This window comes from Homo sapiens, chromosome 10 (assembly GCF_000001405.40).
Source record: "Homo sapiens chromosome 10, GRCh38.p14 Primary Assembly".
NCBI lineage: Eukaryota > Metazoa > Chordata > Mammalia > Primates > Hominidae > Homo > Homo sapiens.
In genome coordinates, this window is record NC_000010.11 from 128680323 (window position 1) to 128752411 (window position 72089).

Sequence of the window (72089 nt, forward strand, 5' to 3'; positions counted from 1 at the left end):
GAAGGCATCAGTGAGCTCCTCTGTTGGTTTTAAATCCACTAAGACCTCTCCGGGCTGATAAGACAGAGCTTTCTCAGAAGGAAAAACACATGGAGGGTTGTCTTACGTGTAAAAAGAGACATGCAAAAAGGTTACGTCCGAATTTGAAGGGCTCATTCATTTACCTGCCAAGAAAACATTAATTTATGTAAAGAAGCCTGGTTCAGCCCCCAAACGGTTAAATTTCCTGTAGTAGCATTTCCTGTTCGTTAGTTGTGAGTCTATCTCCACGTACAGAGGCCATCAAATCTGGCCACCAGAGACCTCCTCATCTACTTACATAAGGGTCCCAGGATTGCTCCTGTTCTTATGGAAAATATCTCGGAAATCCCCGAGCTGAGCATTTTGATCTCCTCTGCGGTGAGAGGGAGGCTGAGAAGGGGCTGAAGAGGGAAGAGAACACTTTCCTCGCATAATTTCATTTGTCAGGAGAATCTTGCGGCTGACATTGGAAGAGTGATTTAATTGATTTTAATCATACACCTGAGAGCGGGAAATTGAGCCCTCTGTCCTGAAAAATAATTCTAGGCTTCCACCAGAATATCTAATTTGCAGCTAATAGTTTTTTTTCTTGAAGTTTTGTTGTGAAGTTTGGAAAACACAGATCAAGGGTGAGTGTCAGATGATGAATTGCTGCCCAGGAGGCCGGGAGCGCCCAGGTGGCCCTTACAACTGTCTGGTCTTTGGGGTTCTATGGAATTAGGGCACATGGCTGCCAGTAGTGGACAAAATCTGCAATGCCTGCCACTCTGAGCACCCTTTGTCCTGCATGAGAACTGGGGCACAGGCACTGGGTGGGGTTGAGGGGGGTGGTCCTTCTGTGCACTCTGTCCCCTCTTCAGAGTGAGCATCCGATGGTCTCCAAGGCTCTAAGGTACCACACGTTGTCGTGGTCTCGATTAAACTCTGTGGGGGGCCACGATTCACCGAGTTTTCTTCCAATGAAGCCTTGGATCCAAAATGGATAAACATGAAAAGTGAATGAGTGTTGATTTCATCTTCTTACATTTAATCCGCTATAGGGAGACGTTATTGTGCAAAAGGACTTCTGGGTTGAAACGAGTTTACTCACATCAGAGAAGCCAGATCCATTTTGCATGGCAAAGAGCCAGAGCATCTTATAGTTGCTTCCTGGGAAAACCTCTTCCCATACTATTATTAGACCTTCCCATACTATTATTAGATATTATTCAGATGGGACTATGGTCAGCAAAAAATATGCTCATCCCCCAAAATACACAAACGCTGTAACAACCTTGTGCTTCATTAGCAAGCCAAGAGGGGCCATGCAGTGTGAATTTACCGGGAAAAAACTAGGGCGCACCCAGCAGTAGGTGCTCGGGACATGCCCAGGAAATGTTAGCTATAGAGACACCTCTCAGCTCAGTGCTGTGCTCCTTCCTCATAAAACTCAGAGACACCTGTGCTCTTAACACACATACGGGTTGGAAGGCTGTTGGGGATCCACATATTGCATGAGTATATGACAGGAACTCCTGTGTTGTTGGCCAGTGAGTTACCTAAAACTTTAAAAAACATCGATTTGATTGTATGCCTCTCATTCATCGACATATTATTGGTAGAATCAGAAGCCAGAGAATATTAAATAGGCCTTACAGTTTTTGCACATCCGGAACTGGGACATGGCACATTTTGTAAGATATAATTCGTGAAAGTATTTGAGTGTTTTACTTTACTAAGAATGTACTCATTAGGCTCAAAGGAGACGTTAAAACCAATCTCAGTGGAGCCGTGGGCAAGCCCAGTTGTTTGGTTCAGATCTGAACAGTATCCACAGCCCTCTCTGAGCCCTTCTTGCCCAGGTCGATGGCAGAACAGCAGTCTGGGTCATGGCACTGGGTAATTTGCCCCATGATCTTAAATAAGTCACTTTCTTCATGCCTTATTTTTTGTAGTTTTAAAAGGGGTTTAGCATAAGCCTTATCTATTGCCTTAGGATGCCATCTATGAACAAAATAATAGACACGAACCTAGAGTCTTTTGAGAACAACAGGAAATTAGATGCTTAGCTTTCTTAAGATGTCTGGGACATATGGTGCATTTATGCTTTTAGTATCCAAAAGCCATCAGTCCACAGGTGGATAAACCAATATCCTTTGTTTACCTGGAGCTCTAGATGACATTTACAGATGAGCAATGTGTTACAATCATTGGTGGTGTAGAACTGGACTAAGATGTGGGGAATACAATACCCAGTTTTTAATTTAAACTTAGCCATCTATGTGTTTTGTGAGGTAAGGAACTATTTCAGCCTCCCTGAGTCTTAGTCTTCCCATCTGTCAAATGGGAGAAGCATCACCATCTTCCCCTCTGGCAGCCTGGGAGGGAGGTGGAAATGCAGCTTCTCAGAGTGCCAGACAAGTATGGGCTGCCAGGACTGTCAGATCAGATACCCTGAAGTCTCTGCAGACAGCCAGGCACCTGCCAAGGAGCCTCTGACCAGAGTCCCCGGGGGGAACCATCATCTCCTAACCTGCCACGATGCAGCCAGCACAAGGGCTGAGGGTGGGACTTCATCTGATCAGGCATGATGTCCACCTGTGGCTGGCATTGTGCACTTGACCCCAATGCCCACTGGCTGATGCTGTGCAGGCAACGAAGAATGATGATGCAAATTTAAGCCCCCAACCCCTCCTGGAGCAAGCCTGGTAATTCATGCAGCACAGGATCAGCTTGTAGCAAGAGAAATAGTCTGGGAAACTGTGACTCTACTTTGACCACAAGATTGATCTTCAAAGCAAAGAGAAAAATCAGCTGGTGGCCGAGCAGAGCACTCTAACAGGACAGGAAGTTAGAACTTAGCCTTTGAACGGTCTCTCTGGGACACTTTGCCTAATTCTTAGGCCTAAAACTGACAAAATGCTGAGGCGCTTAAAAATGCTGCCCTTTAGAACATTCTCAGTTTTCCAAGAGTATCAGCAGCAGAATCCCTTGCATCTGGGCAAGCTTTATAGTTTACAGAGTACTTCTATAAACATCACCACATTTAACTTTCACAAGAATCTTCAAACTCCATATTTAATATGCTAGCATGGGCATATTGGGTCTTGGTGTATTTAAATTTAGAGTAGAGCTGAGTAAATTTAAAATGTGAGAGAAGTCATTAATCTGCTTATTAAATACAGTTATATATTCAGAAACATACCTTTTACTTAATTTTAATCTTTTTGATGTCACTATCCACAGTGCATACATATGCGTATGTACACGCGTGCACATACACAAACACACACATCTCATCAAGAAACATTTCACAGAACTCTACTTGCCTCTAAGATAAGTTCTCTAATATTCATATTTTATTCAATTAATTTCATTTTGTATAAAGTGCTGGTTGCAGTTCTCTAAATTGACTTCAGGGAACACAAGCAGGGCAGAATCAGCAGCTCGAGACTCTCGGTCTCTATGGCTTTAGCCATTCTCACAGGTACATAGTGATATCTCATTGTGGTTTTAATTCGATTCTCCCTAGTGGCTAATGATGTTGAACATCTGGCTGTTTCTTTTTAACTTTATCAAATAATTTATCTTGTTTATAAATTGAGATAACCTCCATTTGCCTCCCTCATCCCCCTTCTCAAGAATTATTATTCCTTGTAGAATCTTCTGGCTATGGAAAGGAAAGAGCAGAACATTCCTGTCCTCTCCCTCCCGGGTGTAGAAACAAGTCCCTCTCTGAGGCAGGCTTCCAGGTGAGCCCGGTCAGGGAGGAACAAGGAGGCTACCAAGGCAACTTAGCAGATGCGCCAGTGTCGATGGCTGAGACTCGAGTGGGCAAAGGGAGCTGAGGCTGAATGTGAAGCAAATCCAAGTTATGAAAACTCCAGCTGTGGCATCATCATCGTGTTCGGCACAATCTTGGGAGCTGAACCCTCTCTGTTTCTCTTTCTGTATCTTCACTTCTCTGCATCTCTCCCTCCCTCTCTCTTTCAGTCTCTTTCTGTGTCCCTGTCTCACCCTTTCTTTCTATTCTTGGTAACTGGCAAACATTTACAACCCAACTAAAACGCCACCAGGATAAACCTTGTGTTTGCTCTTTGGACGATATTCAATAAATTATAGTAAGCTGCAAATGTCACTGGATTGGGAACTGTAAGTGCTTTGCCTGTAAGTCTTTAAGCAAAGACCTGCAGCTGAAGCAGTGGTAAGGGGAGCCCCAAGGATAAGCTGCTTTTAATGTGGGGCAAAGCGGTTTTCATGCAGGTATCTCTGCATTAACCTTGCAGGAGACTGCACAGTGAATGGGGCTGGACTTCGCTGCTTGTCTCTTCAGTGGGTCCATCTCCTGCCTTCTCTAAAAGTAGATTAGTTCAAACTTATTATCAACAAAAACCTGCCAGAAGATTGCAATTGTGTAACTATGATGCTCATCACTGGAGACCAAACTTGGGCCATTAAATCCACTGCATTTGTGATTTCGGTGACCTGAACTGCCAATGGAGGTTCTTTGATGTAAAATGTGAGGACAAGAATCAATTGTACCCACCAGCTCCCTTTAAACTATATCATAAAAATGCAATGGAGCTGTTCCAAGCAAAGGCTGACACTAGTCTCTGCTTGCACAATTCTCTCAGCACCGTCCTCCCAGCTGGGATATCTCAGTGTCCCTGTCTTCCAAGACCAGGTGGTGGAAACGGGAAATTGCGTTGCATTGATTATTTTCAGCGAAAGAGTTTGCAATTTCCATCTAGCATGGGAAACATTTTTTTCATGCTCTTTAAGGAAAAGACAAGATTTATGACAGATCAGAATTATTATTATTATTATTATTATCATCATCATTATTTTGAGACAGGGTCTCGCTCTCTTGTCCAGGCTGGAGTGCAGTGGCGTGATCTCAGCTCACTGCAACCTCCGCCTCCCTGGTTCAAGTGATTCTCCTGCCTCAGCCTCCTGAGTAGCTAGGACTACATGCACATGCCACCACACCCAGCTAATTTTTTTTATTTGTAGTAGAGAGGAGGGCTCACCATATTGGCTGGGCTGGTCTCGAACTCCTGACCTCAGGCGATCTGCCCACCTCGGCCTCCCAAAGTACTGGGATTACAGGCGTGAGCCATCCTGCCAGCCCAGATCAGGATTCTGGAACATCACCAGGTAGTATTCTTTGTGGGCACACCTGCATCAGCACAGAGTCCCTGGAAGGCCAGCCCTGGAATGTGTTTCACTGATGAGCAGTGTCTTTTTTTGCAGGCCAACAACTCTGGCGAAGTCCTGCCTTTAGCCTTTACCTTCATAATTTAGCTAAGCTTTTTTGGTTGTTATTCACCATTTTCCCTGCTGTAAGGCCCTTCTTATGGCTTTATGTATCTTCCCTGTTATCTAATTTGTAAACAAATATAGAACTAGAGCTGATTGGCAGAGGGCAAATGCAGTTACAATTACAGCTGTCCCCCCTCATCCTCAGGGTTGTGCTCCAAGACCTCCAGCGGATGTCTGAAACCTTGGATAGGACTGAACCCTGTATATACTACGTTTTTATTTCTGTATATACATGACTATGATGAGGTTTAATTCATAAATTAGGTACTGTGAGATGAACAACAATAACTAATAATAAAACAAAACAGTCGTAACAATATACTGTAATAAAAGTTATGAGAATATGGTTCCTCTGTCTCTCAAAATGTCTTATTGTGCTGTACTCACTTATTCTTGAACCGAGGGTGACCGCAGGTAACCTAAACAGCATAAAGTGAGACCATGGAGAAGTGGCGATGGGGGATGCTGTGATGAAATGATAGCAAAGGGCCAAACACTGCATTGTTTTGTTTTGCTTTTTCTTTCTGTGCTGTGGGCACCCCGGCATCCACTTGTTCTGAGTACGTCCAGAAGCTCCTTCCTAGCTCCCCTTGATTGTCCAAAAGCCACACACAGTGCGTGACGGGGCAGGGGAAGCAACTGCATCCGGGCCTGGGCTCAGGGCTGGAGCCGAGGGTGTGTGGGCAGAGAACTCGGAAATCAGCCCCCGAATTCCAGTTGTGCTTTCCCTCTTGAATTACCTGGCTTTCCACCAAGCAGAACTGGAAGCTAGGTTTTACTGGTGTCATCAAGGATCCTGGCTCTTCCTTCAGCGTGGGGGAATGGGGCATGACTCCGTCTTCCCCGCATTGGGAGAGTGTGGTTCTCTCCCAGGCAGAACTGGGAATTTTTCTGCCCTTTGAGGTCCAGCCGTCAGGCCACCCAGGTGCCATGGGGCAAGGATTTGATGAACTTCTTACTGCAAAAGTGGAAGCTGCGGTGATAACTCAGGCATTGCTTCAATGTAGATGTTAACATAGGCAAACAGAAGTGAAAAAATAAAACCCTGCTTGAATAAATGTCCAAGCCTGGCAGAGCAAAAGGTGCAGAGAGGGAGAGTGAGTGATTATTCTCCAGGCAGCCCAGGGACTGAAGACAGGCAGACCCTGCCCCGCGAGGGAGGCGACAGTTTGCTGTCATTCCAGAAGCAAGGGGCGGGGACACTGTCGCCTGGCTGATGCCAGGGTGATGAGGACACTTCATCAAGGTGACGTTGCCTCAAGATGTGCCTCCGGTTAGGGTGCAGGAGGCAGACTTGGAGGACAGTTCTGAGGGTGGGCGTGGGCATCAGTGCCTGTGGAAGGAAGGGCAGGGAGAAGGCAGGACTGGATGGAGGGAGAGGTTAAGCTGCCATGCTCCACTTCCTCATGTGTCCCAGAGCTGGAACCGCCCTCAAGATCTGTTCCTAGTGGAGCCAGGACAGCCAAACCTTTCTGCACTCTTGGGTCAGCCAGGGGTGAGGGCTGCCAGGAAAGAGTGGCCATTGGGTGAGGCTGGTGTCTGCAGCTGGAAAGGTCTCTGCAGGGGGCTCACCCAACAGAGGAGGAGTAATTTAGGCTGGCTCCCCCGTCCTCGGTCAGTCTTGTTGTGATGTTATTATTCTATACCAGGTTCTAGTTCTGAGATGGGGATCCTGATGACACAAGGGGGCTTTGTGCGGCCCTGTGAGCCCCAGTCAACCTGAGAGCCCCTGCCCCGGGGAGGGGTCCCAGCAGAAGAACAGGGCCTGCCTGTGGACAAGCTTGGGTAGGTCTGAATGTGGTCCTCAGAGGGAGGCCTTTGGTTTCCTAGGCAAATACCCAAGTCTTCACAAAAGAAAGATGCCGTTTGAGAACAGAGACAGAAACTGTCCTTAAACTTTCTGTCTCCCTGCAATAAAATTCCAGCCAGCAAGTGTGTGTTTACATTCCAGTTCTTCTCCTTCTGACTACGTAGCCTTGGACTAGCCCTTCCCTTCTCTGAGTCTCAGCTGTCTCAGCTGTAAATAAAATGTTCATATCCTCCTTGGTGGGTTGTTTTAGGCTTAAATGCACTCGCAGTAAATGTGACAGGGTTTTGTATATTGAAAGCACATACATTAGATGGTATTGTCATTACTCTAAGCTTCAGGAATTGGAGACCCAGCTTCCGCTAGGAGAACTGTCTCCTGGAACTGTGATTCTGCCTTCATCTTGGTTCATGAAGCTTTTGCCAATGGACTTCCTAGGGAGGGGAGAATGTCAGGGCTTCTTCTAGTGATGACAGATGGTATAAAAATGATTTGTCACCAAATACTAAGTATAAATGCAGACACAGGGCTCACCTGCTCTCACCTGCAAGTGGTAGCAGAAGGAAGGCCGCCTAAAAAGTCAGAGATAAGGAGTGTGGTTTGCATCAGGCCTCAGCATAACACCCACGCAGAGAAGGCCAGTCCTAAATTTGCAAAAGCTCAGACTGGGAATTTCATTGATTTTAATTTATTGCTGGTGGCAGGTTGCTGGCTACATTTCACAGTGGATAGCTTTCAAATGGGTGGGAAAAGAAATCCTTCTCAGCCAACAGACGTCCTATTGAAAATACTTCCCATCTGGGTGGGGAAGTCGGAGGGCACAGTGGAAAGGTCACTGACAACATCAGTCACTCCGCACATCCCGGGTGCCGAGCAGGAGTCAACACATAAGAGAGGACTGGGGGGCCGGGCGCGGTGGCTTACGCCTGTCATCTCAACACTCTGGGAGGCTGAGGTGGGCGGATCACGAGGTCAGAAGATGGAGACCAGCCTGGCCAACATGGTGAGAACCTGTCTACTAAACACACAAAAAATTAGCCAGGCGTGGTGGTGTGTGCCTGTAATCCTAGCTACTCAGGAGACTGAGGCAGGAGAATTACTTGAACCTGGGAAGCGGAGGTTGCAGTGAGCCGAGATTGGGCCATTGTCCTCCAGCCTGGGCGACAGTATGAGACTCCGTCTCAAAAAAAAAAAAAAAGAGAGGACTAGGGATTTCTGGGACAGAGCCCCGCTGATGTGGTGAGGGAGACTCCAGTAGGGGTACTCTGGGTGGAAATGCGTGATGTGCGTTTATTTATTTAACAAACATTTATCAAGCGCCCTGTTAAGTCCTGGGATGGTAGCAGTGAACAAGATCCAAAAGTTCTCTCCACCAGAGGAGCATGTGTGCTCCTGCATTATTACCTGTGTGATGTCATGAGTCGGTGACGATAGTTTTGGGGAGTTCTGCTACAAACATTGTCCTCAGTTTACCAGGGTCCTTCACCTTGTCTGGATCCACAGTTTGAGAAGCAGTTTCGCTGAACCCAGTAGGTGGAGATTGCAGTGAGCCGAGATCGCAACCCTGGACGGCAGCCTGGGCGACAAAGCAAGACTCTGTCTCAAAAAAAAAAAAAAAAAAAAAAAAAAAAAAAAAATTACATTGTTTTTCATTTTCATTAAAATTGTTTTGAGTCACAACCAAAATTATAAGCAGCAGAAAAATAGAAGTAATCATAACTTCCTAGACAAAACAAAAAAATTATATGCTGTGAAGGTAAGACCACCACTAAGGGGGCTGTTCTGAGGCTCAAATGTGATAAGGCAGGTGAAAAAAGAGAAGATGCTTTCTAGGCACTGAGTCAACATGTCTCATGTTTATTATGACTTTATGGGAACTTTCACAGAAAGGTGCTTAAGAAAAATAAATCAGCAAGCCAATCTAATGAGAATCTAAAAGAGTCCATATCCTTACATGTTTTTTGAGCAGTCGGGGCTAAAACACATGCGCTGAGTTACAGGATAAAAAGACAAATCTGCCGATTAACGATTTTCAGATTGAGACAGAACTCTCCTGTGCTTACCTGGCTCTCTGCTATGAGGCTTGATGGGGGTACTGGAGGGTGGAGGGTGGGGTGAGAAGTAACCCACCCTGCCCTCAGGGGGTTCACAGTTTTGCGGGACAGGCTTCTATGAGACTATCTTGAGGCTGCTGAACTGACCAGCCCAGTGCAGCCTCTCCCGCCCACATCTCCGCATGGGATGGCTCAGCCATCTCTGCATGATGCTAATTTTTAAATTTGCTCAATAAGTAACAGTGAGAGACATTATTCTAGGTACGTGGTGCCTACTGGAGTCTTCCACTTTGTTTTTGATTCCAGGTCTCAGTTCATCCATCAATGAAAAGAGGCTTAGTGAGAGTGACAGTGAGACTTCATGCGGCTGGAGGGAGATGGACTATGACAATGTGGGTAAAAGGCTTGCTCTCCGCAGTACAGCTTCTATAACCAGTGACTATCAATGTTATAAACAGGCCATTTTGAGATACAACTTTTCATCAATATCATCTTCAGCCAACAAATCAAAACAAAACAAACTCCCAGAGGTTTTCTGTAATCAGTGGCAGTGCTGCTGGTGGCAGTGGTTTCCAGCAGTGAGAATGGTTGCCAAACGGCCCTGTCTCCTGCCCTTTCCCCATCATTTCTAGACATTTCTAATGTCTACGTTTCTTTTTTCTGCTTTGGGGCTTAAAAAATGTATGTCCCTGTTGGTCCTGACCACACATGCCAACTGACTGATGACTTTAATTATTAATGAATTGTTTGTGCACACTGATTATGCCCCAACTTGTTTATTTTTAAACTCTGAAGTTGTTGTAGTTAAAAAATCAGGGAAAGTAAATATTTGGAAATAAAATACAGAGGTATAAGTATTTATGAGGTTATATCTCAGAAAGACATGAAGGGGAAAAGAGAAATAAGTTTAAAAATAGTTAAGAACTAAGCATACTGATTTCAAAACACCTAAGACAAGTTTGTCTCTAATTTTTGAACTATGCAATTAATGTTTTTCGATTCTCCACCTTGAACTATTTATAAACACACCTATATTCATATATCAGTGCAGGTAGGCAGTGAGTGTATATTTTGTACAGTTTCTAATTTAGTGAAATGAATTGCTTAAAGAGTAAACAGGATGGTCACGTATAAATCAAAGTACCAAATCTGCATTTGAGAATAAAAGAAAGTTTCTGCATCACCATTTGCCTTCAACATTTTGTTGAGTGACATTTGCTTCAATTCAGGATACCTTGTTGACAGCAAAGCCAGAAGCTGATTATTCCACAGGCTTCTTAAGACCAATAAATTCTGCTAATTCCAGCCATTATTCAGCCGTCCCTGTAGTGCTGAGCTTAGAAATGTGGTTCCCTGTCTCTTGAGCACCGCCCATTGCCCAGATGGTCACCTTCCAGGGCAAGACACACATGACCTGCATCTGGTGACCCTGGCCCTGTCTTTGGGGGAGAGACCCTGCTGGCCATGGGGTGCTGCAGAGGGTTGGAGGCTCACAGGCCACACATGGCTCGTGGGCGGGTCCTTGGCATTTATTGCCTCTGTCGTATCTGTGCCTTCTCTACCCTCATTAGCAGCAATGCCCCTGAGCTCAGAAAGAGAGAAAAGCCAGCCTGGCTCTCAGAGGTCAGACTTCACCAGAGCATCCTCCCTGTAGCTTTATAATTAAACAGAGAGAGAGAGAGAGAGAGAGAGAGAGAGAGAGAAATAGAAGCCGGTAACTCAGCATCCTGTGTCAGTTACTGACCTGTGCCTCCTCCCACACTCTGATGGAAAGATCTGTGGCCCTTGATCCTAAGAATGCCAGCCCCCGGCAGCCCATCTCCAGTCCACTCAGGATCTGTGTGAGCGACAGCCACCGCTCTTAGGAACAGGCTGGCAGATCTGGGCAGGGTGTGGGGACAGGAAGCTGCCAGCCTTCTTTGCAATTCAGATGGTAATGTTCTCCTGGGCTTGTTTACCATCTGCTGGGCACACAGACATTTCTCTATTTGGTCATTAATTAATGTCCTAACTACAAAGCCACAGCAAACGTGCAAAACTGGTATTTCTGAGGCACTTGTTTACAAAGTGTATACAACTGCATTCCGCTCAGAATGTTAAGACTTTTGCTACTCAAGAATTGCCCATCCTGCAGTTCGTTTGAATCCTTTAAAACAAATTTTTAGGTCACAAACTCATTCCATGTAATAGCTCAGAGGTTAGTTAAATAAGTGACATCTGAATTTTATTTTATTTTTAACGTTTTCCCTAAAAAAGGAACGTTAAATCCAAACAGCACAAAGATACCCTTATTCCTTTAACAATCTTGTGATTGTATTTGAAGCTTAGGGCATAAAGGGACATGCGCTGAGATTTTCTCAGTTCACCCTCCCTTCTTCTTGACTGTAACACCTGCCTTTTCAAGTCCAAGACAGAATCCCAGTCTTGGTCTTGTCCCCTGAAAACTTGGTTGATCAGGGTCTTGAGCTTGGACCAGTAGGGTCCTGTTTAAATTCACCATGCGACCGTGGATGCATCTCAAAGTGTCTACATTTCAGCTTCCTTAACTTTGAAATGTGATTTTGGATGAGTGACCTGCCACTACAGTCCTTTTCCAGAGGAGGAAAGGTTACCAGAGGGGTGTTGAGGACTCATGGCGCTGTGGCTTCTGCAGACGCAGTCACCTGCAAAACGACTTGGACATTTTGGCGGGATTAACTTGGGAACCAAGGAGGAGAATAATCAGTCCCCATCATGTGATAACAGAAGGAGCCTGTGACTTCCTAGCCCCCTTGGGTGAAATCCCAGAAAATCATCCATAGGGATCTTTTGGATAAGAGCAGAGGTGCTGGGCATTGTTTATTCATTAAATCTGCCTTAAAACAACTGAGCCCTCCTGTAGGATATGTCCACCAGCCCAAAGAGCTGACCACTTCCAAGAGTGGTTGCTATGAGTCTAGAGGTAACATCTCCCCATTTCCATTTCTTTGACTGGGAAAAGTTGGACAACGGGCTAAGTTTTCTGGATATGGAATCAATGTAACTTCACTTTCTACAGAAGAACAGTCATCCTTATCCTAATCAAATCAGAAAGGACAGCCCAGCCAGGATTTGGAGTAAGTAAATGGGAGAAGGATTAAAAAGTGACTTTGAAGGTCCCTGCAGCCCTGGACTCCATGAGCTGATGTCCTGTTGCCTGGAGTGTCGGGGGTCCTCCTGGTCTCCTTGCTTTGTGCTTCCAGAAAGTGCCTCCAAGGAGGGCCTAGACTGCCATTGTCCCTGATGCCACAGTGAGCATGGACAGGGAGGCCCACGCACCCACAAGTGTGTGTCGGCACCATGGTGGAGAGAGGTGAGGCCCAGCAAAGGTTCGGATGCAGCCTATTATGACTGGGACTTCTTCCAATGGGAAGCCTGGCTCCAAAGGTTGCTCCTCAGAGGGCAGTGGAAGGTTGCGAGGCTGAGTTGCCAAGCAGGTGGAGAGGATGCCAGCTCACCTGGCTCCTTCAAAGCCCACTCTGAAATGGCAGTGAGTCTGAGGCCTGGAGGGTTCAAACCCAGGTGGAAATTACCGGATTAGCTATGAGCTTGGGGCAGGGACCAGGCCCAAGGGAGATGGGACCTGATGTTTGTTGGTAGGGTGTCCAAGCCATCAAAATGCCACTTTATTTTACATTGCACGTTCCCATGGCATTTTTTTTTCTCGAGATGGGGTCTCACTTTGTTGCCCAGGCTGGAGTTCAGTGACAGAATCTCGGCTCACTGCAACCTCCTTCTCCCGGGATCAAGTGATTCTTGTGCCTCAGCCTCCCGAGTAGCTGGGACTACAGGCATGTGCCATCACACCTGGTTAATTTTTGTATTTTTAGTAGAGACGGGGTTTCACCATTTTGGCCAGGCTGGTCTCGAACTCCTGACCTCAAGTGATCCACCTGCCTCAGCCTCCCAAAGTGTTGGGATTACAGGCACGAGCCACTGCACCCGACTTCCCTTGGCTTTTAATTACAGCACTAACCACTCTTAGGTCTAATGATCACCTTAAAATAGTGGCCAAATATTGGCCTTGGGAGAACATCCCCGAGGAGGGAATGTTCCCTTCCCCAGCCACTTCCCCTGCCCCGGTCCCTGTCCCTGCTGCAGCTACTGGGACTGAGTCCCACCACGTGGTTCATGGAGGCTGACCCAGGGAAGGACCTGCCCAGCCCCCATGCAGGGCATTCTTGCATTATCTGGGAAATTCTTCTGGCTTCTCCGTACCTGTTGAGACTGCAGAATGGGTGACATTTGCTGAGCTGCCGAACAACAATCCCTCTAAACCATTCTGAGCACGAACACCTGTATTCACCCTTTTGGGAAATTTAGTGCTCTAGGCAGCACTTTCTCCGGGCTGCTACCCTCAACATGTGTGCACCTCCCCGCCAACTGCCTCTGAGCTGGCAGTCAGGCAGCAGCACTAGCTACTCTATTGCCATTGACTCTGTTAATTAAAACTGACACACACGTGCAAACAACAACCACCCCATCCCCAGCAAATTCGAAAAACAAAGCCAAACAAAACACTTCAAACTATTTTCTCCTGGACAGCCTTTGACCTCCTTGTAGGCAAAGCTGGGAGAAATACCTCTCCTTAATGGCTTAAATCGATCAAAACACCTCCTCGATTGATAAACATGCCGGGTTTATATTATGATTACTGCATACAATTTTCTGTCACTGTTAATTTATTTGAAAGTCTTAACCTGGCAGGGTATGACACCAGCAGTATTTTATAATGAGAACTGCGGAAATAAATCATCCCCTCCAAATAGTACAAAGAAAGCACTACCCGATCCTTCAATACAGCAGTGGCAGAATAGAATAGGCTCGTCATGCAAACAGACAGACCGACGCATCAGCCGGGGTGAAATCCCCAGGCTCTGTGCTCTTTAAGTGCCTTACGAATAATTTGGACTCATGTAGGTCTTTCATCTATGATGTCCAAGTGCTTTGAATGGTGGAATGCTAAGCTCTCTCTTCATTTAGAGGGGAAAATATCAAGGCACAGAAAGGTTCCATCTCTGGTCTACAACCTGACTCCAAGCTCAGCACAGACTTGGTATCGCCAGCACCTGAACTTGGAGTCTAACCCCCAGCGGAAACGCTCCCAGCTCATTCTCCTTCACACAGACAGAGGCCGATGCAGGCAAGGGGTCTTGAGGAGGAGGCGCCGGAGAGAGACCTGGAGAAAACCATCAGGATGAGGAGACGCGTGGGTCCCCTCGCTGCCTGCGTCTGCCCCGGCCCCAGCCGGCCATACCAAGGAGGGCACTGGGCCCGGGGCGCACCCAGTCTGCGTGGACGCTGCTCCATTAGGCCGCTGTTCAGTAGTTGCGGGATATCCAGACAATATTGAAACATTCCCAAATGAACTTTGCATAGAGACATTTTCATTCGCTGCCTCCCTCCTCATGCATATTAACAAATGGTATGCGCGGCCTCATTTAATTCACTGATTTTACATTCGGATCACTTTCTCTTTTACAGCTATTTTTACCGGGCTTCATTAATCTTTGTTGAATACAATGGCATACATCTTTAATGCGGCCGCTGTCAAGTCGTATTTCACCAAGAGCTGCAAACTGAATGACAGCAAGCAATATTAATAAATTTAACATAGACTATATCAATTTTTAACAGAATGAATGTGGAAAGCTAAATGTATTATTTTTCGTTTAAATCATAGGGTTTATCACCGGTTAAGTAGCAGCGATTTCGGGGAAACTTGTGACGTGCCATACAAATAGATTTACATCTCATTAATAAGTAAATTAGGCAAATGCCTTTCAAGTTCAGACAAGTACATAAGTGTAATCTCCATATTAAAGGAGTAGTCTTTGATAAACCACTGAGGAATTGTGGCAGCCAAGGATGTGACATGTCACCAGAGCTGGTGCCTGGTCTACAGGCCCACCTTTAATTACTCTCCATTACTAAAGAGAGAAGTGTCTCTCCAGTTAAGATTCTATAAATGAACAGCATGCCGGCACCTCCCAATTCATTTTTGCAGGAGCCATGAAAAGGTGGTAACAGTTATGAACAAAAACGAATTATCACCTGCTCTTTCTCTTTTCCTACTCCGCAATAACATGAAAATATTAAGACAAATTCCCTTTAAAATTTCTAAGAGAAATGATTCTGTAAGGATGCTATTTTGTTTAAGCAAGAAGAGGGGAGGGAGAAGAAGGGGGGGAACTCTGATATATATATATTTAATTTCTCTTCATAAATCCCAACAGAGATAATTTGCTGTAAAATGTAAACCCAGTGAGAACTTGTCTGTCTGTGTTAAATAAAAAAGTTCCGGTTGGCAGGAGGCATGTTTTTGCAGTAGCTTTAGCGATTATAGGAAATTACATGCAAAGCCAGAGTTCTGATCCTAAGTTGATTTATAATTGGAAAAAACTTATTAATTAGCTATGTCGCTCTAATTAAGAATTAGAAGAGTGTGCATTAGGAAGTCAGTAGCCAACTGACAGGAGTTTTTGAAAGCCCAGAAGAGACAGCGGCTCACCCCTCTCGGCCTTGCCCAGCACCCCGGCCTCTTCCCGGAGCCCCATGCACACTGCAGCCCTCCTATGCGGTGTAAGGCTGCCGTGCAGGGCCATCGCCTGCCCAGCCACAGGGAGAAGCAGAGGGGATAGAGCCTGTGGGACCCCCATTGTGCATTGGACGGTTAAGCCCAGGCCAGCCCAGCCACAGGCACGGTGGGGCCACCTTCCCCAGGAATCCAGAAGCTTCTAGAAACACCCCACAGCCCTCCATGCCCTCAGCCTGTCCCCCTGTCTCTACCTGGTTCTGTTTCTGTTTCCAAACCGTCTTGCTTTTTCTCTGCTTTTTTGTTAAAGAAGCATTCTTACTGATTTTTCTCTATCCACAGACACATTCAAACAAAATAATTAAAGGTTTACAAAAGTGAAGCATTTTCTAGAAACACATGTTTAATAAAAAGCAAAATTCCAGAATCTTTGAGTCCAGAGCTTCCTCACATTACCTGTTGTTCTTTCCCTTGGATTTTTGTATCTTCAATGGCAAAACCCAGGACTATGAAATCGCACTTTTATTCTGAATTATTATTAAGCCAGAAAATGAAATGAGGACAAACAACAAGATGAAAACTACTCTCTAAGATAATTGTTCTCTGCAAAAAAAAAAAAAAAAAAAAAAAAAAAGATTAATTTTTTTTAACCCAAACTAAACCGTTCACATTTACAAGGATCATTTTCCATGTACAGGTTTGCTTTCAATTAGAGCAGAACAAAAGCTCAAGTGGGCATTGGAGAGAATTCCGTTTTCTTATTTGAATACCAAAAAAGATGTCCCCCAGATAATGATGCTTAAAAAAAAATCTCCCCATTAGCACATTTCTCCCATTCTCTTCCATTTGCTGGCAAAACACAAAATTCCTGATACACTTATCTTATGAGGTTAATGATCTTTTGTTGTCTGCTCTAAGCCTGTTATTCATTTTAAATTAGAGGCAAAGTGGTGTGTTTAAAAGTAATTCAAATGGGAAGTAGTCGTTCTTTAAAATAAGGGGCTTTAATCCCTGTTCACAATCATTAGCCTGTACTCAGTTAAAAGAACAAGGTTGTATGGGATAAAGAGCAACTCACTAGATAATTTGGGTGTTCCCTTTAATGAAACTCCAGCGGCCAGGCAAGGGAGTCCCTCAGCTTCCCGAGCACCTCCCAGCACCCTGTTAATGATGTGGGTTTTCAAGAGACTTTGGGAAGTTACCAGGGAAGCTGGCGGTCAGAATGCAGTCTGGGACTTGTTTTGTAGGGTTTGCTAGAAGTCCCAGCAAAGATCACCCAGTTTTATGGTGAGCTGAGAATCTACAAGGCAAACCTACTTTATAATTAAGTCTGAGGATTGCTGCAGTCATACTGATACGATTCAAGACTCTAGAACTTATGGCCGTTCTAACTTATACTCATCTGTAGAGGATCTAGGAAAAAAACCATTTAAGCAGGTGATCAAACGTGCCAGCCTCTGGCATGAGGAAAGAAAGGCAGGCTCTCCAGGTGCGAGGGACGTGGTCTGAGCTCTGAGCTCAGAAGGCAAGTCCCCAGTGGTGGTGCCTTCCTGCTGCTCATCCCCACGCCCGGCCCCATCACCCTAGCCTCTCCCTCTTACCCCCAGAACACGTGCCAAGCCTCCTCCTCCCATCTGCCTGGTGAACTCCTCACCTTGTTGTTAGGTTAGTTGAAAATGTCAAGGCTTCAGCCAAGCTTGGCTCTGACGCCTGCAAGCCAGACCCCCTCTCAGCACAAGGGGAACCTTTGAAGAGGCACATCTTCCCTGGAGACCTTGTCCTTGTGTTCACATCCCCAGGGTCTAGCAGAGGACGTGACACATAGTTGGTGCTTTCTGAATCAGTGAATGAGAAGGGAATCGAGATGTCGAGCCAGTCTGACAGAACGCGAGCCAGGCCTCGGTACCCAGGCAACTGCTCAGCGCCGCCTGCTTCCTCTCGCACCCACAGTCACGGAGCAAAGAGGCTCCTGCTCCCCTTACCTGTTGGCAGTTTGGGGGGAATCTCCAACATACCCCTGCTATGGGGGGTGGGGATTGGCTGCTTTTGAGTAGGAGGGACGCTCAGGCTCAGGTGGCTCTGAGGAGGGATGTTCCTTCATTATCTAACCTAAGCATCTGGGGCCCCTTGGCCATCCTCAGTCCACCAAGTCTCCCACCTGCTGAATTCCACAGCCAAGCCCTGCTGGGCCTGCTAAGGACTATGGAAGAAAGAGAAAACTGCCAGATGACAGAGGGTGACGTCTTTCATTGGATGAACACATTCTCGAAAAACAGCTCACCAGAGCCTCTGTGCATTTACTATCGCCACTATTTCTTTTACATGGTTTACGGTGTGTGAACCCCATTGAATAAGATCAGAAAAGCAAAATAAAAAGTGTAAATGTTCGCATGGGGAAGCATGTTTTTCATTATTTGCAAAAAAATAATGATTGAAAAATGTAAGAATGTAAAAGGATCACTATAAATATTAAAAATAATAAGTTTTCTGTGACATACATAGTTTAAAATAAATAAACAAAAGTTAATTGCCTTATCATATGCCAATGACAATCATTCTGATGATAAAATGGATATAAGACTCCATAGAACAATAGCAAAACCACAATATGAAGGACCTAGGAATAGTTACCAAGAAATGCACGGGAAAAGTATATGAGGAAAACTATAAAATTCTACTAAGGAACATAAAAGAAGATTTTAATAAGTGGAGAGGCATACTGTTTTTTCAGGAAGACTCAATATTGTAAAAATGACAATACTCCCCAAATTATTCTTTATGCTAAACATTATCCCAATAAAATTCCAGCAGAATTTGTGTGTGTGTATGTGTGTGAGGTCAGTTTTGGAAATGAATAAAATGATTTGAAATTTCAATATAAAGGATAAACATGCAAAATAGTCAGAAAATTACTGAACAAACAAAATATGAATAATGAGAAGAAGTTTATTGTACCATATATTAGACAAAGTATAGAATTAAGACAGTGCTGTAATTGTGCAAATACAAAGAGATCAAAATGTAGAAGAAGAAATGCAGAAACGATACCCAAGTATGCATAGCAATTCAACATGTGCTTCGAGGTGGTATTCGAAGTCAATGAGAAAAACAAACTGTTTAATAAATGGTGATGCGACCTCTAAGTAAGCATTTTTGAAAGGAGGGGGCAGAATTGCTGGGGTGTCACCCAGGTGTCCAGGTATGTATTTCACAAGGAGAAGAGTCGCAATGAAGAGTCTGCCTTTTACGTAACGGTCATTTTATTATTTTTAACGTTTTTCACGTTTGTATTATGAATTTGTTGACTGTCTTTGGAGTCTTTGTATGTATTTGAGAGTTTTCAAGCAGATGGCAGTAAAGAATCTTGTTTGAACATAAATTAGCATATTATGGCAATTTTTCATCAAATGAAAGTCATGTGCTTAGTTCAGATATGGTCGATATACATCATCCTACTTAAGACTTGGAGAGAAAGAACAAGCTCAATTATTGAAAGATCTTGTAAATCTAGCAATATCAAATATGACCAGAGCCACTGAACAATGACAGCCTTCTCTACTGATGTATTCATCTATAGACATATTTTTTAGAAAAGAAAAATAAATAAAATATAAACAGATCTCTTATCAGTCATGTCCTGGCTAAGACTTTGAACCTTTCATGTTGTAGTTTATATCCTTTGCTGTTTGCATAATTTATCACGATAATATTGCTAAGTTCTCAATTTAAACTACAAATACCTTCCGTTGCCATGAATCACTATGTAATTACTAATGTTTATTTTCTATTAATAAGTTATTTTATAAACAATAATTTTTGCTCCTCACCTCATTGTTAGGTTAGTTGAAAATGTCAAGGCTTCAGCCAAGCTTGGCTCCGACGCCTGCAAGCCAGACCCCCTCTCAGCACAAGGAGAACCTTTGAAGAGGCACATCTTCCCTGGAGAACTTGTCCTTGTGTTCACATCCCCAGGGTCTAGCAAAGGATGTGACACATAGTCGTCTTATCATTGAGAAATAGTATATTAACTCTTTTTTCTGAGAAAAAGTCATCTTTTTCTTATTTGTACAAGGGCATCCTATGGGGTAGAAGAATCCTAGTGCACATAACATATACCCAAATTAAGTCCAGATGTATCCTAGCTTTAACACAGAAAATAAAGCCCCCTATGAAGCAGAAGAAATAAATGATCTTGAGAAGGAGTAGGACTTCTAAGCTTAAATCAGAGGGTGAAATCATAAAGAAGAAAAAAGATGGAAAGATTTAGCTAGGGGGAAAAAGCATGCATATAGCAAACAAGTAGAAATTTAAAAATAAGACAAGCAAAAAAAAAAAAAAAAAAAAAAAAGCAAACATCTACAAGGAAAATGCAGACATGTGACAGACCAGAAGGGCAGATCAAGGGGAGTCCAGAGAAGGAGCTGGTAGCCTTATGCATAAAAGCTTCCTCCAGATCAATTGGAAAAGGTTAACACTTCATATAGAAATGGTCAAACACATGGAAATGGAAATAAGCAGATAGAAAGATGTTAAGAATCACTCATAATCAGAAAATAAAAATTTACCTGAAACGTGTATGCCTATTAGGTTAAAAAGAATAAAAATATGCAAAAATGAAACAATGCAATCATATGTAATGTTGAATATGATATGAGATAATAGACATTCTTAAACTGTCACGGGGGGAAATTTTTAAAAATATTGTGAAGGAGACCATTAAAATGTAGAACAAACTTCAGTAGTGTGCATACTTTCAAATGTTGCTTCCAATAATCAAATCCAGAAATTCATGGAAGATAATATAAAAGCAATTTTTTCTAAGTTGTTTATAAGAGGAAAAATATTTTAAACAACTGGAACTTCATATAGCAGAGAACTGTTCAGCTAAATTGTCAAATGTCCATAAAATAAAATACTACATAACTGTTAAAATAATGATGCAAATTTATAGTGAACATTCCACAGCCCCGTCTTGCACTACTGTGTACTTGCATACAAGCACAAAAAACACATCAACTCTGGCGTTACATCCACCAAAAATCAACAATGGATTTCTACATAACTGTGAATAGTTTAATAATGAGCATGGCTTTATTTTATAATCAGAAAAACCATAAAGCTATCTTTGAAGAAAATATTTTTGTTCAGATTAAAATAGCATGCCCTTCTGAACAACTAAAAAGTAGGGGTGCTCAACAGCCCTGTTAGGCAACAAATCTGAGAGAAGATTCTGGGATGTCACTGCATGTTTAAGGAGCAAGTATGTTTCCAGTTGTAGTCGGGGGGTCTTGCCTGGCCCAACCTCATGCATAGTAGCCATGCCAGGGACAGCCACGTGGAGGTGGAGGATGGGGATGATTGGGATGAGATGTCAGCTGGGGCTATACCTGGGCCAGAAGAATTGAGCCTTCCATATGCATTCCTGGGGCAATCCCTATGAGAGGGGGTTTCTGTCTGAGGGGAGCTGGCCCAGACCTCCAGTTCTGCCCCCGGTTGGTTCAGAGTATTGAGATCCTGACTCCCTCTCTCCCTCCCTCCTGCCTCACCACCAACGTTGGCTGCCCCCTGAGCAGAGCTTGGCACAGGAGTCCAGACATGTTGGGGACCAATGCCAAGATGTGCAGCATCCCTGCATCTGGGAAAGTTTCAGGTCGGCCTGGGTGAGCTGGATTTAGACACTGATCTCTGGACTCCCTCAGTGTTCTGAAGAGGCAAGATGGGTCTCAGGCTGGTGAGCTTCAGCTGTCTCTAAAGTTCTTGAGTACTTCTGGGGCAGCTGACCCTGAGCCCTGCATGTCCAGGAGATGAGAATCTTGCAGGCACTGCTGTTTAATGAGTGAGAGGGGGCAGGGGGGCCTTTCATTAAAGGAATATCATGAAGAGCCTAATACTCAGGACTCCCAAGAGCAGAGGCCAGCCCCTTGAGCTCATCTTGACTCCCCACCATCACCTCTACCCAGGGACCTCCGGCAGCTCAGGAGAAAGTGGACTCAGCAGAAGATGGGGTGGGGGTATAGGGGGAGGGGGAGGTGGGGGTGGCTTCACACTCACCCCAGCTGGGGGCAACTAGCCTGAGAAATGAAATCAGGTTCATTCCAAGACCAAACTGCAATGCAAGGCTTTCTCTTTTCACAAAGCCACCAACCCCCTAAACAAGGACAATGAAGGAAGAGAGAGCCGTGTTTAGCTGCCCAGTGTGTCTCATTTCTGCAGCCATTCCGAGCTGTGGACAAATGAGCTAGGCTGGGACTGGTTGGCATGGGCCATCTGGAGATGCCAAGAACGTGTGCTGATTTTGTCATCTTTCTGCATCTTTATAGTGTTTCACTGGTTGAAATTGTGGTGATAACATTATTTTGAATTTTGGAAGAAAAAAAGGAATTGAGACTGTATCAATTAATTTCAATGAAGATTGCAGTCTGTGTGATAACACGGAAAATGCTTATGGTAAAGTGCATAGTGAAAAAAAAGCAGAATTAAAATGTACTTATGTAGCCTGAACACAGCCACCTAGACAAGGCCATGCCGCTTCTGGTGAGTGGCAGATATTCCATAGATGGAGTATAAGATAAATGAATATGTTTATTAAAGGGATGGGTGAAAAAATATCCAAAGAAATGTTCACAAAAGACTGCAGGGAAAGATGGAAAATAATTGTGAGGAGAAAAGAGAATGTGGGTGATTCAAACATTTTTGTTACTTTCCAAATTTTCTTCAATCTCTATTAATTTAATATTTAAAAATCATTAAAATAGAATCAGATTCTAAACCAAACTTCTAGCTTAGAGGTAATACAGGGCTGGAGGAAAGAGTTAAACTACAAACATTAGGGAATAATTAGACAGCTTCAGAATGTGGGGTGTTCCACAGACGACTATCTTGGGTTCTTCAAAAAGACATTGTTATAGAGAAAAAGGAGGGAGGTGGACTTTTCCCAACTAAAGGAGACCAAAGTGACATGACAGCAACCAAAAGCAAATGTGGATCTAAATCGAATCCTATAAAAGGCATTCTTGAGATAATTAGGAAAATGTGACTTTGGTCTGGATGTCAGATAATATTATGAAGTTATTTATAGTTTTTTCAGTGAGATAATGTATTGTGGCTGTGTAGACAAATACACCACTTTATTCTTAGGAGATTCAAGGTGAAGTATTTATAATTTAAGTATCATGAGGTTCCAACTTTCAAGTAGTACAAAACAAAATATGTTGCAGAAACCTCTACAGAGGGAGATAGTTAATATAGGAAAATGTGACAATCATTAAATTATGCATTCGCATTATGTTTTCATCATTTCTGTTTTTTGAAATTTTTATAACAACACATTGGGGAACATTTAAAAATAAATATATATGCATACGTGTATGTGTGTGTTTGAATACATACACACATGCTTGCATACATATTCGCCTGAGCTCTCCAGGTCATTGCAAGAGGGGTGGACCCCCAGAAGCCATGGCTGGGGTGTGACTGGCTTAGGTGGAGATGCTGAGGGCTGGGATCACATGGATCAGGCCGATTTCCTCATTGCCTGCTTCAGCACCTCTTTGGGGTTCTGTGCACGCAAACTGCCCTCCTGATGGTACCTCTCTGTGCACCTAAAAGCCCATAGGCAGCCCCTGCATCTCTGGGGACAAGGAGCCTGGAGAACCAGTGCCAGTCTACCCCTCCGTCTCCTTAGGGGCATCTTCCGAAACAAAGAAGGTAGCCATTGCGCTCCCTGGCACGTATGGATGTATCCTATTCAGGACAAGGTCCACACGGACATTCAACTCCTCTGTAGCCTGCAGTAGAAACAACGGGGAATAGTGCTGGAAGATGGGCAGGATAACCATTCAGAGGAGCAACTGGCTGGGGCCCCAAAGACCCAAGGGCACCCCTGAGGTAAGGTGGTTCTGTGGAAATGCGGCTGTCCAGGGCTAATGAATGGGACTAATGGTAGAGAGAGATGCTTCAGTTGTGGGGTGTACAAGGCACAAGGCACATGACATTTCAAGTAGATGGAATCAGAGAATAAGCATTGCAATTTAATTCCATGATGCAATTCTATATATTCTTTAAAAAATATAATTCGTGTGCCATAAACTTAACTCTCACAGCGTACAATTCAGTAGGTTTTAGTATAGTCACAATCTTCTGCAACCATCACCACTATCTAATTCCAGAACATTTTCCTCCCCGCAAAAAAACCCTCTGTACCCATTAAACAGTCACTCTCCACTATTGCCTCCTTCCAGCAACCACTAATCCACTCTCTTGGTTTTTTTTTTTTGAGACAGGGTCTCAGTCTGTCACTCAGGCTGGAGTGCAGTGGCGCGATCTCAGCTCACTGCAACCTCTGCCTCCTGGGCTCAAATGATCCTCCCTCCGCAGCCCCCCACCAAATAGCTGGGAGTACAGGCATGAGCCACCATGCCCAGCTAATCTTTTTTTTCTTTTTTTTTCTTTTTGTAGAGGCAGGGTTTCACCATGTTGCCCAGGCTGGTCTTGAACTCCTGAGCTCAAGTGATCCACCTACCTCAGCCTCCCAAAGTGCTAGGATTACAGGAACCAGCCAGCACACCTGGCCTAATCTGCTTTCTATCTCTATGGATTTGCCTGTTCTGGATATTTCAAATAAATGGAATCATATAACACATGGCTTTTCTGTTAGTTTCTTTCATTTAGCATAATGTTTTCAAGGTTCAGCTGTGTTGTAGTATGTATCAGTAATTCATTCCTTTTGTTGTGGCAAAACAAATCACATTTCATTTATCCAATCAGCAGTTGATGATCATTTGGATGGCTTCTACTTTGGCTATTATGAATCATGCTGGTATGAACCTTTGTGTAAATGTTGTGTTTGTGTGTAAACATGCATTCTCAGTCCTCTTGGATACGTACCTAGGAGTGGAATTCCTGAATCATATGAGGAATTGCCAGATTTTTCCAGGGTAGCTGCACTATTCTACATTCTTACCAGCAATGTATGGGGGTTCCAGATTCTCCATATTCTCACCAACATTTGTTATTTTTTGTCTTTTTCATTATAGTTGTCCTGGTGGGTATGAAGTGGTTTTGATTAACATATTTCAAAAGACCAATGATTTTAAGCATCTTTTTGTCTTCTTATTGGCCATTTTTATATTTTTCTTTAAAGAAATGTTTATTCAAGTCTTTTGTACATTTTAAAATTAGGTTTTTTGTGTTTCAATTGCTGAGTTGAATGAGTTCTTTTTTTAATGCTAGATCCTTATAAGACATACAATTTGTCATTTTTTTCTCCCATTCTCTGAGCTACTCTTTCATTTTCTTGATAGTGTCTTGAAGCATAGACAGTGTCTCAAAGCATAATAGTTTTTGATGAAGTCAAATTCATCTCCTGTTTCTTTGGTAGATATACTTTAGGTGTCACATCTGAGAAACTATTGCCTATTCAAAGGTCATAAAAATTTACACCTATGTTTCCTTCAAAGAGTTTTATAGCTTTACATTTTACTTTTTGTGTTTTGGTCCATTTGAGTTATTTTTTATATATGATGTGAGGTAGGGGTCAAAATTAATTATTTCATATGGATATCAATTTGGCATACCATTTGCCAAAACGGCTATTTTTTTCTCCATTGAAATGTCTTGGCACTCTTGTTGAAAAATCAATTGACCCTAAATGTATAAGTTTATTTATGGGTTCTAAATTGAATTTCATTAATTTATATGTCCATCCTTATGCTAGTATCAACCTATCTTTATAATTGTGCCTATGTATTAAGTTTTAAAATTGGGAAATGTGAATCCTCCAACTTGGTTCTTCTGTTCATGATTGTTTCGGCTATTCTGAGTCCTTTGCATTTTCCATGTAAATGTAAGATCAGCTTGAATTTTAATAGGAACTTAATTCATCCTTTAGATTGACTTGGGGACTATTAACATTTTAACAATATTAAGTCTTCTAACCCATCAACATGGGATTTTTTTCTATTTTTTACGTCTTCTTTCAATGAACTTTTGTAGTTTCCAGTGTATATAGTTTCCATTTATTTTGTTAAATTTATCTCTAAGTATTTTATTAATTTTTGATGCATAAAAAGTAAAATTAAAAAAGCTTTTAGGTTCATCATCAGTTTTCCATAAAAATATAGCAATATAAAATAAAACATAATTGTATACAACTACACAATTGTGTCATCTAACAATAGAGATAGTTGTACATTTTTCTTTTCAAACTGAATACCTTTTAGTTCTTTTCCAAGCCCAATTGCCTTAGCTAGAACCTCCACCTGAAAGCTGGGAGAATGGACATCCTTACCATGCTCCTGATCTTAGCGAGGGGTAATCTACCATTAAGTATGATGTCAGCTGTGGGTATTTCACAAGTGCCCTTAATCATGTGAAGATACTCCCTCCTGTTTCTAGTGTGTTGAGTATTGCTTTTTTTTTTTAATCATTAAAAGGTTATATACAGCCTTTTGAAAAACACATATTGGTGGAATTTTTTAATGCAGAAAAATGAGTCCAACACAATGTTAAGAATATAATTTAAAATGAAAAATGTTATCTAGTGGACTTCAATTATAAATGGAGAAAAGCATAGGAAAAAAAACGGAAAGAATTAATAGTGTATCTTTCCAGATGGTAAGATGATGGATGCTCATTTTTCTCTTCTTGAGAATTTCCTGTATTTTTCAATAAGTGAACATATTACTTTTATTATCAGGAGGGACAGAATCACTAAAAATCACAATAAATACAATTATTTTGAATTTGAGGGAGGGGTAGTGAAAGGAGGGAGAGGGAGGGAGAGAGAGAGAGAGAGAGAAGGAGGGAGTGCATGCAAACACACGCCAGTGATGAGGTGAAAACTAGCACAATGTGTGTGCTCAGGGCAAGGAGTTACGAGGCTGCATTCTCAGTGGTTGATGGCAGGTGTCTTAGTTTCTGGGTGAGAAAATGAGAAAGCTCTGGAGCAGCCAGAACCCTTGGGGATGGCTTCTTGGAGGACATGGAGATGCTCTTGAGAGTGAATATTCTAAGAAGCAGCAAGCCATGAGCTACAGCACAGAGGGGAGGGTCCATCTGTGCTCAGCAGCCAGAAGGCTCCTTGGGGGGCTAGAGTGGGATCCTATGTGAGAATTCCTGTGGGGATCAGCCTGTGATGGGTCTGCTTAGGCACAGGGGTGTGAACTTGAACCCACAGACAATAAGAGCCATGGACCTTTGTTGTTTTGGATGCCTTGGTTAGTTGAGTCCAGAAAACCATGGGTTTCCATAACTTGAGAGGACTGGGAGGTATTTGAGTCAGTCCCACCCACTCCTGCAGGTAAAATGACAGGAAGTGCCAGAGACCAGAAAACAATGCACATGCACTTTACTGTCTTGGAGGTAAAGGGTGAGGATGGGAGTGCCTTGAAGGCAGGGTGTCTTTTAAGTGACTGCACGTTTGAATTCCCACCGCAAACTACCTGGCCTACGTCATGTGATCAATAAGGGAAATGAAATTGCTGGTCAGCTTTAGGCTATGATGGCCTCAATCCCTTCCCCTGCCCAGCTAAACATTGTAACTCATATTAAGAAGAGTTGTCTGGGATTATTTCTCCACTTGTAGAGTTTAAATCTGTGTTCCTTTTAGTGGTGGAGAACACAGTTGTTGAGGACTTCAATATCTCCATTTCTCAAAAGCCTGAAACCCTGACACAATCTCTGCTGCAGAATTGCAGCACAGAAAACACGTTTTGAATAAATAACTGGATGAAAGTCCCTCAGAAATATGGGCTCAACCACCCAAAGTGTGGCTCAGAGCTTGGACTTAGTAGCTCAGGCATCCTTGTTACCCAGCTTGCAATGAACCGATCTGCAAAGTTCTATAAACCATCTCTGAATATTGAACCAAAAATCTTTGTGAAAGTTCTTCAGGAGAAATATTAGCCACTGCTAAGTAATTTACTTTTCTTTACAATGGACTCAACAAACTTTATCTGTAAAGAGCCAGATAGCCTCGGGGCATATTCCACCCTGCCATGGTAACGTGAAAACAGCCATAGATAACCCATAAACGAAGGGCCGTGGTGTTCGAACAAAACTATATTGGTGGACACTGAAATTGGAACTTCCTGTAACTTTCATGTCACCAAATATTATTCTCCTTTTGCTTTCTTTGTCAGCCCGTTTAAAAATGTAAAATCCATTCTTACAATCAGGCTGTATACAAAGAAGTGGTGTTGGAGCTAGGTTTGGCCCACAGGCCAGCCTTGGCTAATCCGCTTTAAGAGATGAACTTGAGAGAGCAGAATCAACAGCCACAGTACAAGCTCGTTTGTCTGACAGGCTCTCTCTTCCCCAAGTTGCACAATCATGGGACTCTCATTTCAGGAAGGAAATCAGTGATGTTTTCAGTAACTCAACTTAGGGTTTCCGCATCACTCTATCTCTAGACAGTCTCCGTTTTGTTGTTGTTGTTTGCTCCAGTATCCCTTTCTCTTTCTAAATTCCCAGCCAATGTTTTGCTCCTTGGAGGCACACGTCTTGCCGTCCCGAGTCAGCGAACGAGCACACCTGTGACCCACCGCACGGGCGACGAAAACCGGAGACCGGGAAAATGGCTTCCCTCTTTGAGTTCCTGAGAAAGAGCAAACTTTCTATGTGCTTCTCTTTAAAATGCAACAATGTAAAGGTCACAGAGGAGGAGATGAAACTCAGAGTTGTAATAAGGCAGGAGAAATAAAAAATAATGACAGAAATAAATTGTCATAAGAGGGGATACAGTTATGATTTATTGTGATATTCTACAAATTTGGAGGTGATTAAAAGCCACCTAAAATTCACATTAACAAGTCACATAAAAATGGAATTAAACTAGTGGGCATAATGTGGCAGGATATAAAGAAAAATCATGACAGAAATAAATTGACAGAAGAATGATACTATTCAAGTTTTACTCTGTCGTGCCACCCTGACAGGAGCCTAGTATTTTAATTTCAGAGTTGTGGTTGAGTTTTTGGAGTTCATTAAAGGCCCGCATTAAGAATCTCATAAAAGTGAGGAGAAATTAGTGACCATAATGTGGCAGAGGAAATAAAGAAACAATAATGACAGAAATAAATTGACAGAAGAATGATACACTTAATGTTTCACTCTGACACCCTCTATTAATAGGGCCGCTGCAAGCTGGAACAAATGTCATTCATATTTTAGCCAAAGTATACCACTAATTAGGCCAGCTCTCTGCACTGGAATTAGATTTGAGATCTCTCACCTTTAGAGTGGAACCATTTGAATTCTAAAGGAAAGAGCTGGTGACAGAAAAAAAAACTTTCTACTTGGGCTTTTCTAATGAGATAAAATTCCCCCTTCTCCCCATTTCGCAGCTATAATTGCTGATTATGTTGTTACACAGCCGCGGCTCTCGGCTCTGTCCTCCCGTCATCATGATCTAGTCTGGCATATCAGGAAGCTTCAAACGCAGACTGGAGTGGTTTGAGTCTAATTTAGCCCTCATTTAGGCCGCAGGTACCACACAAGGTAAACACGGCATTGTTATAATTAATTACCCCTCAGGCCGCGCCAGGCCAACTCTGTTTCAGCTGACCCTTATAATAATAAGGCTTCCGGGCATATTGTATTTCTTTTGACAGATTAATTAGAAATTCAGCCGTGGCGGTACAAAGCAACTCAGTCATGAATATTTAAATGGCCTGACACAAAAAATCATGAAAGGGCTGCTGAACTACATGACGGACAGGGGATATTAGGCAAGTGACTCTAATCAATAATCTCTTGATCTCTTACATATTAATACACTGCCTGCTGTTATTAAGCTCCGTAATAAGGAAGGGGAGAGAAAGTTAGTGTAGCTCTGCTGTAGGCCCGGCAAGGCCCCCAGTGATTACGCTAACTGACTGCGAAAATGCACAGAGGAGCCCGGCCTCAGCCTCTTCAATCTAATCCAATCTTAAGGAATGGCAGCTCTGAGTAGCACCGACTGGATAATTATTGGCGCTGACAAGGTGAGGGCGTTTGCAGGCAAATGAGCGGGGAAGCAACCCTCAGTCCCCAGACCACCCAGGGCCCGGGCCGCGCTGCTGCTCCGTGTCGGGCCGGCGGCCGGGGGGACCCTGCCCCGCGAGGCCGGGCCGGGGTGACTGTCGCGGGCCGGGGCTGGCCGCGCCTGCTGTCGGGGCGGCTCTGACACCGCGTCGACCAGATCGGCTCTGGTCCCTCCGCTCGCCTCTTCCGGCTCCAAGGCCGCTGCGTGAATTAAGTGGCAGAGGCGGCTGAATATCATGTAAATTCATGACCGGCAGTGCGCGTCCTCCCAGCCCAGAGCGAGCCGCGTGCGTGCAGCTCCGGAGGCCCCGCCGGCCCACTTGGGCCCCACCCCTGTCCCCAGGCCCCAGACCTGCCGCTGACGCCCCAGGGGTACCCAGAGCCCAGGGAGCCAGGAGCTGGAGGAAGTCACGTGGGCGCTGGGTGGGTGCCCAGCTGGAAGGGCAGCTCCGGCCTTTTGGGGGGACCCTGGGCAGTGTGTACCCTAGAGGTCCCTGGGCCGTGACGGGCAGGGATGCCAGGCCCTGTGCACCACAGGAAACATGCAAAGCATTCTCGCAGGCTGCCAGTGCCTTGGGCTGACACTGGAAGGGAAACAAAAACAAAGCTGCCCCACACAACCTAACTTGGCCCAGGATCCCCAGCAAGGGTCGCCAGGGACATGGCTGCAGGGCGCTAGGAGGGACAGTTGCCACTTGAGGTCCCAGGCTGGGGCCAGGCTGTGGTCAGAGCTACTGGCCAGCTGGGCCCTTCTCTCTCAAACTTGAAATCCTCTGGAAGCTCCTGGAGAGAATTACTTTTCTTTATGCTGTGGGCACTCGGAACTGGGAGGCTGTTTCATCTGGGGTCTGATACTCCCTCCCTGCCTCTCCCACCCAGCCTACCGCACTTCTGCCTCTCCCACCCGGCCTCGAGGGAGGGCTTGCAGGAGGAGGGTGAGGAAGTTACTCCCCTACGTCCTGCCCGGGGTGGGCTACAGAGCACAGGCCCTGCAGGGAGTCTCTCCATGTTATGATGGGACGCATGAAGCCTGTCCAGTGCCCAAGACCCTCCCTCGATGGTGCAGGCCTGGGGACTCTCTGTGGGAGCTCAGCCTGGTGGTGGAGACTCAGGCTTTTTGCAAAGGCAATGGGATCTAAAAACAGGGACTATGCAGACTGTGCACGTTCGTCCTGAAATGTTCCCTTCAGCCAGAGGAACTCACCAAGCTCTGGAGTTTTAGAGGGGATTTTGGAGCTGTCTGACCAGGGCTGAATGGGGGCCGCACTGCTCTGGCCATACCTGGCTTTGCTGCCCCCATCATGCCGTCTGTAGATAGGGACAATAATTTTTAGAGACATCAGACTCAGGGCTGGCAAGAGAGAGGAGAGGGACAAAGTGGAGGAGCAGGGACAGACTCTAAGGCAGGGCACATAGAAGGAAACGTGGGAGGTGGCCTGCTGCCCACCAAGTGCCCAGGGGGCCCCTCCCAACCTCTGTCCATGCTCTTCCTGCTCCCACGGCCTGAATTGCAGGCCCTCTCCCCTCCTGAGAATGAGGTCCATGAGGTGTGTCCTCCTTCAGCTCTCTTCCACCAGCACTCTCTAGGGTCCGATGCAGGGCTGTAGCTTGGCTTTGTCCAAGGTCTTTCCTACTGTCTGTAAGACCCTCATTCATTCATGAAATACTCATGAGTATATCTGAGCACCTCCTATGCACCGGTGCTGGAGAAGAGAAACCATTCTGCTTCGGGGATAGCGCTGTCTGCCCAGCAGAGGACCCACCAAAAGGTGCCTGCAGAGGACTGGGAGTGGCAGCAGCAGATGCCACCAGATGCTGCCCTGCCTCAGGCCTTCCCTGCCCCGAGGCTCCGATGGAGCACGCCTTGGCATGCTGCGATGCAGGGCCTTGCTCAGTTTGTTGCATTTTTTCTTTGCAGTCGTTGCAGAACTATTTACTAACTAGAAAAAAATGCAACCACCACCAACCTAGAGCAAGCCTTAGGGTTGAGGACTTTGATGAACTTGATTCCTCTGCTTCCGCCTGAGAGGCCTGGAGCCAGGATTGAGAGAACCAGCTGAGAAAGGCAGAATCAACCAGTAGGAGCAAATGGCAAGATTTTGTTGTTGGACCGGGAGGGAGGAAGCAGAAAGAGAAGAGGCAAGAGTGGAGGCTCAAACCATAGTTTGGGAGGCCTGGGTCTGAGCTGTGAGAATAGACTAGAAATAGGTTTAAAAGAATATTTTGTTTATCTCACATTCCATTTCCAGTGGTTTTTGTCTTGGCAATGTCAACCCTTCCGTGTATTCCACTTCAGGAAAGTCTGACTCTCCTGTGAGTGATTTTTGTTTGCTTGCATTATTTTTGTTGTTGCTGTTGTTTTGGGTGGATATTAAAGAAGATAAATAATTTTCATGTCTATGTCAACACAGTGCAGAACGTTCGGGACAAAAAGCAAACTAATGAAATCCAGCAAACTTAGGAATGCCAAGCCATATGGGGACCAGCAGGCAGCAGAAATTGGTGACCAACCTGGGGATTGGTGACCCCCATCCTGTGGTTGTGGAGATTGAACCTGTGCTGGCCCTTGGCACATGGGCATCTTTTTCTGACTGTGGTGTCTTGTACTTGAGTTCTTTCCTGTTCCCAGTGGTGTGTGTCCTCAGGTGGCTCCAAGGCCAGCAGGAACTCATGCTTCGTAATCGGAAACTGGCACGATACAGTGCAGCTCACATGGGTTCTGATGGTGGCGCCAACTCTAATCTCTCAGAAGACAACCTACAGGGAAGGCCAAGAGACCTGCCCGAGCCCCCATGTGGCCACAGCATGACACCTACGGGGTGCACGAGCTTTGCCACCACAGTGGACGCCATCTCACTGAGTCTGTTTCCCTATCTACATGGGGACGGAGCATTTACCACCAAAGTTTGCCATGAGCACTAAAGGACACAACCCGTGGACAAACACCTGGAAGTGTGCAGCACTATTGCTGGTTCTCTTTGGTGGAGATTCCAGCTTATGGCCCACATCATCATCCACACCGGTTCCTCCCAGTGTGCTCAGGGCTTCCATCGCAGCCGCTCCCGGCTCCGTCTGCCTGACTCTGTTGGTTCTTAGTTGGCCTTGTGTTTAGCTCCCACCTTCCTCAACGGCATATCTGGAGCCTCTGGCACAGGATGACACCTGCTCCCCTTCCGGTGGCCTCTCTGTATCTGCCTCACCCACCAGGGTGCTGGGCACTCACCTGGACCGGGGGGGGCTCCTTGTACAGTGCTTGTCCTGTGCATAGCACATTGTTGAGATGGGGTTGCTGAATGCTGTCTAGGAGGAGAGACCTGTCTCCTTGTCTGCATCCAGGGACTTGCAAGAACAGCCCTTCTCCGGGCTGGGCTCAGAAAGGGAGTAGATAATTAAGAATAAAGAAAAACAATCCAAGGGTGACTGCCAAATGAAATACTCAAGTGCAAAACTTATAAGTCTTGTTCTGCTGCTGCTGATAATAATAACAATAATAACGGTAATGATGACAGTGATCGTTTTTGCTCTCCTCGTTTGGGTTAGCAGAACATTCATGAAAGGTGTAGTCCTGGGAACAGATTCGTTTACCTCCCTCTGTTTATTGCCAAATCATAATGAAGTGCAAGCCAAGAAGCAAATTCATTGCAAATTGTATAAAAGATTTGGGGCCAAAATGAAGCTGTTAAAAACCACATCTGTAAAAATGGTGTAATGATTATGGGTGGGTAAAAATCTGGCAAGAATTATTTTCTTAAATAAGGCGTAAAGGAGAACAGATGTGCTGTAACAGACACATTTTTTTTTTCAGTTTCACGAATTCTGTGAAAAGAAAAAAAATTGATCTGATTGATCAGATTATCCTATTTATTATAGTGCACCCAGGGCACCAAAAAATCCTTTTGTTTCAATTTCATCCCCTGGAAGAGGAAGGTGGGCCCAGGGAACTGTGTGAGCCAGCTTCACGGCAAAGCTCATTCTGCAAAGCTCATTCTGCCAGGGAGAGAGAAAGGAGAGTCCGCTGGGAAAGGAAGAAGACTTGGAGGCATATGAAGGTCTACAGAAGATTCAATGGTGGGAGGGAGGTGACAATGAAATCTAAGTAGAAAACCACAAACCCAAAGTATCACCAGTATTTCAGGGTCATGATGGAATGAGAAAAATGGCCAAAGACAAAGACAGGCAGTTTAAGTCTGGAAATAATTACATCGAGTGAAGACAACTGAATTCCATATTGCCTTGGTCAATGTCTGCAAAGGCAGTTGGGGGAGGTATTTGGGTTGGATTCACTTTTTGGAGCTTAGCAACATAAATTTGTTGTCACTGAACTATTAAACACAATGGACACATGTTGGCAAGAAGGGCCCAGCAGAGGCATGGAACTTATTAAGGGACAGCCTGTGAAATAATCGACTAAATGAGCCCACTGCGCAATTTTAACATCCCATGACAACACTCAATTGTCAAATTCAGCTAGAGTGTCCAGGATGCTACTAAAATTAAGCCAGAAATTCCTAGATTTATTCTCGTTCTTTTTTTTTTTTTCTTTCCCTCAGCTAGGAACAGGAAATGCCAGTAAGCTGTGAGAATCTAGTAAGAAATAAGAAACTGAGAAGCAAAAAGGATGGCCTAGCATTTTATGAGATTTCTGCCCTTAAATCTACAACGAATGTCTTTTACCTACCCTCGATAAAGAGGCAATGTGGGATTTTAATTGGACTTTTGGCTTTTCTTCATTTGATTTAAACCAAGGTAGAATTTCAAACAATAACACTGGAACACCTGGTTAACACGTTAGATGATATGTACAGTTGTAAATTGTGGTTTTAATAGTTGCTCACTGGGGGACTTAAAAGGGTCTCATTGTTCTGTTTGGCAGATATTAAAAAAAAAATCAGGGACTACTTGGGATTTAAAAGCCACGCACGTGATTCCAATGCCACTCAGCTCATGAAATTTAATCACTGGACCCCACTGGTGGCAGTTTCTACAGGGGAGACCCATGGCCACATGGTGGGGTTTTCAAGTTCTCCAAAGTCATCGTCCAGCTTCAAGTCTAAAGAAATCCATTCATTTCTTATTGCTAAGAAAACAGGGAAGATTTTTACATCTAAACACGAAGGTAAGGCTCTGCCGATGTATATGTGTGTGTGTGTGTTCATAGATGCTTCTGTTGGCGTAGCCTCCATTGTGTATTGATGTGAATTTTAAAGAGAAAGTGTATGCATGCTTTGGCTCAGCAGTTCTCTTCTTTTTCTTTGAAAAACAAGTTTCCCCCACACGCGGGCTCCAGCCTCCTTAGGGCTGCTAGCCGGTTTTCTTTTCCACCAGCTCTTTTCCTCATCAGCAGGGGGTGGCCCTGCCTGGAAGCCTGAGTGGGGATACCCCATATTTTAAAGTGACAGTTTTCAAAATGCCCGCGTGGCTTTTGCCCTTCTCTTCCAGCTGTGGCCCCCACCCTGCCTCTGTCTCCAGACCCGACCCTCAGAGGGCATGTGTATAAAACAAAGATGTCGGGCTCATTGCTTTCCTCTGATTGGAGCCGGGGACGAAGTGGAAACTGCTCACAGAGATGCCCCGTGTGGGGATCGCTCTCCACTGCCTCTTCTCCCAGCTCCAGCCCACGCACGGGACCCTGTCCTGGCCAGTCTGGGAGACCAGACCACCTCGAACTGCTCCTGGGCAGGAACTTGATGCCTGTAGCCCAGAAGGAAACCTTAGTGAGAGATGGCTAAAAAGGTGGGCATGGACTTTACAGAGGGCAGGAATGAGGCCATGACCTCTTTCAGACCCGTTATTTCAGGACAAGCCAACTAAAGCCCAGGGAATGCAGGGACGGCCTTCAGGGGCGGGGCTGGGGGTTGATCTCATGTGTTCCTCCCCATCCAGGTCCTGTGTGCTGGGCCTCATCACCCGGAGAGAGAGGCTGCGCCCGGCTTCCCAGTCCCTGGCATCCTGCAGGCTGCAGGCAGTGAGGTTCAGGAACAGGTTCTGACTTCCTGGCATTTCTTCTGGAAACTTCTTGGGACCCTCCTGTGTCTCCTAAAGAAAGGCTTGAGTCAAAGGGCAAGACTGCCCTACTAGGCAGGGGACATTCAGATGCCAGCGCCTCCCTGACTATGAAGGGACTGACAGAGAGGCTACTGAGTCTTCCTCATGACAGCCAATTGTCAGTTTTATCCCCCAACTCCCAGCCCCAGGCCTCACAACTAGTGGGTCTGCATTCCTCACACACAGTGGGTCTGCATTCCTCACACACAGTGGGTCCAGTTCCTCCCACACAGTAGGTGCCTGTTGCCTGGCAAGCACCAGTGCCCAGTGGTTGCTGAATGACTCTGTCGGAGCGCTCTGCCTTGCTCCCTGTCGGGGCCTGCGTCTGTCATGTCTTTTCCAGTTGAGCTTGCAGGGAAGGTCAGCAGATCCTCTCACATCCCGCTGAGACAAGAAGTTCGGCGTGCAGGAGCAAGGCAGTCAGACTAGAAGGGCAGCTCGTTCTGTGAGAGGTATTGTCGGGGTGAAGCTGCTCACAAAAGCCCTAATAGTTGCTGGACTGACCGCCAAAATTGATGTGACTTCCATCATCACAGCAGGGAAGGCCCCTGCACACCTGTGTGGCCTCCGTTTGCAATTCCTAGTTCCCAAAAACTACATCTCCACTGCCCAGCGTCCTCTTCCTGGCTGCCATGTGGAGGGAGATGTGGAAGCTCACCGAGGTCTGGGACCTGCCCGTGCCAAGCCAAAGCCCACCGTCCTGGGCCATTTTCACCTCTACAGAATTTCAAACATTAAAAAATATGTATTGTGTGGTTTAGATGTTTAAATTCTTACTGTTCGTTCTGTGTCTTAGATTTTGCTATGAGGAACTGAAGTTTTAATGGTGATGTCAGATGGAGAATATGTCTCCTTTTGCTTAAAGGTAGGCACAGCTTGAAGAAATGCCTTGAAAACATCAGTGCCTCATGTCAAGTTTCCACCATCTCCCAGTTGGGTGGTTGCCTCATGTCAAGATTCCATCATATCCCAGTTGGGTGGTCTCAGATAGTTTATTTGTTCTAGCTGAGCCTTCATTTCCTCATCTAAAAATGGGATAATAATGGTACTTTTCACAAGGTTGGGTGAGGATTCTGTCTGATATGTCTAGGAAGGAACCCAGCACAGAGCTTCCCTGTCTCAAGAGGTCAAAGAAGTTTGGATTGATGGCTTCCCCTGCCCTGGGGCACAGTTGGCGGGTTAGCAAATCGACAGAGAGGGAACCGCGGCCATGGGAGGAATGCCCCATCTCTCCTTTGGGAAGATGGACTTTTCAGTCATTCTGACCTAGATTCACCCTCTGAATATCTTTGAGTTTCAAGGGCTTCTAATTGGTGATGGATTTGCAGGCTCGTTCTCTCCAAGCCCCAGATCCTGGTTGACATTGGCTACAGTAAGCCATGCTCTCGGCTATAGAGTTTCCATAACCCAAGTCTCATTGTTTTTTTTCCATGAAGTTGAGCATCTGGTTGTCTGGGGACAGTCTATCTGTGAGAATTCCAGATAGACATTTTTGGTTTTTACCCAGCTGTTGGGTGTTATGTTGACACTGGTCTGGCCGCTGGTCCCAGAGGCCCAGGCTCAGGGGCTGTCTTCAGCATAAGGTTTGAGAGTCAACAAGAGTCATGGGATACTTGTGCAAGATGAGGGAGCAGCCTGAGCCGAGGCCTGTAGAGCCACACACAGGGAGCGTTTAGGAGAACAGCCACGAGCCCAGCTTGGATGAGCCGGGAGACTCCACGGTGGAGAGGGTCAGGCAGGAGACTCCATGGTCAGGAGACTCCATGGTGGAGAGGGTCAGGCAGGAAGCAGGGTCACATGACAGGTCAGGAAGGGGCGCTCAGCCACTGAGACCTTATCTGGCAGGCAAGAGCAAGCCCTTGGGGGCTTAGTGGGAAGGAGGGCTGGAGTGAGGGCTGTGGCTGGAAAGAGCAAGGAGGCACCTCCTACAAGATGCTCACCTGGCTCCTGCTGCTCTTGTCTGGGCCTACAGGACACAGGTTTTGGGTGGGGTGGCAGGTGGCCGACTGCCCTTGAAGGAAACCAAGCACCTGCCATGGAATCTTCAGGCCAGGACAGAGCCAACTGGCGCAGGAGGTCCACCTGCCCTGTCTGGTTCCTGACAAGGAAGAGAATTTTCGCTTTCCTATTAAGGTCAGCTAGCAAAGCAATGCTTGTCCTGTCTCAGGAGAGGAACAACTCTAGCCCCATTGCTCTAAGGGCAGCACAGGTATCTTCTTGGATTGAGCTGCCCCAATTCTGCAGGTTTAACTCAAAGTTCCTTGGGACCCACCTGAAGCAGATGGGGGAAAAACCACCTTTCAGGCCCAGAAAGATAAAGAATCTAAGAAGGTTCCAGTAAGACCTTTCGTGCATTTTGGCCAGAACAAATCTTATATACCGTGCAGGCACTGAAGGCTTTTCCATGCCAGCACTGACAGCCAAAGGACTTCAGAGGCGCCTGAGAGTCTGTGTGTAGGTGCATGTGTATATTGTGTATGTGTGCACATATGCATATGTGTGCATGCATGTAAGCATATATGTACACATCTGTGTGTACATACATGAGCGTGCACTTGTATATGTAGGATTGTGTGGGCTCGTCTTCATCTATTGTGTGTACGTGTGCTTATATGTTGTATTGTATGTATATGTGTGTACCTGCTTGTGTGCATTTAATTATTTTTCAGGTTTCACTCTTACAACCATGGAAGATTCTATGCTCAGCTTCCGGCGAGACTAACAGTGACAGAGGAATCACAAATACAGCTCAGAATGGTTTGTGCCGTGTTGTTTTCATTCCTACCTTATTTCTGTTGCACTGGGGGGCATTCACTGAGGGTCTGCAGCGTCTCATTCAGGCCTCCTAACTGCCTACCGGCCCTGGAGTGTCTGCAGGCATCTCCAGCTGAACCTCAGATTCCTCCAGCCTCTTCCCCTGACACAGGCTTCCTTGCCTTCTCACCCTGCCCCTGGCCACGGCTCAGGCCACACGGCTCTGGGTGCTGTCCTTAGAGTGCTTGCAGCTCTCCATCCCACACATGTCCCAGATCTGGCCCTGACATTCTATCCTGCTGCCATGAACCTAGCTCAAGTCACTGCCATCTTCCTCCAGCTCCACCATCACTGAGAGTCACTAACAGCCTTTCAGTGGGTCTCTGCTTAGCCTCCTCCCGGTTGCCCCACTCTCCACACCTCAGCTGGTGCTCTTGGACTGATGGTTTTCTGGGCATGATGCTCTGGAGATTCCCATGGCTCTCGGAGTTCAAGTGGCCCATCACAGCCTGGGTCTCGCTCCTGCCACACCCTTCAGCCTCACCTGCAAGCCAGGGTCACCTCTGTACCAGCTCATCACCCTTGAGTTTCTCTGGGCCCAGAATGCCTTTCTGCTGCCTTCTCCAGGCTGCTTCCTTCAACTCTGGGCAGAGAGGTCCTGCCAGGAAACCCAGCCATCCCTGGGATGGTCCCTAAATGATCCCTTCCTCCACAGCACTCATGGATGCCGGACACTGTGGCATTTGTGTCTGCTGTTGCATCCACCAGCACGACTCCATGGGGGCAAGGCATGGTCATGTCCCTTTGCAGAGGACAAGGCAGCCCCTGGCACAGTGCAGGGAGCTAGGGGACAGTCAGTGAATGGACATGTGAGAGCATGAGACCTGGAAGGTGGACAGTATTAGCCCATCTATGGAAAAGGTCACTGAGGCTTGTGGGGCCAGTGTCTTGCCTGTGGTCATGCAGCTTCCGTGTAGCAGAGCCTGGTCATCATCGGTTCTTCTACAAATCCAGTGGTCCATGTGACAGTGCAATGCACCATGTGAGCACAAGGATTCCAGATTGTTCTTCCTGCTGGTGGGATTCAACTCACAGGCCAGGAAGCCCATTGACTTCAGAAGCTATTCAAGTTATTCCTTCCAGCAGGGCCTCCTTGCCTGGCAGGAGGTCACCGCCATCTTTAATGTGTTTGTATACTGGCAGGTCCTCCGGGCTGTGCCTGCTGAGTCCCGATCTATCTGAATTGTCATATACTTACTTTACAAACCAAGTTATCAATCTGCATCTGACCAAGAGTCATGCCATTTTCCAGACAATTCAGCAATGGCTTCTGTCTCTATCAATCCTATGGCTATTTCCATGCAAATATTTTGGAAAAAAGTACTTCACTTTACTTGCCTTGTTTTGATATTCTCTCTTCCCTTGTAGCAAAAGAGTTACTTTTAGGCCTGCAAGGAAAATCTGCAATTTCCCCAACGCGGCAAAATTGGACAGTTGAAAGAGGATGGCCCCGAGGTGCTGTTCTTGGTGCAGCTGCTCTGGAGCTGAGCAAAGGGCCTTTGCAGGATTCCCTTCAAGGCAGTTAATGAATTACAACCACATCATTACCTCTACATGTTGGTTTTAAACACATATTTATTCTTCTCTAGCTCAACAGTTACACTCTGGAGTGAACCCAGGGCTGCTGAGCAGCTCTTTCTCCTCAGAATTCCTTTTCTTCTACTTCATAATCTCCTTCTTTCTCTTCCCCTTTTCTTCTTCTTCATGTCCTTCTCTTTTTTCACCTTCTCCTCTTTCTCCTTCTTTTCCTTCTCTTATTTTCTTTCTCTCTCTCTACTCTTTTCTTTCTCTCTATTATTTTTCTCTCATTTGAATCCTTTATTTTAATGAGGCTACACCTTCTCACCCGGCACAAGGTAACTACTCTGAAAATCCTAACGGGCACAAATGGATTCTTTAGTGTTAGAATCTGGCACAGGTTCCAATAAGAGCTTGGGTACCACTTTGCCAATTTCCTTTTCTTTTTTTCTTTTCAGACTCCTCCTAGGTGGGCAGGGATTGAAAGGAAGAAAGTGTGATATCGTCGTGCGCCTGTCTTCCTTTCTGCCCTCATTCCAGGCTTTCTATTCCGTGAGTGCAAAAGGAAACAGGATGCACCTGAATTACTGAACAGTACAAGGGAATTTAATTAAGAATATACACATTAGAATTTCAGTGGGATTGCCTATTTAATGTTACTTTATTAAGCCTTCTATCAAACCCTTTTTTATGTATATCAGTTGATATACAATTAATCTGTTCTCTTGTGAGAAAAAAAAATAGCACCTGAGGTGAATGAAAAGTGTCAGATGAGAATAATTATAAGCAGCTGTTCACTTGGAGCACCTCTGGCCTACATGGGGGATGCTGTGAGCTACCACTCCTCGCAACAGCCCACCTCATTAGACTTGACCTTCCCAGCTGGGGATTTCATTTGTGCTTTTTTAATGGGTTTGTATACGGCAAATCACAACACCTTATGAAGATGGAGTCTTTGTAGCTGTAACAAAAGGGAGCATGCGAGTTTACAAAAAAGCTACCGCTCCCGCTGACTGGCAGGGTACCCGCCATAATGCAGGTAACTTTTCAGCCACTGGCTGGGGCAAGGCGTACCATCCCGATGCCTTAGGTGAGATAAATGCGTTTCCTTGGCTTTGAAGCGCCTCTGGTCCGTGCAGCCACCAGCAGTACAAAAATAATTGCGAGTCCTGATCGCACTTTGGAGCCTAATGACAGCCCACTTAAAACCAGATCTCCAAACCCACAGAAGCCCCAATTTCCAGCAACAGTGCATCTCCACGCGTGGTGCCTTTCCGAAGGCAGCCCAGGACAAGAGGACAGCAACGGCAGATCAGACGCCAGCATGGGCGTAGATGATAGATACAGAGGTAGGGGGAGTCTCCAGGAAAACATCTCTGGTTTTCTTTTCTCCTTTCCATTTATGTTTGTAATAAACTCACTCTCATACAATTAGCCTCAATTGTTTTTATATCTTCGGAGGCAATAATACAGGCAGCCTGGGGAATACAGTAGTAATCCGTATACCTGTGTTCATTTACCCAAATCACTATGGTTACAGCCAGGGCAAACTGTTTACGGTGAGAATCCGAGAGCCTCTTTCCAGCTACTAATGACCTTTCTGTTCCTCCAATAACATCAACAAACCAGGGAGGCTGCCCATGCCATTAAAGCCAATTGCCTCTCCAGTTACTGAGGGACTTGAGCGTTTCCTCATTTATTTTCTCTCATCTGATGTAACTCACATGCCACTTTCTTGTCTTTAAAGAAGGGGAAAAACTGTGGATTATTGATTTGCTTCTGAACAGAAGACCAACCTAAAAGCCCCGATGAATTGTCACTCATTATTGAAATTACTGAACACTAATTAAACTGGCAGCTCAAATCCCAGCAGGCCACACTCATCTGAAGCTGAAATTCAGACACTTGGGCAGTGGAAGAGAGAGAGTGCTAGCAACCACCGGGATTGTAATAAGCTTTGCATTAATTTTTGCTTCTTAAAGGTACACAGCCCTGTTTGTGGTGGCCCAGCCGGCAGTGGCACACATGCGGGGAAACAGGCAAGGCCCCTGTCCGGTTCTTTGGAGAAATCACTGATTCAGATCCCTTGCAGAATTTCTCAGTGAGACTCAGCCCTGTGCCCCCGGTGAAGTCACAGTCCACACCCTGAGATGCCTGCTGTGACAGCGGCAGGAGCCGCTGGCTGACATAAGGAAAGCTGGCCCTTCGGATGGCTGCTCGAGGGGAAACTGAGTCAGGCTGGCTGGAAAGCAGCCATGCAGGCTTCCCTGGAAATGACCCAGGCCAAACAGCCTTTCCAATTCATCAAGTCTGATTTACTGTCTAAAATATGCCTTGGCCTATTTTCACGGCTGCACAAACTCCACGTAAATTATGCATGATTATGGTTAATCCAACCTCCTTTGGCTCTGCCTAAGTAGTAGCCCCTCATTTGCTCAGCTTCAAAGGGGACTGGTTGATGGGAAGGGACTGGTTCAAGGCTGGAGTTGAGAGTGAATCTCCTGCAGTCACAGGAAAAAGCAGAGCAAACTGGGCCTTGAAAAGGCCCCTATTCTGAGTCAAGACATGTATGGGGAGGAAATGGTGGGTGGTGATCTCTTGGCCAGGCACCTTCAGATAAGGGTTCTTTGTCCGGGTTATCACTTTCTTTTTAAAGAGGTGTTTTTAAAAGCAGAGATTTACAAAGCTTCTAGCAGCTTTATCTGTAAAGGCCCAGACTGGAAACAACCCACTGTCCATCGACAGGTGACTGGATAAGCAGATGGTGGTACATCCATGCAAGGGACTACTACTCGGCAATGAAAAGAAATGGGCCATTGACACACACACAGAGCAGTTGTTCTCTTTTAAAATGGGGTGGTTGGAACCATCACTTACACTTGTCCTAGTCAGACTGCTTTCCTCCACCTCAGGAAAGAATGCACATTTTTAAAAAGGCTAACATGATGGAGATGGAGAGGGAGAAGGAATGGTAGAGCCAGAGCTTGTTGAGAGAGGGCCCTGGGGTTGGGGGGTGCACAGGTCCTGGGGGATCCTTGACAGGGCGTGTCGCCTGCAGGAGACAACACAAGCCATGCACCATGTTAAAACCGTGTCCTGCTTTGGAAATTTTAAACTGTTAGACTTCCTGAGTCTCTGTCAAAAGCTGATTCGAATTTCCCTCCCTGTTGTTCTCACAGCAGAGTTGAGGCATGGAACGCACATGGGTTGACAGCCACGCTGAGGACGCAGCTCAGCCTTGTGGCTGACCCTCAGCCCGGGAGCTCCAGATGGGCATTTCCTGGTTCCTGGAGGAGCCGCACTCACAGGCAACTGGACACCGGCCTTCTTGGTGCTTCCCTTTCTCAGAGAGCAACAAACAATGCAACGGCAAAGCTCTGCAGACACCCCGGAAGCAACACTGCTCCCTGCTGTGGGAAAAGGCTGTGGCAATGTTGGGCTTCACACCTACCAGGGTCAGCCCCCGGACTGCACAGATGTCAGCCTGTGGGAGGCTTGGCTATTCTGAGAGCCTGGGCACAAGCTTGTGGTGACTACAGTCCTGGGCCCTGGAGGGCCACAGCTGTCAACTGTAGGAACTTTACTTGAACTCTTCCTTCCCCACATCCTCATCTCTACATTTCTGGTAATAATGTTACCCGAAAGGGTAAATGAAACCAACTATCTGAAACCGACAGCAAGGTGCCTGGCACGTGGTAAATGCTTAATAAAACTTTCGGTTTCCTGAACCTCGACCCTGGGATTTTTGTCTGCCTCTGTGAAGGCTTGTGCCAGTTACACTCGCATTTTGCTCAGTGGCTTGGTGGTGCTCACTCTATGCTACTCGGCCAGCTTCAATCCTCTACATATGCTACACACACTTCCTACCCATGAGCGATGGAATACTGGGCCTTCTCTCATCTTCTACAGCCTCCTTTGCACATTTATTTACTTAGTTGTTTTTTCATCTGTCTTATTAGGAGCATGATAGCAAATATGACATGCCTTTCTTTTTGAGACATCCTAGCTCTGTGCCTTCCATTAGTTTTTAGTGTTTACTCAATAAATATTCTCATTCATTTATTCTCCCTCTGATCTCATCACTTGAGGTAGTTCACAAAATTGCATCCTCAGGATAGTGGTGATGATGGCCCATGTTTGCTGAGCCTCACCAGTGCCCTGTGTGCCTTCCTAACCTGAGTGATGTGCACGCACGTACACACACACAGACATGCACGCACAGGCAGCATGCACATGCAGACACACACCCAGACAAACACACGCATACATACACACAACCCATTTAATCCTAACACACAGGTGCTATTAATTATTGAAATTTTACAGACACGAGCCACAAAGAAGTAAAGTTCCTTGCTCAAGGTCACACAAACAGTAATTAGGGAGTGAAACAAACAAGATAAGGACATTAGATCAAAGGGAAAAGGAATTTTGAATAGTAAAGTGGGGCCGAGTGAATGTAGGGTCATTGGATGCTGTAATGACTTTCACAGCCACTAGAGTTAGCTCCTAAATAATGACCTGATTTTCCCAGTAGCCAAAACCATGAGGAGAATATGGTCAGTTTCAAGATTCACCTTGACCACAAAATACAAAGACACTGTTTGGGTGCAGGGCAGGTTTTGGCATGATGAGTGTTGGAAGCCCCACATCCATACTGACATCAGGGTTCACACTGATACCCTAATAGGGCCGTTTGGACTTATGGGTATCTCGAAGCTAAAGAATGAGCAAAGCAGAGACAATACTTAATTATACTCAATGTTATTTCTCTTTTTAAAAGAATAATTACGTCTTTAATGTCAGACACTTTATCTTCCCACCCATAATTATTTCCAGGTGACTGTAATATTTTACATGCATCTTCCACAAAGGGTATCCCAAAGTGTGTCAGGTTGCTGCTCCTTCACTCAACCTGAGGGTATTTTGTCCTATTTTTTTCTTTACTGGGTGAAGAACAATGTCTTTTATTTCTAAAAGCTTAATGCTAAAACTTAAAATGTAAACTCACCTATTTTAGCAAAGACTAAATTTGATGAGCAAGAACTTTAGCACACTGATTCCACTCCAAAGCTTCTCCCAACTCCTACATGATTGCCTGGCAGTTTATCACAGGCTTATTGATATACATTGTCTTAGCACAGGCTACCATCACAAAACACCATGGCCTGGGAGGTATCAACATGACGCATTTCTTTTCTCACGGCTCTGGAGGCTGGGAGGCCCAGATCAAGGTCTGGCAGGGTCAGTTTCTAGTGAGGGTCTCTTCCTGCCTTGCAGGCAGCCACCACCCACCTCACTGCCTCATGGTGATGTCCTCACATCTTCCTGGCTTGCAGGCAGCCACCACCCACCTCACTGCCTCATGGTGATGTCCTCCCAGGGTTTTCCTCAGTGTGTGATGTGGAGGGTGAGAGAGGGAGTGAGAGCAAGCTCTCTGGTGTCTCTCCTTATAAGGATACTGATCCTATGGGTCCCATGCCTATGACCTCATTTAAGCTTAATTTCTTCCTTAGCCATTCTGCCACCAAATACGGTCACGCTGGAAGCTAGGGCTTCAACACATACATTTTAGGGGAGAAAATGTTTAATTCAAAATATATGCCAAAAAGTTAATACTTTTATTATGGTTTCATTATCGGTCTCTTTCAATGTCTAGTTTAAAAAATTTCCAAAATACAGTATTTACATGTTATTGATTTTTTGGTGCTCACCATTTATTTCTGAATTTCAGGACTTTCTTGGGTTTCTTTTTTCCTTGCTACAGTGCATTCCCTAAGTAATTTTTAGCAGGGATCAGACTTTCTGATCCCCTTTCTATCTGAAAATATTTCCATTCCACTGCATTCTTTCATGGCAACTTGAATGGATGTCGATTTTCGGGTTCACAGTAAGTTGTCTTCAGCGTCTTGAAGCTATCCTTTCATTGTTTCCTGGTCTCTGTTGAAGCTGATGAGAAGAAGTCTGCCTCTGCCGGCTGTAGTTATTTTGTAGCTGATCTTTGCTTTCCCTGGAGCTGCCTCTGGATGTTCCTCTTTATCCTTGGCATTCTGCAGTTACATGGTGACATGTCTAGGTACGGGTTCCTTTTTACCGATTCTATAGGCATTTAATTGAATTTTTATATCTAATTCATTCAGTGCTTTGGTTCTAGAAAATTCTTCATTATCATCAGTTTGAACATTACCTCACCAACATCTTATCTGTCTTCTCTCTCTGAGCCTCACTGAGGCTGTGCGCTGCAGCGTCTCAATCCACCTTCGTCCTCCTTTCCTGTTTTCATCCCTTTGTGTCTCAGACTTTCTCTGCGGCAGTTCATGTCATTTTCTCTCTTCTGTCTTTTAGTTAATTAGTTGCTTTTCGTCAGTGATTCATGAACTATTTAGTCATCTATTGAGTTTTTTATAACTATATTATTTTCACAATTTCTAGTTGTTTTTATTTTTGTAACTATGTCTTCTTGTTGTATAAGCACCTCATCTTTTATCATAACCACTTGTTACTATTTCATACATAATGAGTCTGTCTTTAATCTTGTGGGGGCTTTAATGGTTGAGTTACTTCAAGATCCTTTCCAGTTAGCGCTGTGGTCTCTTGTCTGTTGAGTGTTGATTCATTCACAACACTGGACTTACACTCTTGTGATTACGATTGACAAGTCTTCTTCCACGAGGTGTTTTACCTCCGAGCCCTGAGCTATGGTTACACCCCTGTGTGATGAGTTGGGTTCTGCTTTTTCCCACCTCCTGCCCTCTTGTTCCACCTGCTCATTGCAGCCATTGCTGACACACCCAGCTGTGTCAGGTGTACCTGACAGCCCCTGTCCTCAGTGGCTGCGGCACCTCTGACTCTCTGCTGCCACTGCAGGGGGAACCTGCAGAATCTCTCCTACCCTTTCCAATGCAAATGCCCACCAGTAAGTGGGAAGGAATTAGCACGCCAGAGGACACATCCTGACTGACCTAGGATGGGATCTAGTAGATAAACATTGCCTTTGTTTTACCGCCACACTTTCTAAGGCCCGTTCTACATGGCACCCCTAGTAGGGTTTGACTTTTTGTAATCCCTGGACAAAGAGTTTAAACATTTTTTTGTTAGGGATGAGAAAGGAAAATGACCTCCACAGAAGGAGAGAGTAGAGACTGAAAGTTTCTGGTTTATTGGAGGGGCCCCTGGAAAGGCACCCAATTTCTGAGTCTTTTCTCTAAATTGGAAATTGCCAAAATGTCTACCTCCTGAGGAGCCTGGGAGGCAAAAGAGTAATGGGTATGTAAAAGGAATTTGTAAACTATGAAGTCTAAACTCAGTGTCATTAGTAGCTGACGATCGAGGGGAAATCAGAACCACAACTCCTTGCCCTCTTACTAAAGGCTGGAAGACTTTTGCACCTCTTGGAAGCTACTTTCCCAATAAACTGTTCTCAGAGGCTATCAGTGGATCAGATCCCCAGTCTCCAGGGTTGAGCTCCTGTTGCTCACAATAGGGGTAGCACAATGACATATCTTGGGATTAGCTTCCAGGTGGATAACCTGAGCTCTGCCAGCAGCTTCCTGACCTTCCCAAGCAGATCACCTGGAAAGAGGCAGGGCAAGGGCTGTGGCCGTGTAGCCACCTGCTCCTATTCAGACTTCCTTCAGCTCTGTGTCTGGAAGTTGCCTGCATGTCCTGAAATCCTGGCCTTCAGTTCCGACCTGGTCTAAAGCACAAGGTGGGGAAAATCTGATCCACTGACAGCCTCTGAGAACAGTGTATTGGGAAAGCAGCTTCCAAGAGGCAGGAAACCCTTCCAGCCTTCATTAAGTGGGCAAGGAGTTGTGGTTCTGATTTCCCCTCGATTTTCAGCTACTCATGACACTCAGTTTAGACTTTACAGTTTACCAATTCCTTCTACATACCCATTATTTTTTTGGCTCTCAGGCTCCCAGGAGGTAGACATTTTGGCAATTTCCAAAAAAAAAGACTCAGAAGTTCAGTGCCTTTCCAGGGGCCCCTGCCAATAAACCAGAGACATTTTGTCTCTACTCCCTGCTTCCGTGGAGGCCACCTTCCTCTCTCAACTCCAACAAAAAATGTCAAAACTTTTTGTCCGGTGGTTACAAAAGTCAAAACCCTGTTAGAGCAAGGGTATGGCTCAGGCCCTTCCCACAGAGAACATGCAGTCTGGTTAGAGAGAAAGAACTCCTGAGCAACGTAAAGGGATTGCAAGTCTCTGCTAAGTAAAAGGCAAATGCATCTGACCACCTTTGCTGCTAGAGAAACATCGGGATGCACAGTGGCTCATGGCGCAAAACGCCTTGGGAAGCGCTGATGGACTGCATTTGGGGGCTGGTTTCTGCAGGTCGCAAGGTACTTCAAGGGATTTTAAGGTCTTGTCTTCCTTCCTTCTGAAATGAGAGAGGCTGTGTGAGAACAAGCTCATTAAACAGGAGGGCACGACTGTAGGCCAGGCCGCGATGTTAACTAAGCAGAGACAGGCACACAATTGACCCAGAAAGAGATTTTTAAAGATAGAGTTTAAGAATTCAGATAAAGTGCAGCTCCGGCGGCCGTTCTCAACAGCGCCGACGGGAGCCTGGAGAGGTGGTTATTTAAGCACTTGAGAGAGACTAAAGGCTTAAGTCTAATCTCTGTGCTGTGCTCAGGCTCTCAGCCCACTCTGCTCTGCGGAGGAGCCCAGGGCCTTGGGCATGGGCTGGGGCACAAAGGACACCATCCAGGTCATCAGCCTGGAGGTGCATGGGCGTTCAGCTGTGGCCAGGACCCAGCCCAGCCTCCTGCTAGCTTGGTGGCCAGTGCGGGGCTGCACCCTCCTCAGAGTGGGACTTGGTCACTGAAAGGCCCTTCGGAGACAGATAGCTTGCCTCCAGCCCATGTGGCAGAGCTGGGTGCCGTGTGCAGTCTCTTTCTTCCAGAACTGATACTGGGTGAGATTTTTAAAAGCCAAACCCAGAGCAGCGGTTACCCTTGAGCTTGAGCCCAAAGTCCACTGAATGGCATCTCCATTTTCCGAAGCACCTGACGGCTGCCCTTTAATGCGAAACCAAAAGGGAGCCGTGAAAGACAGTGAGGTAAGGAGTCAACTGGCTTTCAGAGAAAGAACTGGCAGGCCTTTCTGGGGAAGTGAGAGGAAATACAAGATTCTTATGGGTCCCAAGAGGCCTGAAGATTATAAAAAGCAGCACTCAAATGTTCCCAGGGCTTTTTAGAGAGGGGGCACCCTGACCCCACTGATGCTAGAGAAAGGAGCATCTAGAGGCGTGGGCACACACTGCTGTTGCTGAATTTTGAAAGGGAGGATGCTTCTCCATGCATCTGCCACCCCCAGTGTAGAGTTTCCAACCTTCTGCCACAGGAGGTTGATGGAGAATATGCAGGGGTTGTCTGGAGCCCAAGTAAGACCAATCCCAACCCGTGGGCTTCTTAGAAAGCCCTGGGTGAGGCCTGTCTTCTGGTAGCTTTCCCGCACAATCTCCAAAAGCCTGGCACATGGAAGAGCCTGTCTGCTGGTGGGCCTCCTAGTTGGCACCACTTAGCACCTCATCTGGGGCTCTGGGCCTCCAGGCAGCCTCTCATGCACCCAGGCCCCAGTGAGGCCGTGACCAATGCCTCCTCTTCCGGGAGAGGCTGGGGCTTGGTGTAAGCCAGCAACCAGCACAAGATTCTGCAGGCTGGGGCAGGACTGTGTGCAGTGTGCAACTAGCTATTCCTTTGCATCGTGAGAGCTGCCTGTGATTTATCACCCTCAAGATGTTCTCCAGCAAATTCAAATTTCTGCTTTAATTTTAGCTGTTCTCACCCTGATTCTCAAGAGTCAGGGCAAAATTTGGAACTAGGGAACTTTTTTCTACAAAACTACACATATACAGAAACTCTGTTGGCACTATCCTCTGGAAATGTTTAGACAATGGGACCTGCAGATGTGGACTTTGAAAGCCATGTTTTGTAAGACATGGCCAGATGGAGATTTTAAAGGAACCTGGGCTACCTTGAACCTAGGTGGAAGTGTGGCCTATTCATCAGTATGAACAGGGCTCCAGTGCCCTGGATGCCACCTCCTAGAAGGCCTGTGCCAGACTCTCTCATGAAAGTCAGCTGGGAGGTCCCATCACCTGCCAAGAGTCCTTTGGGGAGTTAGGACCCTCCGCGGGGCAGATTTGGAGCAGGACCTCAGAGAACTCCTGTTCTGCTATTTTCCTTCCACCTGTGTCATTATCAGAAGGAAGTCCCTGCCTTTCCTGGACAGGTGAGCAGGACCAGGCCTGCAGGGTCTGAGCCTGAGCTCTTCTTTGAGTATATCCAAAGGGTGGAATCAGGTTCCAACACCCTGCAGGTCAGTGTCGAGGAAGTCCAAGGGTGAGCCAGGACACGGAGGGCTCACCGCCAGTGCTGCCCAGTTGAAAGATGATGTGAGCCACCTATGTGATTTTATATATTCTTAATAGCCACAGTGCAGGAATAAAAAGAAACAGGTAAAATTATTTTTATATTTTTTTTACTCCAATATATACCAAATATTATCATGTCAACATGTAATCAATATAAACATTATTAATGAGACATTTTCATTTGTTTCTGCATAAGTCTTTGGAACCTGGTGTTCATTCTACACTTAGTGAATCTGCACTCATCAAGCCTCAGTCAAGACTCAGCAGTCACCTGTTGCTAGGAGCCTCGTCCTGGGCTGGGCACCTCTAGAGGATGCCGTTGCTCCAAAGCTCCACCTGTGCTGGCGTTTTCCGAAGGAAGCGCCTCAGACTCCGGATCGCCCAGTGGTCTCGCGCAGACGCACTGTCCCACCAAATGCACTTGGGAGGGCGCACCCCCTGCCATAGATCCGTGGTGCTCACTGCCGTGTCCCAGGCTCATGGCAGCTCCCCTAGAAAGATCTCTAAACGTTTATCCTTTGGGTGTGGCCAAATGCTTTCCGAGTGTATTAGGCCTTGAAACACCTGCTAATATTGCAGAGTGAATGCTCTAGAACACACTTAAGTACTTTGTGTTTGAGGGGAGAAAGGGTAGGAGAAGCCTCAGTGAATGCATTGTTGTTACATTCTCACTGCACCATCAGCTACTGGAGCCCATTGTAACAGCAGAGCCCTGACTTCTTCCTTTGTTCCACCAGTGTGAACTGGACATTCCTGGGGCCAGGCGCTGCCTGAGGTCTGGGCACACGGCAGTGGGTGTCTCAAAGCCCCTGCCTTCAGGGAGCATCGGGTCAGGGAGACAGGCAGCCAGGGGCCAAGGAGATGACTGGGGACCGTGGTGGGGGCTGGCTTGGGGGTAGCTCATGTAACACAGGAGAGATTGGGTGCTGTAGCTGATGTGGCTGAGGTCAGCAGTTCTATCGCTGATACTGAGGGAGCAAGTGGCCCCCAGACCAGCATGACATCCGGTAGATGAGTTCTAAGAGCTGGGACCCACCAGGGACCATTGGCAGGGTGCCTTTGAATGTTTTAATTTTTTTTAAATACATGTGCATTTAGGAGAAGTGTGGGAGCGGTTACTTGTTCCCCACACTCCTCTGCCTTCTGGAGGCCTCTGTGTCTTCTAGTTGGGAGAGCAGAGCCAAGGGGGAGGAACTGGAAGGTCCCTCGTGTGTTTGTCCTAACTGGCGGAAATGTGATGGCACCTGCTGCGTGCTGGGCCTCCATTGCCGCTCCCGTCATGGAACGCCACCCTAAGGGCATTCCTCCAGGTTGGTGCGAGAAGGGTGCCCACCCTCCAGGCCTTGTTCATTGGTATTTCAGCCATCTCCCTCTGCATTTGAGTTGTCCGAATAAACCTGTTTCCCATTTGACTGAAAGGTGGCCCTAAGTGTCCAGCAAGTGAACGGTTCCGGACAGGGGCCTGCCAGTGCCCTCACGTTTAATGTGGGCCTTCTCTGAGGCTGAGACTATGGTTGAAAGATCAAATACAATTTATAATTTGCTCTTTAAAAGAAAACTTCTGAAACTTCTCTTGAATACCTTTCATCATAAAATATGTAACAATTTCAAGGGTTTCAAAACATATACTACATCAAAGAACCACAAAACACTATATGTTTCTATATATGGATATTTGTGTACATATGGGCATCTCCACACACGCACACACACACACACAGATAAATATATATATATGTGTGTATATATATATACACATATATATATATGTGTATATATATATATACACACATATATATATATAGAGAGAGAGAGAGAGAGAGAAAGACAAGGGAGAGAGAGAAAAAAAAGAAAGAAAGAGGGAGAGAGAGAGAGAGAAAGAGAGAGAGAGAAGCAGTTTCCCCAGAGCCATTTCTACCTTCAGACCCAAAGGAAAAATGCTCTGCCAATATAATGCCAAATACACACTTTCAAAGTACCTTACACACATATTTATCTGAAATGCAATAACATCTCACTAAAATGCTTGTTTAAACATGCACCTTTTCTGTCTGTTGGGACTAGAATATGTGATTTGAAGAAGCACAGATTTGCCCCAGGATCCAGACAAATCCGAAAGTGCTGTGGGTTCTGAACAGGCTCCTTCCCCATGAGGATACAGAGGCTCCGGAGTGGAGGTCCTGTATGCACAGTGAGCACCCTGTGTGGGTTGCTGTGGCTTCCAAACAGAAGTCCTACATTTCTTTGCAAAATAAAGGAAGCTAAGCCACCTTGGCCACGTTGCAGAGGAGTGTGGGCTTTAGGTCTCTGTGTCCTGGAGAGACTGCAGGAGTCTCTGTGCTGCTGCTGTGGGTCGGTGTGGACATGCACAGCCTGCAAATTCTAGGTGGATGTGCCACAATTCAGTCACATTAGAATGTGCCTCAATTCTACTTCCTGTCTAGACAAGGCCAAGTAACACTGTGTTGCTTCTTTCAAAACACATTAGAAGAGCAGGAGCCAGGGTCAGTGCCTGATGCAACCTCCTAGAAGAAACCTGTTTTCCTCAGAAGGCTCCACCATCACCATGTCCTGGCCACAGGTCCCATGGGATGTCTTTGTACTCTTGGGGGAACGCCACTGAGCCAGGCCTGAGCTTGGGGAACAGGCGCGGGATGGATTTTAAACTGCACATCCTAGTATCAACACCCCAAGTAAGCCCTTGGAAGTACCGTCTCCTGGGTCAGCTCCCTACCTCTGGGCGGGGTGGTATGGAGGCTAAGCAGAGATGGATGGAGCTGCCTCTGCAGGTCTGGGTGAGTTGCTTCTTTTCCTATCCCCCAGGATGGGCTCCAGAGCTAGCTCTGGGCTTTCCCTTCCCTGGAGTGCAGGGTGCAATGGTCCTGCCCAGGCTGGGAGTCCACTGGCCATGCACCTGCTGCAGGGCGGGTTTCCCACACAGCATGGGATATGTGCCCAGCACACAGTGAGGGAGGGAGCCTCCCCATTGTTAGGCCCAGGGAAATATGCGAGTGCCTCTTGCTTTCCTTTGGCTCCTCATTGGAGAGTTTTGGATGCTCACCAGCCAGACACTTTTGGTTACACCAGATAAGTGAGTTTCACCTCAAATAGCTGCCCAGCTCATCACAGCACAATGGGTCTCTTCTAGCCTCATGGAGAGTGTTCTCGGATTCCAAATCTGCATCCCCAGGGCATACTTGTGACCGATCTCAGCACGCAGAGCTGGAACCCCCGTGTGGCTGGTCAATGCCCAGGATGCAGTATTCACTGCTCCCTGCTTCAAATGCACCACAGGCACTGAACATGGAAACTGAGCTCCTGGCACTTCCACTCCAGCTGGTTGCTAGTTTCAGCCCAGTCTTGAAGGCACAGTCCATGGCTCTAATTTGTATCTCTCAGGCTTAGTGGAAGGCTGGTTGGGGTGAAGCTGACTTCAGTGCTTTCAGCCGTACCTCTAAGTAGTGTTTTTATTCTGATGGTAAGGAACTCTTAGGGATTTCCATCGGATGCTTTCTGAATTTGCATGTGGCAGGTTTTCCGTGGGTGTTTCCAATCTGCCACAATGTGGGTTCTTCTGTCTCATCTTTTGTGAACAGAGCAGGATCCGTGAGCTGAATCCAAAGAAAGGGAGGATGGGGTCAGGGCCTGCCACCCCGGCAGCCCCAGGTTCACTGGGCTATTATGCCCATCCTTCTGTGAAAATCCTCTCTGCCCCACTGGACTTCCGTTTTTCATAATAATGAGAAGTGAGGAGCACACGAAAGCCACTGAGTGGCTTGCTGGAGGAGCTGTACCTTCTGTGACCGTGAAACCGCACTCTGGAGGCCTGACTGGGTGATCCTGGTGAACTCGAGGACTTCAGAGGAATTAGGCAGCTGATGGGACAGGACAACGCCTAGCAGACCACATATAGAAACTGGAAGATGATATTTTTCTCCCAGTAAAAATACCCCACAAACAACAAATAAAAGTTTAAATTGTGCGGAGGATCCGACAAAGACGAAACATCATAACACGACAACTTCAGAGGAAAAGCAGTTGGGACGGGTGTTCCCAGAAGGGGTGACCGGTGCAGGGCAGCCGGGTGGGTGGGGGCTCCCTGGTCCTTCCTCTCAGGGTCAGAAGAGGGAGCACGGCCCATGGAGCACCCAGCAGGGCCAGATCCTGCAATTGCAAGGAAGAGCTCTTCCTGCACACCCCAGAGGAGGTCTTGCTTCTTACTGTTGTAACTGGCCCTTGAAAAATGAAACCCAAGAAAGAAAGAGGCTGCAGAATATGGGTGTTTGAGGAAGTTCTCCAGGGACCCGCCAAATGGGAGGTGGGAGGAGGGGCTCAGGCTCTTTGAAAAGTGAGATTAGCACCAACGGAATAAAAGTCTATTTCAAGCCTAGGAAAAATAAACTATGAGAAAGAGAGGGAGAGTGAGAGAGAGAGATTGAGAGAGAGAGAGAGAGAGAGAGAATGAGAATCCCGAATGAGGAAGAGAGAGAACAGGATTCTTCGGAGAAAGGATATTGAATAAGGTGAATGAGACAGAAATCCTAGCAGAAAGCAGTGTGATTATTAGGAGTAATCAGACTCGGAACAGCCGCCACAGTCCTCTGAGTTCTCTCAACAGATTTTTGAATCCTTTTCTTTTGATGTTTCTTTCTCATTTTGCTGGATTCAATAGATTCCTCTTCAAGAGGGGAACACACAACCCAGAAAACATCTTCTTTTTTCCTTACCGGGAGACTGAGTGTTGTGATATATGGGTTTTGATAACATGCATGAACTGAGCCTCTAGAAAAAGGTGTAATCCACCTTTCATGTTAAATTTGACAAAATGCTGATGTCCTACATACCCCGAAAACAGGAGCTGAGGCCTTCAGAGAGTGGCACAGTTGTAAGGAATGCAAAAGACACCCTCTTAAAAGTGTTTCTTCCAGCAAAATGGAACCACCAAAGTATCTTCTCTGCCACGCCAAAGAGTGTGTTTCTCTGGCTCGCTTTGGCAGAAGTCCACTTTTATTCCCGTTGTTGACTTTCAGGCTTTGCTGTGTTCTGAAAATCAACAAACACCGCGCCAGGAAGCATGCGCCTCATTTTATCAAATGGTACCCGGCTTGGTAATGGCCTCCCCAGATAATTCGAGCTGATCTGTGGTGATGACCAGAGGGACAGCAATGATTGTCATGTTAGTAAAAAAAATCAAAACAATCATGTTACGTCAGTTCTACCATTAAAAGACTTGCTTCTCTGCAAATTTTTGCGCTCAGTAATTAATACTCTGGGGCTTGTGGTTTCCAAGCCGGCTCTCCAGGCACAGAGATGCCAGTCACCTGATAATTATTTCAGGAAACCATGCACGAATGAATGTGATTGACAAATGCAGCATTGCTGTAATTGCCTCAAGCAGAGTCGGTGAGAAAAGGAGAAAGAAAGAGGAGAGTTAACTAGTTGTGTGCTTACCTATCAGACGGGAAGTGCAATGGCAGGGAAAACCTGGTTGTTGCAAGACACCTGACTTTTGTACGAATCAAATAGCAAGATCGGAGTTGGCAGATTGCATCAGGCAGTGTCCTGCCTCGTGTCCTAAATTTAAGTGACCAGAGCTGAGTACCGGAAAGCGTGCAGATCTCTTAATGCTTTTATTGTAGATGTACAAAAAGAGGCCAGTTTCTTCCTGATCACAGCCAGCGATTAGCTTGTGCCCAAAAGCAGAGTGTTTCTGGAAACCCCTTAAGAGTTTAATTTTAAAGAATCCTAATTACCAAAGTTCATCCTAGTCTATAGCTTGGAAATATCTTTAGTGCTTAGACCTGATTGTTCATGGCTGTGGCCCTCCTCTTCTCCTTGTTCAATAAGTAGTCAGAACATCTCTTGCAGCCGTGTGTCTGCTTTCTATTCCAATTGCTGCCCCGTCACATAGCAGAGGGCTACATTGACATCTACACGCTTGGGGTTGAAAGAAAGGACTCAGTAAAACCTAGCCCTTGGTTTGGCACTGCAAGTTTCACAAGCATTTATACAAAAGCATTGCGTCTTCACAATACGGCATTTCTCAAAATGTTAAATTGGGTACATTTCGCACACTTCGCAATATCTTTTTCATCCAATTCCTAGCTATTAGCATAATGCCAAGCCCAGTGGAAACATTCAGTAAAACATTGTCTAGTGGAACCTGTTCTCAGTGAAGACATATCCCTGTCCTTGAGAGGCTCAGAGAGGGAGGCATCTTGGAAAGAGGGACCCTTCTACTATGGGGAAGTGACATGTCATGGAGATTAAGGACATGGGCTTCATTGTGGGTCAGAAAAACTGATTTAGAACCCTTGGCGGCTGTGCAGTGGCACACTGCGCAGCTCTGGAGGTGCCATCATGGGGCATTAAGAGTTGTGCAGATAGGCAGCTGTGAATGAACCCTGGTCTATCATTTTCTCTCTAAACCTCTGTATTCACGTCCACAAAAGAGGAATGGTCCTGATTTGCACAACATGGCTAAATGCGATAACATGCTTAAAGCGTTTACAGAGTACCCGGCATTCAATAAGCATGTGCTGAATGGAAGCTAAAACGAAAAAGAAACAGGGTTATCCCCAGTGTTACTACTAGATACAATCATCAAGCCCAATGCCTGACTTAGTGTGTGACTTTATAACAGCTTAATCTCTCCGATCCTAGTACATTGTCAAGCACATGGTTTGATTTGCTTGGGAAAGTAGAAAATAAAGGCATCAGAGTTGGTTGGTCAAATTGATTTTCTTCAGTGCCAAAGTGACCCTGCTTTCGACTCTCACGGAATATCAAGTGCTTAAAAATACAGAGAAGAAGGCAAGGTTCATCTATGAATTGGCCACCAAGAGGTACCCACTATTGATATTTCAATTTATTTCCTTCAAATTTCTCAACCATATGTCACTTTCAGCCTGTGTTTTCACTTAGTATTTTTAATGGCTGAGTAATATTGCACTGTCTGGACAGAGCACACTTTCTAACAACCTGCTCTTGTGAAAATGGAGGTGATTTCATGACGGATGAGCAGCCTTGTGCATAAAACATGCATTGCGCTTCTTTCCTTACATCAGGATGCGTTTCCTCACATTCCAAGTTCAACGGCGTAAGGACTTACAGGCTCTAGGAACTTCCTTTCAAGTTGCCCACCAAAGGCTGAGGAAATCTACAAGGTCCCCAGCACCCGTCGAAAGGGGTCACCACGTTCTTCCTCCACCAGCAGTGGGCATTATCATTAGTATTTTGCTAAAAACATGGATAGAAAATTATACCTTAACATTTGTTTACATTTACATTTTCCTGATATCTAGCTGAGGCGGAGCATTTTCTCTCCTGCTTATTAGTTCTCTGTGTTTTCTTTCAGTGAATTATTTATGGTCTTTGCCCATTTATCCAGTAGAATATTCAGGTTTTCTTACTGATTGAATATTAAGGTTAACCCTTAGTCATATTTATTGCAATTATCTCCATCCAATTTGTTGTTTGACTGTTCGTGAAAGATAATTTTATGTGTTTGCTTTTCAAACTAGCCCAGGGTATTAGACATCTCCAGAAGAAGAATAAGAATTTGACAGAGAAAGAGTCACACTCAGCGCAGAGGGTATCACCCATCGGAGGTTGATGTCTGTAGGCATTACTTGCTAGACAGTTCCAGATCACTGCATCCGCCTCCGGCTCCCTTTGGCCCCTGTGTATACAAACACCGTGAGTGTTTTTTCCACTTGGAACTTCTGTGGGGTTACCATGCCACTGTTTTGTTTGTTTTTCCTTCCTAACATAAATAATTTGGCGCGGTTTCCATGCAAACATTTATCATCTCTTCCAAGTTATTAACACACAAACTCAGGGGCATTTCTGTATATGTCATGGGTGTGAGGAACCAACTGCAAAATAATTAGAAGGCTCTCACATCGACAGTGGCCCGTGATTACTCTGGAATGCTTGCTCTGCGACTGGCCATCCTTTGGTGACCATTGCCACTTTAAAGGCTGAATTATATGTTTTTATTAGTTGCTTAGCTATTTTGGTCTTTCATTCCTCTACAACTCTCAGATGAATACCATCTGGCCTCGGTAACTTATTACAATTTAATTTCTCAGTTTGTTCTATCACCTCTTTCTTGATATTTCTATCAGCAAAAACCCTCTTGTCCCAGTCCCTGTCACCTCTATGAGGGGATGTTGGACACAGAGGCCGGCTGAGAAGAGAAGCCCCATGGGCTCTCTGCCTCCTGGGATGGAGTGCAACACGGGGCTGCCTGCCTGGGGCTCCCCTTTTGCAGACTGGAGTGATGTGCACCCCAGCCTTTATGAGAATCAGCATCTGGGAGAATCACAGGAAAGAGTGAGAACACAGTACTAGGTGCTTGGTGATCAACAACTATCTTCCACTTAGCAACATCTCTGTAAGTTTTCCTTTCATCACCCTTTTTGTACAGGTAGAATATTTAAATGAGAGTATTGGATCCGTGGCTAACTGTGTGTGCATCAACCCAATATATCCCACTAAAAGGCAAAAATTCAAATCACTTTTCTTAAAGCTTACTTTTACTGATACAACAAAACTGAGCTCTCTTTGAGGTGCAGAAAACAGTGTGGTACCATAACATCTATATAAGAGGTGTCCTGGAGACAATGATGGGAGATGGAGCCCCAGTGCTCTGGTAAGCCATCCCCTCCTGCCTGGATGCTGTGGGCCTGGTCCCTGACATCTCGGCCTGAGTTCTAAACCCCTGTGAGGAGCCCACCCTGACCCTCCTCGAAGCCTTCTCCCTGGCTGAGCTTGGGGTCCTCCTGTTCTGCCACCGCAGATCCGCTGGGTCAAAATCATCACTTAGGTTTAATGAGACCAATCACCAGCAGTGAATCTGGTCCTCTGATGCACCAAACATGGATATTAAAAGGCACGTTTATGCTGATAGGGTGGTTTACAACATTTCGGGTAGGGAGAATAGTGTCCCCTCCCTTCCTGGTGGCGGTTGTAAATATTTAATAAAGTCTTGACTGTTAAGTGCCAGCACTGGGCCCAGCCATCACAGGCTGCTCACCAGGTCGGTCTCTTTCTGCTCCTCCATAAAAGCTTTCACCGTGTGTTCAACAGCCAGCGGAGAGCCTGAAAATCCCCTCCTTAGAGACACCGAGCCTCCTCTGTGGGCAGGCAGGTGTTGCAGAGCCAGGAGATCAGCCTTGAGAGGGCTGCTCAGAGGACGCACAGAGATGCTGTCAGTGTCCTGGGGACCTGCCTCCAGCCCCTGCAGAGTTCAGGGCAAGACAGGGTGCAGGAGGAGCTAGGAACACAGTCCTTCTGCGCCCCCTAATGCCCTAGCGTCTGCTGCTCTGATCATGACATTGGTGCACGATTGTTCTTTCCGACTTCTGTTCTCCAAGCTGGTCGCCACCATGTCTCTGCCCCAGACACCTCCACGATGCCTGTGGACACAAGGTTTGGCCTTCTGCAAGGCTAAGGTTCAGGAATAGAAATGCCTTAAACACTGTGCATGTTGTTTGCTGGGTTATTATTATTATTATTGGTACTGTGGATCATAATTTTGTTTTAAACATGAAATCTGCTCTTTGTGGATTTCGGTGTAGTTCTATGATGAATTTCCCAGGACAGGACAGGACAGAAAACCCAACTGTTGAGTGGGAGCTGAGGAGCCCACCCCCCAAAAAATACATTTGCTTGACATAGGAATGCAGATTCTATTTGTGAAATGTTCTGGTCAAAAGAGAGGGAAATGATGATCTTCAAGTAGGAGCAACCTTTTCTTCATGTATCCTCCTCTTAGCTTTGTCTGCGATGAAGTTGCTTATGAAATTGAGACTTTTTCTCCAAATTATGCCATGCTGTATATTCGATAAGTCTAAATGTTGTTGCACTGCAAATATCAATAATTCCTAAATTCTCATTTAAAAATCAGCTACAAAGTATAAGAAAGGAGTTTTTATCTAAAATCTAATTTCTGGGTTAATAAGTAAATGCTGGTGGAATTACTAAGCAATGTGGGCTTGCGGCCAGAAGAATCAGCCTCCTCTCATCTTTGGGGAGGCTGTGTGGGGTGGCAGAAGGAGGCTGGGCTGCTGCCCCTGACCTCGAACCCCAAGCCCTGGAGTCAGGCACTAAGTCTGCACTGCAGAACCTCATAAGCAGGAACATCTCACTGGCCTGAGGTCCATAAGGATTGAGGGATCACAAAGCCCCTCTTTGAATCTGATCAAAGCAAGTTCTCTTTCCCCAAAAGAATTCATATACATGCAAAACATTGACTTTTCTGACCTCTGCAGAAGAAACATGATCCTTTACGTAAGGTCCACCCCCGGAGGCTAAACAGAGCAATCTACCCACCCAGGACAGGAAGGGCACAATTTATCCAGCGCTAATCCAGCCATCTCACTCTTTTCTTTGGCTGTACTGCCAGTAAATCAAAACCAGTCAAACCTAGAGTGTGTCAGCACACACACAGGCACACACACGCAAGCACACAAGCACACACGTGTGCACACACACACAAGCACATATGTGCACACACACGGACACACCCAACTTCCCAAGCATGGGATCAGATGTGCTTGGAAACTACTCTTGGCTTTAGATGTAATCACCCTAGTTTAGAGAATGACAGCTTTATTGTTCAATAAAACAAATTAATTGATTCAGCTATCTTTGCTAGTGGTTAGGGGGTTTTATGTATTTATCTGAGAAACAGGAGGAGATTGTAAAATGATGGGAAAGGGAAGATTCTACCGTGGAAGCTACATCTAAGATGGTCTGTGTATGGTCCAGAGGCCACAACCTTTGACTTTTTCCTGTGAGAATCCTTGACTCCAGCACAAAAGGGCAAAGAAGACATTTAAAATAACCACTGTCGAAAGGGGACATTTTACAGAGCCTCTCTAAAAATCCTTATGTGGAAGAAAACAGAACTGCCATTAGAAAACTACCCTCTTCTCTGTCTTCTCCTCTCTCCACAATTTACCCTTTGCAAACAGACAGGCTTCTGGCCTCCGGAGTGGAAGAAAAGGTGCAGGGAGCATTGTGATTCGACAGAGGGAGGAGTAATTTAATTGTCTGACTCCTTCTGTGCTAGAGAATATCAAACAGATGAGGAGGATAAAACAGGGAGCTCAATAATTAATTTTCATGTTCTCTACTAGTGGGGCTTCTCCAGGCCCTGTGCCGTGATTATAGGGAAAGGTTGGATTCTGAAGTTTCACTCATTAGCTACGTGTTATATGAAAATACCTGTATTTTCAAAAGGCATAGTGACAAGAATGAAAAATTTCAGCTATTAAAAATATCCCGGTGTCAGGGACTTTTGTGAAAGAACAAAAACTCTCTGATTCCCTCAGATAAATAATGAAACGGATGGTTGTTGAGAGGTTAAGGGTCAAACCTTCCCTGTTGACTAAAACACAAGGTTGACTTAAAAGATTTTCAGAAGTTATTCAAGGAGCTGTGCATCAGGCTGGGGTTTTTTGCGTTCTAATGAAACCGAGTGGGCTCCCTTAAATTTCTGCCACTGCCGCATTCAAAGCACCTGGGTTTTAACGTGCTGGACATCGTCTTTGACACTTGCCCTGCAAGCTGCATGTAGAATAGAGGGTGTCTGTGAATAATCAAATGGTGCCGTCCCAGGCTCTGAGTTTATCCGACAGTAAGTTTTAAGATTTAATTAATTCCAAATGAACTGTTAAGTTGTCTATCCAAATGGGTGGACAATGGAGCTATCGGCAAAGTTGCTGCCGCCGAAAGCCTCTCCTGTCCCCATCCACCTCGGTGAGAGCCGAGAGTGTTTTCTTTCTGGAATACTGATTAGCCCAACATGCATCTGTTCGCAAGCTTAGGATTCAAACCCGGGTAACATAATTTTTAGCATAAATTGTTCAATCATTCAAACACACAAACATTTCAAGGTAATTTCTGCAAATCCCCGTTGTGATCTAATTTCTTATTAAGCAGAATAAAGCTGTTTGGCATTGCAGTTAATCAGTTTGGGGCTCCACAGAGCATTTGCTGCAGTGTGCTTCCTTTTTTTATTTTTAAAGGAGTATTAGAGTCACGTTCCCTGGGCTTCGTTCCTGTGTCTCCCACGTGCAAACACTCCTGTGCCCATGCCCGGCCACATGGCCACGGTGACAGGACACTCGGCCAGTCAGGCGAAGGTAGCTATCAGAGAGCTTTGCTTTTACCACATTGTGTGTATGTGTGTGCACAAACGACTGCCAGGACAACTGTTAAATTTGTGTTTTTGAAGAGAAATCAAAGACTAAGACACTGTATCAATTAAAAAATTACACAGTGTCTCAACATTAAACAGATCATAAATCATGTTTGTGAATACCTTTATTCCTACTGTAAATCTCTTGCCTAAAAGTGGCGCCTTGTGAAACTGAGGAGAGTTGTGCTGAGACAGGGACAGAGGGGCCAGAGGCAGGGTGGGGCTCACCCCCCAGCAGTGGCATATGTCTGACTTTGCACTTCCACATGGAGGGTTTTGCATAAACAGCAGTCATTAATCGGGAGCCTCACGGTTGGGTGAGAATTGCACTCAGACCTTGGAATGTTCCAGGGCAAATGTTACTCAAAGTCTAATAATTCCTTTCAAAGATTTGGATCTAATTTCTAGTTGCAACTAATCAATAGACAATTTATGAATGACCAGTATCATTCCCCGGGGCTTAGGAAGACAGTACTGGGTAAATAGTCATTCACCAGTAATCAGTTGCAAGAGGCAGCACTGCAGTTTAAGAGGCAAAGTAAAGCATGTGTTTTTATTTAACGAGAAAGATCTCAGTGAAGATGGGGTTATTCTTGTAGAAGCAGAAATGACTGTCTTTTGAATAGAATAAATGGGGGGTCATAATTCTCTAATCTGACCTAATATTAACAAGGAAAATGATCTGTTAAAACATCCCAGAGAGAATACGAATTAGACCAGGTCAATAGTAGGTCAAATAGATAGGGTGCTAAAATATCCTTTTTACTACTTTGTAGCATTTTATGCTAATTCAGTTCCCCTCTCTGTGATAAACAAAGCAAGTGGGAAGTAACTAGCGTCACACAGTGATGGGTCCCTAAGCTACAATTTAATACAAACCCGGTAATTCCATCGTACGACATATCTAGTTCATTTAGGAACGACAAATACTAAAGGCATACAGGATGAGATTGCTTGCCCCACACTGCAGGTACATTGCCTTTAAAGCATAAGAAAACTAATATGGTTTTAGTGAATAAAACTCGTGTGGAATAAATGTGAAAATAGACATTGTACTGTCATTAGGAAAAGGCACTACACTCAGAGGTACTAGGAGGCAGGTACAGTAGACATCATAGCCGTAAAGGTCATTGATGGATGCTGATAGCAGCTAAGGTTGGAAAACATTTGCACCTCAAGAGGGAGGACCCAGCCTCAATGCTGCCCTGGATATTCTGCCCAGGACTCTGCAGGGAAGACAGGAAGGATGACTCAGAGTGAGCTTCCTAAAGGACTCAGCCAGGATAAGTAACTTCACTCTCCTTGCCCCATCAACCCATTAGGAAAATTTCCTCTCCTCTGCACTGTAAATGAAACCCATGCCCTGCAAAAGTTGAATTACCCATGTAGATTATTTCTCTTCTCCTAAGAGAGGGTTTTGCTCACTGTCATTTATTACTGGGTAAGGCTGAAGGATTAGATGGTTAAGCGTGTGAATTAACTAAGCCTCTTAAAGCTATGGCGCACCTACTAGCGTTGGTGGGATTAATCCATCTCTCTTCAGCACCTTATTTACAGCCCAGGAGTGACTTAGGCCCTGGAGAGGGCAAAGCCCTTCATGCGAGTGAGTCTTTAGTGCCTCTTGGTGGGGAGACCTGGCTTCTTGGATACAGAAGACAAGGAAGATAAACTGGCTAAGACCTCCAGATTTTTTAAAAAATGTATGCAAGTCTTGAATTGGCAGTAAAGATAAAATTGGTGGTGGTTTGAATCCCTAAAGAGGTGACATTTGGATTTGATTAAATTCACCATCAGAGACTCTATCTACATGCACAACTGCTTCTTCAATTTTGATGAAATTGACTCAATTTAGTCCAAAGAAAATGGCCCACTCAAAGGCCTGATAGAAAACTCATGTGAACTATTTAAGTCTCTTGGGTTGGCTAAGTAGTCTCTTGCATGTGAAAGGTACACTATCTTTAATTACATATTTTGGCAAAGGCAATAATGATTTTTGCAGACTTACTAGTTCTCATCCTATCCAGGAATGGAGGTTGAGGAATTTGTTCCAACCACCTGGTAAAAGTTCATATGGGATGTGAGGAGGCCTGGATCCTTTAACCAACTTTCTACTTACTCCGCAGAAAGCACTTGAAATCTGGCAGTGTTATTGCCAAGAAACATTGTGGTCTCTAAGTGCTTGGTGCTAGGAATATAAAAAGGTGGTAGGTGTGCTTTTTGAGCTCAGGAGTTTATTATCTGGTTGGAGAGCACTGCAGAGGGATGGTGGGAGCACCAAGAGCCACAGTGAAGGAACAGGAAAGCCTCCTGGAAGAAACGCTGTATGGACGGTGGCATTGACCCCGGGCTTCCCCTGTGCAGGTCCTGTTCCAGGCACTGGGAACTAGTAACTCAGAAGTTACAATAGCCACCTGGAAGGCAGATGTCCTTGTTAGTTACAGATGAGAAAAGTGAGACACAGAGGGGTCAGTAAGTTTCCCCCATGACTATAGAGCCAGTAAGTGGATAGAAGCTCAGGCTTTCTGGCTCTGGAGCTCACACTCCCACTCACGGCCTTCTGCTCCTGGTGAAATTAGCAACAGAAGATGCAAGAGGAGGGAGGCAAAGGGCTCTCCCAAGAGGGGGAGAATTATTGCAAAGGAAGAAGGAACAGGCTGAACAGACCCAGGGAACAAGCCAGCACATGAGCGTGTGCCACTGGAGATGGTCCTGATAGGGGAGAAGGGGGCAGGATGTACAAGTCAGTAGGTGGGTCCGGGTTGGACCTTAGAGCAAGGAGAAGCTTGCAGGTGATCGAAAGCCTCTTAGCCTTTTGATCCGGGGGAAGGTGTTTGAGATGAAATTTATTTTAGGCAAGTTATTCTTATAGAAGTGAAGATGGTAGAAACAAACAGAGAAGCTGGAAGAAATAAACACCATGGGATAAACACAATGACATAGGAGATACTGAGGGCTTGAGCTGGGACTAGTGAGGAGGGAGTTAAAGGCAGAGTTCCCAGGGCACATGTGGAGGGGGATGCCTGGAGGCAACTGGGGTTGGGGAGAGGATGGAAGGAGCCCAGCCGGAATGCTGCCTGGGAGCACTGGGTCAGGGGTCCCTGGGAAAGATGACAAGGTGACTTTGAGCCATGCCGATTCTGAGACATCACAGCTCTGTGTGGAAGGCACGCTCCACACATGGGGTCTCTCAGTAACAGGTATAACGCAGCTTACTGGGGAAGCCAGCCAACACTTTAACTGCTACTTTTAATGTTATTAAACAGGATTAGGACAATTTTTTAAAGGACAGTGTAATTTTCCCCACTCTCATTAGATGATTCAGTTTTTTTCATTAAAACTTACTGATTCCATTTATGAATTCCACAAATTCTTTCACTAAAATTATAAATATAATTGGCAGCCAGATTTTAATCACAAAACACTTCCTCTGTGACTTTGACTTTTGAGAGGAAAGAGGGGAAGCATATAACATCGTTTGTAAAAATGTGTTCCCAGAATAACTGCGCCGGGGTTTTCATTAGTTTACTACGAAACCTTTGTCAGATTTCCTTCTTCACCCGCCGTCTGTGGCACATTTGTCTGAAAGCACATTCCTCCTGGTTCTCCTGGTTTTATAGCTTTTTGGTATAGATGGTCACCTGATTAATTAGCTATAAAACTACACAGGAAAATATAAAACAGACGCCCAATTGCACCTTGTGTGTAATGTATTATTCATCCCACCCAATGCAATCATATATTTGCAGGAGCTTTTGTGCTGAATATTTCTGGCAAGGTATTGCTTAGTGATGCATTTGTGGCAACATGGACAATGCAAAATACACACTGAATGCTGTTCTCCAAAATCTTCCTTTTGGCTAAATAAAGAAAAAAGAAGAAACAATGCAATGCAGTCAGATGTCCCTAACCAGAGAGCTCTCAAGTGAGTTCCCAGCATCCTGCCACCTGAGAGGGCCAAGCCATCAGCCCGTCATTTGACCAGGAGGTTGAGATCCTGCTCTTTCTGCTCCACTGTTGGCAAACCACAGCACGCTCTCCTCATTGTCTAATTCGGTGGAATGGCAGCTGAATTAAGGAAGAGGGTCGTACTCTGAGAGAATTCAAAAATATTTATTGAGCACCTGTCATTTGCCAGGACTTTGGCAACACTCTAGGGGTTCAATGTGGAAGAGTGTGACAAAATTGGTTGTGTTCCTGCAGAGGGGTTGAGGGGGCATCCTGGGGTGGCAGGGACTGGACTTCTCCCTGTTGTGGCTCATTAGCTTTGGGGACCAGGCAGGGTGACAAACCCAACCTCCATGGTCCCAGAGGGCTGGTGACGGGCACCAGCCAGTGAGAGACTCACTCACACAGGTCTCCCAGCTAACAAGAGGGCTTTTCTACCTGAAAACCATGGGGCAGACTCAGGGGGACAGAACCGCAGAAGCAGACAGATGGTGCTTTGGGAAAACAGGAGCATGATTCAAGTCATGGAAGAAATAAAGACTGAATTCCAGCACAGAGCATGCCCGCCACAGCCACCCAGCACTGACCGCCTCTCCCCTTTCTCTCTGTACCAAGAAGCATGGCCTTGAAAGCCACTCTGCCTTCAGAAATCCCCTTCGGAAGTTTGTTTTAAGAGAGAGGTTTTTTAAAAGGCAACTTGCACATTTTCTTTCACAGACCCTCTTGGGAAAATGGTGTCTGCCTGGCCACCTGTTGGAATGCATCCCGGGAAGGACGCTCAGAGTCAATATCAAATCAATAGTGTCACACACAGTGATGCATGAGACGTGATTGTATCTCTCGCCTGAAAATCCATTTTGACAGAAGGGCAACATCGAGTCATTTATGACACCGAGATGATGGGCTAGCTGGTTAGTGAGTCTGCACGCTGCCTTCTCACTGACACGGAGGGAGAAGCCCGTGTGGACTCAGAGAGCTCCGATTCTCAATGACAACCGGTACCGTATCCATGTTAACACATCAATAAAGGCCCAGGCGGTTTTCAGGTAGGAATACAGCTCGCTCAGGCGCATGTGAGGAAACTCAATTAATAGTCCAAATGCAACTCCTTTTTCCTGTTACTGGGGAGTTTATGACCTCATCCGCCAGTAAACCCAAGCCCTTCCTCTCTGAGATCCGTCCAATCTATACAGCAAGGTGAGTCACAGCTATCTATCCAATTCCCCTTAAATTAAATGTCTTAGTTCAGGAATGCGGGTCAAATAAATCAGCTTCATGATACGCCTGGCAGGAATAGCTTACTGTATTCCTAAAACCTGGAAGGCGAGTGTGTTTTAATACAAAATTAATACAAAAACCGTTTATTTTTGAGACAGGGTCTCACTCTGTCTCTCACTCTGGACTGCAGTGGCATGATTTTGGTTCACTAAAACCTTCCACCTCCCAAGCTTAAGGAATCCTCCCACCTCTGCCTCCCAAGTAGCTGGGACTACAGGCACTCGCCACCACGCCCTGTTGATTGTTTCATTTTTATTTTTTGTAGAGACGAGGTTCTCACTATGTTGCCCGGGCTAGTCTGGAACTCCGAGGCTCAAGTGATCCTCCCTCCTCGGCCTCCCAGAGTGCTGGGATTACAGGCGTAAGCCACCACACCTGGCCAAAATCAGTTTTTAGATTGGCCATCTAGCTAGGATTTCAGTATTTCTTTGTTCTGTCAGCTGAATGACATTTCCGTAAACAAGACAACAGTGAACCTTGGTTTTGTGTTTTTCCACAGAAAAAATAATAGTTTTATAGTAAAAGCAAGGTGCGCAGGCCTCCCAGCCTAGATAGGAGCCTGTCATGGGTCTGTGCCCTGGCCTGTCCTCCTCTGAGACCCTGGCAGTGCTTACAGCAAGACCACAGGTCTCCACAAATGCTCACTGAATGAATGACAGTAGGGTTCTCTATTAAACAATTGAGTAAAATTTGATTAAAGCTTTAAGTGTTGCAGTTTACAGCGTGCATCACAAATATCTCATCTAATCATGTCACAAGATCTACGGGACTAATATTCTTCAAGCTGTGGACTCAGAGGGGTTAGGTGACTTGTCCTAGGTCACACAGCAGGGAATGCAGTCATAACACAGAGATCCCATTGTGTTCTCTCCCTCAATCACACTACCTGGCTCCAGCTCCTGCACAAATATGTTTAATCTTAGAAGTTCAGAGTCCTGCAAGCCATTTGGGTTTTAGAATTCATTTCTTTGATGAGGGTTCTTTCCAAATTATAAAATTCAACTTATCTAGATTCAGGTTTCTGAAATACAAGTGCTGACTTCTTATTCCTGCTGATCATTCACAATCCACCCAGTGCCCACACTGATCCCCATGTGGAAGCTGGGGACCCAGCATTAGGTGACCTCCATTGATGGCATCATGTGTATGGAGGTGACATGCTGCCTTATTGGTCTCCAGGGTCCTGGGCTCTCTGGCTGACTCTTGAGCCACCTATTGAGCCAAATTCAGGGTAAGCCAGTTCTATAGAATAGAATCTTCCAATCACACAATACAAAGTGGCCATTAATTCCCGTCAACATGTGACTGTGTGATAAGATATGCCTGCCATTGGTTCCAGCCCAGACCTCTCCTTGTGGCAGCTCATAGGTATCCAGTGCTTCTGAATTTTGCCCTACTTCCTTATGCTTTGCTGCCTTCACCTGTACCAAACAAGGTGTGAATTAGAGCTCATGCCTGGAAAAGATTCCCTCTGGAAGGACACCAGGCACCTCTCTGCATACCACCTCTGCTCTCCAGGCAGGAATATTCTGCAATAGACAAAGCCACACCCACAGCTGCTCTGCTCCTGCAGGAGCCAAACCAGATGGGATAGTCTAATTCCAGCAAGGCTGTCACCAGTGAGCCTTTGCCTTTGAGTATCCCTGCTTAGTCCAGTGGGAAGACACCTGCTCAGACAAACTAACACCTGGTGTTAAGGAGCTCGGAGAACTTGAAGGAGAGAGAGACATAGCTAGGACTTGGAAAGCAGAAAGCTGAGCTGCAGCCTCAATAACAGGGAGCCCAAGCTCCCTCCACCTCAAACTAGATGCTCAGGTTCAGTTCTTTTCTCTTCCCTGCAGCTTTTCCAGTTCCCACTTTGGGGTTTCCAGCAGCAGAGCCCTTTCTTGCTTTTCCTCACGATGCAGTTGAGCATATAAGACTAATTCTGGCACTTGTCATTTGGGGCTAAAAGCTCAACAACAGAGAAACACAGTTCTCTGTCACTGTTATGGCAAACAATGGTAGAAGAACAGCATGTCACACGTTTATTTCCAAAGGATTTAGGAAGCATTAATGAATTAACAAGTTTCTTGAAGGCTTTGAATATCTTTGTGAAAATTCCTTTTAGATTTGACAGCTTACTCAACAGTGGAGAAAGATAACATCCCTTATACAATCATTTGTCGGGTCAATAAAATTAAATTAATGTACATTTGAAATTACAAAATCTGGAAGTTAGAAAACCACACAAGTTCACCTTTTTTTAAAAAAAAAATCTCATTCCCTGCATTAATGACAGATATCTAAATGAGTGGTCCATGCAGTTTGTATCTGGGGCAAGGAAATGCAGAATACTCCCATCAGATTCTCTTGCAGAAATACAATAACCCAATCAAACTCTGCCTCCTACTTTACAGGGATGGTGGGCTCTGTGGAATTACAGCAATAAGTTGTAAATGATGCACAAAATAGAAGTCCCATTTCAATGCATCATGAGTTGTTTGATGTAAGTTGCAGAGTATGTGGGGCCACGTTCATGCTATAATATTCACTGTATTCTGTACTCAAACACATTCAAAACAAAGTCCGTTGAGCCCAAACACTTCCAGATAAAAAAAAGAGAATGAAAATGTTTGCTGACAGTTTCTAAGGCTTCTGATTTCCCATTTCCTCCCTCCCCAGGACATACTGTAGTAGGGGAAGTTCAGGGAGTAAAACTCTTCCTCTCGTCTTCTTTTGCTTTGAAACAAAAGGCGCCACCAACCTTCAAACTATTTTTCAAAACTAAGTTTTTAGACTTTACTATGGTTTGATACAATGTATTTCAGGGCTGCTACACAGGCAGTCTGAGGTCTTGGGGAAGGAGGCTTGAGCCTCCCTGCAGGAAGGTCTCCTATGGCCCCATCCTGGGGTCTTCCTGAGTGAGAAGACCCTCTTATAGATGGTGGGGCTCTTTCCAAGAAAAGGAGCCTTCCTGAAGCAGAGAAACAACATAGGAGGCCAAGGCTGACAGCTAGTGAGATGATCCCCTGTCCCAGTCAGGCCTGGGCTGGGGACACAGTTTGCTGGTCCAGCGACATAAGTTGGTGAGGCCAGTGTGCTGCCATTCACTCCACTCAGCAGAGCTTGCATTTCCAGCTTCCCAGCAACAGCCGCAAGGGGTGAGCTATGCAGAAGTGGAGGGTTCTGCACTGCTGCCAACTCCCGCCAGCATCTCAGGAAGCGGAGGGCGAGGCTGTCAGTGGAGGGAGGAATGGGCAGAATCCAGCCCTCGCTTCAGCTTTTTCACTGACTCATCACCCTAAGAGCACTCGGGGTTTTTCTGCCAGCCTAGTGACCTCACACTGACTGCACAGGGTTTTCATGGCTGGAAAGGACTCTCTCATCAGGGCTGAGGACCCAAGCCACCCTTGATGCTTGTTAACTCCAAAACTGAGGAGAAAAGAGCCACATTTCCAGCGATCATCTTCAATAAGATGTTACTACAAAGTCAAAGAGGAAACTGCAGGAGGGTCCTATTTGTTTTTCTTTTGTATGTCTGTATTCTCCTGAAAAAGGTGGGGGCTGGGGTGCAGAATTGAAAGTAAATTGGAACTAAAACCAGCTGCTTGAATTCTAGCTTCCATTATGGCAACCTCTAATCATGTGATCCTGGGTAAGTTCTTGGACACTCTAAATAAAATTGTCTAATGTATTAGAAAATAGAAAACTAAAACATATAAAAATGAAGAGCTAGACAGTGCGACGAGGCAAGAAAAAGAATTAACAGGCGTACCACATTGGGAAAAAAGAAATTACACTGTCCTTATTTGCAGTCAGTGTGATTGTCTATGTACAAACCCCCACAAAATCTACAGGAAAAAAGCTTCTAGAACTAATAATAGCAAGGTGAGAGTATTCAAGGGAACACACAAAAATAAATCATATTTTTATATACTAGCAGTCAATAATTGAAAACCAATAATATAAAAAATTACAATAGCTCAAAAAAAGTAGGTGTAAATATAAGAAAACATGTAAAGATCTGATGATGAGAACTACAAAATGTTGATGATAGAAATCAAAGATAATCTAAATAAATGGAAAGGCACATCATGTTCATGACTGGAGGGCTCAATATAGTTAGTGTCATTTTTCCCAAAACTGATCTGTA

General features: G+C 45.5%; 2 long non-coding RNA genes across 3 annotated transcripts; one reads left to right on the forward strand and one right to left on the reverse strand.

The window, feature by feature from the left end:
- Window positions 1-1275: 1275 nt before the first annotated feature.
- LOC105378554 (uncharacterized) lies at window positions 1276-11057 on the reverse strand. Of its 2 annotated transcripts, XR_946459.2 has the most exons (3): window positions 10928-11057; window positions 8534-8725; window positions 1276-6655 (listed from the first exon to the last, which is right to left on the reverse strand). It is a non-coding gene; the product is annotated as an uncharacterized LOC105378554 (long non-coding RNA). The 2 variants fall into 2 exon arrangements; XR_007062389.1 differs by lacking the exon at window positions 1276-6655 and having other exon boundaries at window positions 7802-8725.
- A 23447-nt stretch (window positions 11058-34504) lies between these two features.
- LOC107984185 (uncharacterized) lies at window positions 34505-41026 on the forward strand. Its single transcript, XR_001747311.2, has 3 exons — window positions 34505-34874; window positions 35642-36668; window positions 38473-41026. It is a non-coding gene; the product is annotated as an uncharacterized LOC107984185 (long non-coding RNA).
- Window positions 41027-72089: the final 31063 nt, after the last annotated feature.